Here is a 72089-nt window from a genome sequence, read left to right as displayed (position 1 = left end):
ATCTTCTCTATTGCCTCATTGGTCCGCTGCACTGACTCTGGACCTAGGTATTTTCTCTCCCCTGTCTCATCCCAGTGGATAGGGGATCTACATTTCCTACCGTATAACAGTTCATAGGGAGCCATCCCTATCGTACTCTGATGACTGTTGTTGTAAGAAAATTCTATCAACGGTAGATATTTATTCCATGAGCCTTCAAAGTCCATAACACAGGCTCTCAACATGTCCTCCAATATCTGAATTGTCCTTTCGGACTGACCATCTGTCTGAGGATGGAATGCTGTACTAAATTTCAGTTTTGTACCCATTGCCCGTTGCAAACTTTGCCAAAATTTGGAGGTGAACTTCGGATCCCTGTCCGAAACTATAGACTTCGGTACTCCGTGAAGTCTTACAATCTCCCTAACATACAATTCTGCCAACTGATCCACTGTGAATGTTGTTCTAACCGGCAGAAAATGAGCAGATTTCGTAAATCGATCCACCACTACCCAGATGGAATCAAATAAACCCGTGGTCCTAGGTAACCCGACCACAAAATCCATCGTAATATCCTCCCACTTCCATTCTGGTAGGTTGCAGGCCGCAACAACCCCCGCTCGGTCTCCTCTGATGTTCAGCCTTAATCTGCTGACAAGTGAGGCATCTCGATACGAATTCTACCAAATTCTTCTTCATACCGTTCCACCAGAAGTACGGTTTCAAATCTTGGTACATCTTAGTGGTGCCGGGATGCAGAGAATACGGGGTAGAATGAGCCTCCTCAAAGATCTCATTCCTAAGTTCCACACTATTCGGAACACAAACCCTGGCTTTATACAAAAGCATCCCACTGTCTGACACTGAAAAGTCCTTGGCTTGACCAGCCAACACCTCATCTCGGGCCTTTACTAACTCTGGATCCGTCATCTGAGCGACTTTTATTCTTTCCAACAGATCAGATTGCAGCGTTAAGTTGTGAAGCTGACCTACCACAAACTCAATGCTGGATCTAACCATATCCTCTGCTAGCTGAGGTGAGATCTGAACCATACTAGCTACTTGCCCGGGACCCTTTCTGCTCAGGGCATCGGCCACTACATTGGCTTTTCCGGGGTGATAGAGGATCTCACAATCGTAATCTTTCACTAATTCCAACCAACGTCTCTGTCTCATGTTCAAATCCTTCTGAGTAAACAAATACTTGAGACTTTTATGGTCGGTATAGATCTCACACTTCTCCCTGTAAAGGTAATGTCGCCAAATCTTAGATGCGAAAACCACTGCGGCCAATTCTAGATCATGAGTCGGGTATCGCTGTTCATAATCCTTTAACTGACGATAGGCATAAGCGATGACCCGATCGGCTTGCATCAATACACACCCCAAACCCTATTTGGATGCGTCGCAATATACTACGAACTTCTCCTTGTCCGAAGGTAAAGCTAGTACTGGAGCGGTAATCAACCTCTGCTTTAGCTCCTGAAAACTAGCTTCGCACTTGTCTGACCAAATAAATCGCTGATTCTTCTTTGTAAGCTCGGTTAGGGGCATTGAAATTTTAGAGAACCCTTCGACGAACCTACGGTAGTACCCAGATAAACCCAAGAAACTTCTGGTCTCTGTCACTGTCTTCGGTCTCGGCCAATCCCTGACGGATTCGATCTTCCCGGGATCCACCTTGATCACATCTTTGCTCACAATGTGCCTTAGGAAGGACACCTGAGATAGCCAGAACTCACATTTCTTGAACTTGGCATAAAGCTTATGTTCTCGAAGCCGTTGCAGTACCATCTGAAGATGTAACTCATGCTCCTCTTCTGATTGAGAGTACACGAGGATGTCGTCGATAAACACAATCACACAGATATCGAGGAAATCCTTGAATACTCTATTCATCAGGTCCATGAATGCTGCAGGAGCATTGGTTAGTCCGAATGACATAACCAGAAACTCATAATGTCCATACCTAGTGCGGAAAGCCGTCTTCGGAATGTCCTCCTCTCGGATTCTCAACTGATGATAACCCGAACGGAGATCAATCTTAGAAAAGACCGTCTTCCCCTGAAGCTGATCGAACAAATCATCGATCCTAGGTAATGGATATTTATTCTTCACCGTCAGCTTGTTCAATTCTCTGTAGTCGATGCACATCCTCATAGATCCATCCTTCTTCTTGACGAATAAAACCGGGGCTCCCCAGGGTGACACACTGGGCCGAATGAACCCTATGTCAAGCAACCCTTGGAGCTGAATCTTTAATTCCTTAAGTTCAGCTGGAGCCATTCTATACGGGGCTTTGGAAACCGGTTCCACCCCTGGTGCCAAGTCTATCACGAAATCAATCTCCCGCTGAGGTGGTAACCCTGGAAGTTCTTCGGGAAAAACATCCAAAAATTCCCGAACCACTCTGATGTCCTCTGGCCGAATGGTATCTGGCCGAGTGGTGTCCACCACCACGGCCAGAAACCCTAAGCAACCGCCGTGCAACAATTCTCTAGCTGACATAGCCGAGATCACCGGGATCCGAGATCCCTGAACTGAACCAACAAACACAAATGGTTCTTCACTTTCCGGTTGGAAGACCACCATCTTCCTTTTACAATCAATGCTCGCCGAATATTTAGATAGGAAATCCATTCCTAAAATAATATCGAATTCGACTAAACTCATCTCTATCAGATCAGCACTTAACTCTCTACCATCTATCCTGATCGGCATAGACCTAATCCACCTATTGGAGATAACCAATTCTCCGCCAGGTAATAGGGTTCCAAACCCTGATTCATATCTATCATACGGTCTACCCAATTTACTAAAGACTCTGGCCGCCACATAAGAATGTGTAGCCCCAGAATCAAACAGCACTGAATATAGCGAGTTGTTAATAGAAAGCTGACATGTGACAACTGATGGGCTGGCATCTGCATCAGCCTGAGTGATGGCGAATACCCTGGCTGGAGTGGGTATCGCTGGAGCTCTCGGTGCCTCTGATCGGAGCTGGGGACAGTCCCTCTTGAAGTGTCCGGGCATGCCACAGTGAAAGCATCCCTGACCTTTACACTCGCCCTGATGGTGCCTCTTGCAGCTAGGGCACTCGGGATAGGAGAATCGGGTCTCAGTACCACCAGGATGACTCCCTCTGTTCTGGTTCCCCCGGAACCTCTTGTTCTGACTCGAGCCACCGGAAGCAGTGGGTGCTCTCTTCCTCTGATCAATGGCCGAACCACTACTCCCCCTGCTATAGCCTGATGCAAGAGGGGTAGGAGCTCCGCCACTCACCGGAGTACTGGCTGACTCTGACATGCACCCAACTGCGCCCTCAGCACGCAGTGCCTTCTCCACCATCTGAGCATAGGTGGTGTTGTCGTCTGTGGTGATCATCAAATCATGCCTGATCCTGGCATTCAACCCGTCCAGATACTTCTCCTTCTTGCTAAAGTCGGTCGGCACAATTCTCGAGGCTAACCTCGCCAACCGATCAAACTGAGTAGTATACTCAGTGACGCTCATGTTCTCACGCTGAGTCAGGTGAGCGAACTCTTTCCTCTTGGCGCTTCTGACCGCCTCGTTGTAGTACTTTGCATTAAAGAGTTCCTGGAACCTTTCCCAGGTCGTGGTGGTGACGTCATGGATCTGAGACACCATGTCCCACCAGACCAGAGCGTCCTCCTAGAACTGGAATGTGGCGCACACCACTCTGTCGTTACCGGTGACACCCATGAAATTCAGAATCTTGGTGATCACCGTCAGCCAGTGCTCGGCTTTCATTACGTCCGGACCTCCCAGGAAAACTGGGGGTGCTTGCTTCCGGAACCGCTCATACAGAGGTTCCAATCTATGGGCCGCCACCACTATCTCGGCACAGGCGGCGAGGGGCGGGTGCCACCGGAACTATGGGCACCGGAACTACAGGAGCACCTGCATGCTCAACCTCTGAATCTCGAGGTCCTGTTCTTCGATCCGGGCTTGCATTTCCGCAAACCGCAACTCCCAGTTCTGGGCTCCCTGATCGGCTGTAGGAGCCTGGGCAGCCTGTGGTGGGTTCTCATCACCCCGACCACGAGCCCTGCCTCGGGGACCTCTACCTCGGCCCCTAACAGGTGGGGGAAACTGAGCTCCCTGTCCTTGGTTGGACCCTACGGAATTGCCCTGACTCCTGGTAGTCCGCCTGGCGTCCATCTGATTAGAACCGCCTGCGAAACCAAGAGTTGGCATATCAGGTCGTATTCAAGGAGAGCTTACTAATGCCGCTTAATTTGGAAATTAAAAACGAAACATGCGCCTATTCTACTATCAGGCTACTAACATGCTTCCTAACAGGCTTTTCTTTTTCATAACTGAATAAAATAAACTACTAAAGCAATAAAGGCTTACTGAACCGTGAAACGAGCTAACTGTTGATGATCATTGTACATGTCGTGACGATCTTCGGAAGACAACCTGGCGGCTCTGATACCAAATTGTAACACCCTAACTAACATAGGCGTATTACGTGATTTTTAAACATGCTGTGCAGCTCGTTGCTAATCAACGAGGTTTATGGAAAAACGTGATTAATTAAAATTTTGCTTTTTAATTAAATTTATAAAATAATATTACAAAAGACTCGGGATCCCGATTATAAAATTATTTACAAAAAGATTTAACTATTTAACTGATACACAAAATAAAGGTCGTCTAACGACCAGTTACAAAAATCAGCCTCGCTGTCTCGATGATCGTACGCTCCAGGCCTAACCGCCCCGACATATACAATCTTCACAAGCTCGCTCACGACCCATCAGCTTTAGCCTTGCCTTTACCTACACATAAACGTAAACTGTGAGTCGACAGACTCAGTAAGAAAAGCATAATAATACTCATACATAATCCCGGTTACGATCAGACGCCCATACCCCTGATCATAACCCTAACTGCCGTGTCCAACACGATACTGAGTCCCGCTACTGCCGTGTCCAACACGGTACTGAGCCACTACTGCCATGTCCAACATGGTACTGAGTTTTGAACGTTCATAGGGACGGTACTATTGACACGTAACAACCTGATCGGTCAAACCGGTCATACTCCGGCTGCTGGTCATACTCCAGCCTGTACCGACGTGTTATTATATCCTCCTGATCGGTCGAACCGGTCATACTCCGGCTGCTGGTCATACTCCAGCCTGTACCGACGGGATACGTCAATAGTACGGAACCACCAACCAAGTGTCAGCCTGATCGGTTAAACCGGTCATACTCCGGCTGCTGGTCATACTCCAGCCTGTACCGACGTGACAGGGTTAGATGGTTCGAAGCCAACATACATAACTAATGTAATCTAATAGGCTTCCTACATGCACGCTAAACATGTAATCTACATATGCATACTGTTATAGTAATCTTACCTGGATTCCGAATTCAGGTGTGCTTGGCCAACTCCGACCGGAACTTTAGCCGAGCGGCGGATTACGAGCTCCTAAACCATAAAAATCACAACACTATAAGTTGACACGCTAAATCACTTCCCGGACTTAAACTAGGAACTAAAAGTTTCCCTATCGATAAAAAGCATGGCAATACCCCTTAAAACATAAAAACGAGGAAAAACACGGGTTCTGAAAATTCCCCAACCGGCAGACCGGTTGCCCAACCGGAATTCCGGTTCTGGGAATTACTGAACCCTCATCCGGAATTCCGGTTCCTCGCAGGAACTTTTCAAAAATTCCTAACTCACTCAAATCAAACCCAATTCAAACCAAACTTTCCAGACCTGCTCTAAATACCCCAAAGAACATTTTCAAAGCATAAAAACAACCCAGAAACCTCGTATACAAAATTTGCCATTAAAGCTCAAGCTTTGAGTTCTAAACTCAAACTTGAGCAAATCCCACAAACATGCATTCAAACCTGGTTAATTCTACTTAAATATGCATGATTAAGCTTCTGAAAACAAACAAAAACAACAGCAACAACACAGAATCAGATTACACAACATTTCATCAAAATCACATATTTTACATAGAAAACTCAAAGCTTTAAACAAGGTAGCAAGCATGCATTAAAAGCTGGTTAATTCTACTTAAATATGCATGATTAAGCTTCTGAAAACAAACAAAAACAACAGCAACAACACAAAAATTCCTAACTGACTCAAATCAAACCCAATTCAAACCAAACTTTCCAGACCTGCTCTAAATACCCCAAAGAACATTTTCAAAGCATAAAAACAACCCAGAAACCTCAGATACAAAATTTGCCATTAAAGCTCAAGCTTTGAGTTCTAAACTCAAACTTGAGCAAATCCCACAAACATGCATTCAAACCTGGTTAATTCTACTTAAATATGCATGATTAAGCTTCTGAAAACAAACAAAAACAACGAAAGAACAACACGAATCGTATTACACAACATTTCATCAAAATCACATATTTTACATAGAAAACTCAAAGCTTTAAACAAGGTAGCAAGCATGCATTAAAAAGTCAAGTTAATTCTACTTAAATATGCATGATTAAGCTTCTGAAAACAAACAAAAACAACAGCAACAACACAAAAATTCCTAACTGACTCAAATCAAACCCAATTCAAACCAAACTTTCCAGACCTGCTCTAAATACCCCAAAGAACATTTTCAAAGCATAAAAACAACCCAGAAACCTCAGATACAAAATTTGCCATTAAAGCTCAAGCTTTGAGTTCTAAACTCAAACTTGAGCAAATCCCACAAACATGCATTCAAACCTGGTTAATTCTACTTAAATATGCATGATTAAGCTTCTGAAAACAAACAAAAACAACAGCAACAACACAGAATCAGATTACACAACATTTCATCAAAATCACATATTTTACATAGAAAACTCAAAGCTTTAAACAAGGTAGCAAGCATGCATTAAAACCTAGATAATCCATTCATTTTAAACCTAATTAAGCTTCTGTAAACAACAATTAAACACAAAAGAATAAAATGTACTCATACAAACTAACATGCAACCTACCATTTTCACCTCAAAAACTTCAAGAACATAAAGAAAGGTTGAAGAAAAACTTACTAGCAACTAGGGATCACAAAATCTACACAAGATGAGCTTGAATTACCAAGGAAAATTCCTTTTTCCTTGCTGCACAACCCAGCCGAAAAGGAGAGGAAAAGAGAGAAAGAGAGCTTTCCAATTTCTATTTTCTAAACTTAGTATTTTTTGTAAAATGAAGAAAATGAATTAAAGCCACATATCATATTACATTTCAGCCAATAATTAAATAAAATAACATTTATTTTCAATTTAATCAAGTCACTAAAAGACAAAAGTCATTGGGGCAAAAAGACCATTTTGCCCCTCTACACTAAAATCACATAAATAATACTAAAGGGGTATTTTTGGGAAATTCTAAATTCCCGGCCATTCCCGACATTCCCAATGTCTAAAACCCGTCCCAAACTACTAACATACTAAATTGTGATTTCTACTGAGCCAAACGCCGAGTTCCAAAATACCTACGAGACCATAGAAAATACAAAATATGAAAACTACTGAATAACATAACCATGCATTTCTGAATTCCATAAATAACAATATAATAAATTATTTAAATAGCTATAAATAATTTTCATAAATAATCATGATTAACTGCTAATTTCCAAATTAACTAAGCGGGCTTTACAATGTTGATGTTTTCTTTCGACAACCTCATTTTGCTGAGGTCGAGCTACACAAGAATGATAATTGATTGTGCCTTGGCTAGCATAAAAGGTAGTGAGTGTTAATTCTTTTGCATTGTCAGTTCGGACAGCTTTGATGTTTGAGTTGAAATGAACATGAACATATGTGAAGAAATTTTGAATAATTGATTGGGCATCAGATTTAGCCTTGAGTAAATGTATCCATGTATATCTTGAATGATCATCTACAATTGTTAGAAAATATTTGTGTCCTTCTATGGATGGTAAGGGATATGGTCCCCATAGATCCAAATGGATAAGATCAAAGATTGAGTTAGAGATGTTATTATTGGACAAAAAAGGTAATTTTTTTTTGTTTTGAATGATGACAAGTAGGACAATTATGAACATTAGCAAGTGAAGTATTGAAATGCAACTGTTTATGTATTTTATTTGTAATGAGTACAGAGGGGTGACCTAGGCGAGTATGCCATTGGTCTTGAGATTGTACATTACAGGAAGAAAATGAAAAAACAGTTGGTGTTATTGGTTCTTGCTGAATGTAATATAGGTTGCCAAACTTCCTAGCTGTCCCAATCTTCAATATCAGTGAAGGGTCCTGCAAATAACATTGATTAGAAGTGAAAGTCATAGTATGAAAACTGTCTTTGAGAAGGGCACTTATAGAAAGTAAGTTGAATTTAAATGTTGGAACATAAAGCACAATATGTAAGGTGATATGCTTATTTAATGTGACTGTGCCAATTTTTTCAATGGTAACAGTGGTGCCATTAGGGAGAGTGACATGCTGTTTTGTTGAGATATTTGTAAAAGAGGAAAAACATTGATTGTAACAACAAACATGGTGCGTGGCACCGCTGTCAACGATCCAAGAATGAATTGAAAAGGGATTGAATTTACCAGAGATATTGTTCACTGCTGCAGCATCTGATGTAGAAGCATCAGTTGGTTGTAATTGTTGGCTAAGCATTGAGATGAGTTGTTGGCATTGGGCAGGAGTAAGAGTCTGATCACTGGTAGGGAGAGAAACCTGATGAGTTTGTGCAGTAGTCCGTGAGGTAGAGCCAGATTCCTGCTTTCTGGTTTGTTGATTTGCAGTGTCATTGTTTCTTGGTTTTCCATAGCCAGGGGGAAAACCATGAAGAAAGTAGCACTTATCTTTATAGTGACCAGGTTTTTGGCAATGTGTGCAATGAGATCGTGGCCTTTTGTTTTTAGAAGATTGATTTGCTGCTGGATCAGAAACAGTGGGGTTCGTGGTTGTTGATGCAGCAAGGGGTGGAATTGTTCTATTGCCTGAAATCCTTTGTCTTTCTTGATGAATAACCATAGAAAAGACCTTGTTTAATGGAGGACAAGGATCAAGTAACAAGATTTGATCTCGAATGGCATGATATGAATCATTGAGGCCTTTAAGAAATTGAAGGACTTGGTCATGATTTAAGTGATCTTGATTTTGTGTAGCAACTGTACAGGTGCAAGGGATTCGGGGTCTGAGTTGATTAATCTCATCCCATATGGTCGTGAGCTTAGTGAAATAAGCACTCACAGATTCAGCTCCTTGGTTAAGATATGTGAGAGTTTCATTTAACTCAAAGATTCGTGGTCCATTTCCTTGATTGAAACGATTATTGAGCACTGTCCACATTTCTGAAGCTGTATCAAAATACATGATACTACTTTTGATTTCTGGTGAAACAGAGTGCAGTATCCAAGACATAACCATTTGGTTACATCGATTCCAAGAACTGAACAAAGAATCAGTTGGGGAAGGTTGGGTTAAAGTGCCATCAAGAAAAGGAGTTTTATTTCTTGCACCAATGGAGAGTTTAAAGTCGCGTTTCCATGGTTGGAAATTGCGATCTGTTAAGACAGGAGTGGATAATGCTAAACCAGGGTGATCTGCATTACTAAGGTAATATGGGGATCGAATGTCCTCATATGCAGGACGATCGTGCAAAGAATGAGAAGAAGTAGAGATTGAATTAATTGGAAGAACAGGATTAGGATTAACCTAAGTTTCAGGGGCCAATTCAGTGTGTTGTGGAGCGGAAGGTGCATCGACCACTGGAGTGTCGTTGTCAGTGGTGGTAGCAGAGAAGGTGGCCCGAGTTCTTGCCGTTGGAGAAGCTGCAATTTGAGTTCTTGAAGCTTTAATGACAGTGGAAAATGAAGCTGCAATTTGATTTCTTGGAGCTTCAGAGGTGAACTTCTGATACCATATTAGGATTTAGACAGAGGAAAAACTATTTGATTTTATTCAATTGAGAATTGATTAAATGGGATACAATGGCCTGCTATATATAGCAGTAAACAAAGGGTTGTTTGGTAAAACAACTTGAATAACAGAAAATAACTAACATCCTTAACAGTCCTAACTAACTTAACTAATCTTGAATTTAATACTTAATTGTAGAACTATTAGATTATGCCTGTGGCTACTATAATATACAAACTTAATTCTACTAAATATAACATTTAAAAAAATCTTAAAAATATGAGAGAAATTATCATACATATAAAAATAAATACCATCAAACACTTAAAAAAATCACATAAATTTTATTTCTATGTAATCAAAATTTATCAAAATCGTTTCATGATAAATAACTCAGTTAAAAATAATTCTGTTAAGGTAATCAATTAAGAAATCAGTTACTTCCATGTAATCATAACATTAATAAGTTAGTTACGAATACTAAAACTCATATAAGATTTGTTTATTATGAAATCGATTTTTTAGTAAACTGGTTTCTAAATCTCCAATTGCGGTGGAATCCGTTCGATCCTTTAGAGTTTTGGTGGTGGAGATCTCATATCCATGGTCTGTTTGAACTGCCAGTCACCGGATGTGTCGCTAGTGAACAGAGGTTAGTTGGTGCACTGTTGGGGGTGAGACAAGTAGGATACTTGAATGAAGGAGAAGAAATAGTTTTAAAATTTTTTACTTTTTTAAAAATAATCGATCTAAACATATTAAAAAACCATAAAATAATTTAAAAACTAAAATATACCATAAAAAATGATCAAATCTAAAAGTATCATATTTTTGCAACAAAATATTAAAAAACCATATTGAATATAATTTCCTCATAGAACTTTCAATCTTTAGCTACGTGAAATTCAACTCAATACAAAGAGAACTCGTAGATAGACTAGGAAAAAAACTCATTTGATAAGTGAAATACTTATTGAGGTATCTACACTTTCTCAATAATTTTCTCAAAATTACTTCTATACTGTTTAAAAAATTTCAGATGGAAGAACTCAAGGCTATTCTCAATGAGCACTTGTCTCACATTTCACCTCCACTGTTGCCTAGCACTGGTAGTGAGAACAATGTATCTCCAATTACGACTCAAGCAATTGTCAGATGCTAAAATGGATTGTCGTGATGTTAATACAAATTCTCAAGACACTGAGAGTTAAGGTACTAAGATGTGATGGCAATGAGGTGGATGATTGAATTTATAAGATCAATTTTTTTGATCTTCATCGAGTCGATACGACAATGTGCCTCTTGTTGGTGCCTTTTCTTTTGGATGGAACACAATCAACATGGTTTCAGTGGATGGAGAAGTGAGGCAAAATTGCGGATTGGGAATCTTTAATTTGTGCTCTACATATGCGATTTGGAGCTTCAGTTTATGATGATCCCTTGGGATATATAGCTAAGCTCACTTAGATAGGTCGCATACCTCAATTCAGAGCCAAATTTGAGGAACTTATGATAGAAACTAATAGAGCCTCAGAGCAAGTGTATCTAAATTTCTTTGTGTGGGGTCTGATGCTTGAGATCTGTCATGAATTACTCATTTCTAGGCCCTATGATTTAGCTAATGCCGTGGTCAAAGCTCAATTGTTTGAGGATTAGAACGATGATATGGTGAGTCGTTTGCGTGTGAGCAACACTTGCACTAGTTGGGTGCCTAAACAAGGCCAGAGTTTGGGATCACCTATCAATGGATCTGGTTTTGTCGCTAATACAGGGTCCCATATCAATGGCCCAACGTTGTTTAGGGCTAAGCAATGTACTGCACCACTACCTATTAAACGGTTGACTCCATCAAAGATGCGAGATAAAGAGAACGTGTCATTTGCTTCACTTGTGATGAGAAATACAGTTTTGGGCATAAATGTGAGAATCAAGTCTTTGTTTTATGTGGTACTGATGAGGATAACGATGACTTACTTTCACTAGAGGGGTGGAGACACCAGATGCGGAAGATAACATTGTTGATGAGGTTAGCTTGGATGCCTTGTCGAATTCATCAAATCCTCAAATTTTTTAATCCATGAAAATTTAGTGGGGAAATTCTCAAATTTTTGATTGACACCGAAAGTAACAAATTTTTTATTCAGGAGTCCTTGGCTACTCAGTTACACTTGCCTTGGGAGAAAACTAAATGATTTAAGGTCTACATGGGTAACGATAATTTTTTAATATGCTCGAAACTTTGTCCAGATGTTAAGTTGGTTTTATAGGGTCATTATTTTGTTGTTGATTTATACATCATGTCGATCAATGGTCTCAATGTGGTTCTGGGCATGCAATGGTCGTAAACTTTTGGGCCTTTGTATACATGATCATAAAGCCTTAACAATGGAGTTTTCTTGGCAAGGTAGTGTGGTAAAGGTGGCTAGTTCTAGAGATGTGTCTCTTCACCTATTGTCATATACTCAGTTCACAGCTCTCTTGCATGATGAAGAGGTCAGTGGGCTATTGTTGGGTTTTGTGCCTTAAATAAAACTTATTTCAATATAATCAGATTTACTAATTAATAAAATATCAAAAATCATTTTATGGTTCATGGTTCACATGATTTATTTCATGATTATATGTTTAATGTATAAAGTCTATTAAGTCCAAAACATATATTTATTCATGATTATAGCGTTCTCAACACACTGGAATATAATCATGATTATATGTTCAAAAGTTTAAGTCCCATGATTTGTCAGCACACAAGATTTAGACTGACGTGATAAATCAGCGATAAGGTATACTTACACCTTGAATAAGTGTTATGTCCTTTCCAGAACAGTGGCAAAGTATGCTAGTATTGAATGTATGAAGTGTACATTGGATTGGACTGATATTGAACTTGGATAAGATATCATAAACTTACCATTTATATCTTTCTAAGTCAATATCACTGGTTGATCTTAGGTCTATGGATCTTAATCCTAAGACGGTTAGGTTCGATCTTAATTGTATTATTTATGTTCTTAGAGTTGTTCGTTGAAGCTCGTACGACTGAACACATACATCTTGGGAACATGATAGTTCAATTGAGTGGGATCGCTAATCATAGATATCAGATCTATAATTTCTATAAGTATATAAAAGTGAAACGATAATTTCCTTCGAGCTTGGCTTAATAGAGATAAATGATTGAGACCTCATTTCAGTAATTATATTAGTTTACTGAAATATCATTTATAGGTAGCTAAGTGATCTAAAGATAAAATACATTGAATGGTAGAATGGTAAATTTATCCTTATTCGATGTAGATCATCTATAGAGGATCTTTGACTATTTAGTTTGTAACAATGGATAATTCATAACGTATCTATATCTTAGTACATATAGAGTGTGCTATATAATTAAGAGTGCAATTCTGAATCTATAGTGGCGCAAGGAGAAATTAATAAGTTAGAGAATTTATTTGATAAATTTTAGTTCTACTTATTGGAAGCTTGCTTATATAGGGCCAAGTTAATTAGTTTTAATTAATCAATTATAATTCTAAAATTAGACTACTTTTTATTTATGAATTTTCACTAAGCAAGGGCTTAACTGTGAAGAAAAGAGGTTTTTCAATTTATTTATTAATTAAGAGACTTTTTTAAGTCTAATTAATAAATAAAATAAATAAAAATTTAATTTGATAATTAATTATAATTATTAAATAAATAGTTTTGACATTTATAGGATTAAAATTAGAAAATATGGCATTATCGAAAGAAGAATAAATAGTTGAAATAAAGTGGCGAAATTGTAACTAGTGAGGCCGACCACTTATTGTATTTTTTCCCATTATTTTATTCTTTTTAATCCATATATGGATCTTAGGTCTATGGATCTTAATCCTAATATGGTTAGGTTCAACTTAGTTGTATTATTTATGTTCTTCAAGTTGTTCGTGGATGCTAATTTATGGTTTTGGCAGATATTTACATCTTGGGACCATGGTAGTTCAATTGAGTGGGAGCGCTGATCATAGATATGGAATCTATAGCTTCTATAAGTATTTAGAAGTGAAACGATGATTTTCTTCGAGCTTGGCTGAATAGAGATAAATGATTGAGGCCTCATTTCAGTAATTATATTAGTTTACTGAAGTATCATTTATAGGTAGCTAAGTCTTTTAAGGATAAAATACATTGAAGGGTAGAACGGTAATTTGTCCCTATTCAGTGTAGATCATCTATAGAGGATCCTTGACTATTAGGATTGTAACAATGGATAATCATAACGTATCTATATCGTGGTACATATAAAGCGTTCTATATAATTGAGAGTGCTATTCAATTCCAAATCTATAGTGGCGCAAGACGGAATTAATAAGTTAGAGAAATTACTTGGTAAATTCTAAATCTACTTATTGAAAGCTCGGTTATATAGGCCCATGGTCCCCTCACTAGTTGAGATAATACTGCTTGCAGACTCAGTCAATTGGTTTTAATTAATCAATTATAATTCTAAAATTAGATTATGTTTTATTTATGAATTTTCACTAAGCAATGGCTTAATTGTGAAGAAAAGAGATTTTGGGGTCAATTTATCAATTAAGAGACTTTGTATGGTCTAATTAATAAATAATATAATGATAAATTTATTTAATAATTAATTATAATTATTAAATAAATAGTTTTGGCATTTATAGAATTTAATTGGAAAATATAGTATTATTGAAAGAAGAATATGTAGTTGAAAAAAAGTGGCAAAATTGTAACTAGATATTGATCCCTTTAAGTGTACGGCCATTAAGTGATTTTTTGCCCAATATTTTATTCTTTTTTAATCCATATAATTCAACCCAAGCCCTATTAAAACACTATAAAAGGAACATGATGCTCTCATCTCATCCTCTTGTCAACTTGACTATTCAACCTACCAAATCTAGTTTTCATTCTTTGACAACTAGTAGATGAGAGAGTTCCTTCCATAGTGATTTTAGCCTCCTTCATTGTTCTTCACCATATTCGAACACTTAGTGAAAGAGTGTCATGCCCACACATAGCAAGTCAAGTACTCAATCATAGTCAGTAAGACGGTGGTAACCAAACCCAAAGGAGAGAAAGAGATCCACGTTCAGATCTTTTGATGCCATAGATATAAAGAATGTGGTTGTGGTCTTTTGATGACTTGGGTCTAGTTACAACAAAGAGTTCTTAAAATAGCCCAAGTGGATACTGGTCACAGAATACAAAACTCATATTCCATACATAAACATACAGTTTGGTTCCATTGACAGAAAATGGAAATTGAACTTGTCAAAGTCATACTGTATTGTCCAATGTATTCTAGGAAATTGAAATTTAAAATTTCTATTTGGAGTCTAAAATTTAAAGTCAAAGACTTAAATTTATACCAAATAATTCTTGAGTTATTATTCTAGCTTGGACCACCACTACTAATCTAACTCTAAGTTTAAGTTGCCTCTAGTAAACATATACAAGTAGGAGATTTTAAGATCGAGGATTTATATCATTTCGGGATAGAATGTTGGATATATAGTCATTTGCGCCATTCAATTTCATAAGAGAAATTAGAATGACATCATAAGCAGATGATTTATAAACCATTCATCCAATGATATACTATTTAAGCTAATTCAAAATGAAAAAGCTAAGAGAAAAAACTAAAGGATAATTTTGAATAAATAAGAATCCAACGATGTCCCGTTTAGGCAAGTCAAAGTTATTCTTATTTTATAAATCTCTTCATTGTTTCATCTTGTAAACACTAATCTAAGTTGTTATCTTTGGATGTACAACTCAAATGGACCCCTATACTCACCACCATTATCTACTCGAACACACTTCAACTTTCTTCCAGTTTCTCTTTCAATTTTGGCATGAAGTTCTTTGAAAACATCTAGCACATGGTCTTTATATTTTAAAGCAAAAAACCCAAACTTTTTTAGAATGGTCATCGATAAAAATAACAAAATAAAGTGCACCTCTAAGAGTTCTAGTTTGCATAGTACAGACATCAGTGTGAATCAAATCAATAACATTAGATCTTCTAGACGGTGGACGTGTATGAAAAAAAAAAGAAAAAAAAACTCTATGGTGGCGTTTGGTTGGAGGTAATGAAATGGAATGGAAAGGAAAGGAAACAATCTCTATTCTATTCCTTTGTTTGGTTGCATATTAAAGTGTTGGAATGTCATTCTAATGGAATGGCCTTTCCACCATTTTGGTGGAATGACAATTCTATTTTGAAATGGAAGGAAAAACCATTCCAATGCATGATGAGAAAAAAATCAATAATTTTTTTATCATTTTTTTTTTATGTATTTTAAATTTTATTCCATTCTATTTCTATTCTCACTCCCATTCACATTCTCATTCTTATATTTTCATTCCTCCCAACCAAACGCTATCTTAAGTGTTTTTCCAGCTAAGCAATGATCTTAAGTTTTAAGAAGCGTACCTTAAAAATTTGTAAGAATTATTTTCTAACAAGAGTTTGAAGTCCTTTCTCCCTAATATGATCGAGCCTCTAGTGCCAATGATCAATGCTTGTATCTTTCTGAACAACATTAATCTCTCTTTTCTATAGCTTAGCTTCCGTGATATAGAGAGTATTCATTTTCTTTTCTCTCACCACTACAAGAGAACCATTGGTGAGCTTCCATTTAATTTCACCAAACTAATTTATGAACCCCTCATCATCAAGTCTTCCAATAGATATCAAGTTGATCAGGTGAATTTTTGGAACATGCCTACATCTTTGAAAATCAATTTTCTACCAACACTAGTTTCTAAGAAAATATCTCTAATACCCACAATATTCGATGCACCACTGTTTCTCATTCTGACATTCCTAAAGTCACTAGTAGTATAGGAAGTGAAGAAATCACTACGATCAATAACATGGAGTGAAGCACCAGAATCAATCACCCAACTGCAATCTTGGGTTGCAAGACTAACACATCCATCATTACATACAATGACAACATCACTTTCAGTGGAAACTGTATTAGTCTCTTTTTCATTTTTCTTCCATTGATTCTACTCTCTTTTCAATATTCTTCAATCATTTATTAGATGGTCTGGCTTATTACAATTATAACACTTGATATCTTTTCGAGACTTGGATCTTTTTTTAGAACCATGTTGATTTCTAGTTTGACTTCATCCCCACCTTTCATGCTTTTAAGTAACAAGAGCCCTTGAAGAAGAAGAAGAAGAAGAAGATTCACCTTTTCCTTTTGGCCTCTTCATTAAGCAAATTATCTTTAGCCAAATCCAAGGTCAAAGTCCCTTTAGGTGTGGAATTAGAAACCACTATCACAAAAGTTTTCCAACTGTCAGGTAAAGAACTAAGGGTGATGATGTTTTCATCTCATCATCCATATACATCTTCACGGTAACTAACTGGTTTGTAAAACTTTGAAATTGACTTGTACTTCAAATTTAAAAATTTTCTAAGTAGAGAAAGTTTATTACCAGTTTTTCTTTTTGCAAAGAGATTTTTGCTTTTTCCGAACAACATCAGCTCTGGTTTATTAGATTTATGCTCATGAAGATTTATATTCATCGTCTAATATAGGCAATGGCTTTTATATGTTGAACGTCCCATTCCTCATCATCTAATTTAGATGGCTTCTCACTACCTCTAATATGTTTGTATAAATATTTACAATAGAGCAAATCTTCCATCAATTGCTTCGAAACAGAATAATTTGATAAGTTCAATTTCATCATTCCATTTGATTCATCCATTTTTTAACACACGAATTCAATACCAATCAACTTTGACTCTGATATCACTTGTTGGGAAAAGTTATTATAATTAATTACAATATTTTTCTTTTTTTTTCTTATGTAAAAAATAGGATACTTATCAAATAACACAATTAATAATACTAAATATCAACCAAAGCATGTAAGCACTAGAGTGAAAGGTTCATACTACACCTACTCAGTCATAGTTTTAGAGTGAAAGGTTATCAATGACCTTGAGAATTTAATGAGTTGTTGGTGTAAGGACATAGTAGTAATTTCATCAAAATAATCAACATGGATCTTGTTGAATTATACTTTATAACTTTTTAGTAGTATTTTGTTGGTATTTTTAAAGTATTGCTCTCACCTATATTGCTATTAAAATAGTAAGAGATGAAGTAATAAGAATTAGAGATGTAACTAATTCAATTCTAATGAACTCTGCTGTTCAATTTTCAAGCATTACAATTGTTCTTGATCTTTTCTTTCTACTAATATCTATAATTGAAGTTTAGAGTTCTTTGCTTGTTATGTCTTAACAAGTAATACAACATCTTCTATTGTTGGGAGCTTTTACAAAGATATAAATAGCTTTATTGTATTCAAGACTGACAAAAAATTACATAGACACAGATATACCTGGCACTGCAACTACTTAGAGGGATGAGAAAATAGGGACGCCAGGCAGAGTAGCACCAGCATCTACAATAAATACATTTCCAGAAACATATGCTGAAGAATCATGAATCAAATATCGAACTAGCGATGTCAACGCTGGATCGGAGGTGCCGTATGTTCTTAAAGGGACAGTTTTTTCAGCAACATTGGACAGCCAACCTTTCTTCATCAGTCCCTGTGTTATCTCTGACTTGAAAAGCCCTGGTGAGATTGCATTTACTCTGATCTTGTGTACGCCCAATTCAACCGCCATAACCTGTCAGTCATTTCTCATGCATTACTCTATTAGTGAGGTTCAACACAAGTCATTCTTTTCTTTCGGTACTAAGGTAATCATTACAGTGTATGTAATATCAGCCCACTTATATTTTTATAAGATTTTATTTAGTGGGACTTCAACCCAACCCACTTAAGCTACCCTGCTTCTCAAGTGGCAGCTCACTTTCATCATTCCCTCAAAATAATAATAATAATAATAATTCATACTTGCTATGATTTCACAAGAAACAGTCAACGCTTAATAAGCAGCAGAGACAAAGAAATGTTTTTATATATACCCAAAATATCATCTGCTGCCAAGAATGCACAGCAAGTCAACAAAAGTCATTTGTTATTCATTTAGTAGTCACTTTTTATTTATTTATATAGAACGGAAAGTTACAGGACATTACCTTAGTCAACGTGTTCACACCAGCCTTGGAAGAAGCATAGGCAGCAGCACCAGGCAACTGCCCACGACTAAGACCAGCAATAGAAGAAATGTTAATGACTGATCCTCCATGACCTTTATCACGCATTTGTATACAGACATACTTTGACACCAACCAAGTCCCAGTCAAGTTTGTTTTCATAACGTTGTTCCATTCCTCCTCGGACAAATCCAATGGAGATCTCACATTACCTAAGCAGTACATACATAAATTAGCAACTTTAACTTTCAATTACAGCCAAAGTATTAATACCAAAATTGCTTTTACATTTCAAAGACTATGTTAATGTAGAAATTATATCAGCATTCTATTGTTCAATACTAGTACTACTCCAAGAAACTATAGAACTCTAACATAGTGTAAACAATGACAAACTTGATACATCTCAAAGCTCTCCTCCCTATAAATAACTGGGAAAGTACTCAATTACAGAAATTCAACATATATGCCGAAACTGTTTCAAGGGAAGGAATTCCCAAAACCAAAATTCTCAATTTAACTTTAATAGTTCAACAAATTAAAATGTTCTGCAACTACTGTAATTTTCTCTTTTGTTCTTGTACTTGAACCGTTTTTCACTGCAAAAATAGTAACCCCATTTGAATTCAAACATAGGTTTAAAGATTATCAGTCTTTGATGAAAGCCGTGTGTGTAGTTTGTAAGATTGAATAAGCATAATAAAGAGAAAAAAAACCAAGTAATCGAAATTGAGAGACATAAATCACTTGACTAAATACGAGCTCAGTTGATGAACTTTCAAGGATACAAAATAGAGGAACAAGCAATGGGTTGTATAATAAGACAATAAGAGTAAAGATTAAGAATAACCTCTAATGCCGGCATTGTTAACCAAAGCATCAATCCGCCCAAACGCCTCCCAAGCCCTCTGCACAGATTTCTTTATTGTGGGTCCATCAGCGCACACATCAAGCTCGACTGCCATAGCTCTGACGCTACCCGAAGAAGAAGACGGAGTCGATAGAGAGAGGCTATTGATTTCTTCACACAGGGACTTAAGGCGATCAACGCGACGAGCGGCAGCTACGACGCGGCAACCGGCTTTAGCGAGATCGACACAAAAGTCGCGGCCGAGACCAGAGGAGGCGCCGGTGACCATCACGACCTTCCCCTGAAGGTCCAGCCAAGGCTCCATGTCGTCCAACAATACTTTGCTCGCCATAGCAATACTTTTTACTGAGACGCGAAACTGTGAGGACGACAAAATAAAGGACCATATATTTATAGAGAGCAATTCTGATAAAATTAACGGAAAATTCTAATGGGAGTATGGGACCACAGTATAACTACCTATATCAATAAGGAAATTTGAGTTTCTATACTTTAAAATGAACCCATATCTAAGAAATTTCCTAAATTTATCACATAACAAATTGTGCTACTTTTTCAATTATAACCCTGCCATTTCAATTCACACACATTTTTCCTATCATATCATAATAAATTGTGCATTTAGTTGAGGAAAAAAAATGCATTTTTCATACTCATTTCATTTCAATTATCACTTTTTTTTTACTCTCACCTTCTCTCGACACAGAACTCCGAAGCTAAATTTGAGTTTCTATTCTTTAAAATGCGCCTCATATACTAGTTATGGGAATGCGGAAGCAAAAATAACAAAAGGAATTGTCTGTGTATTTGATATTAAGGAAGAATATGATAGAGTATAGAGGCTTATATAACTCAGCTTGTACAAGAGGTAATTTGTTACTAACAGTAACTAGTTACTAACTAACTAACCAATACAACTCAGCTAACTAACTCTTACCAATCTAAGTTTAATACTCACCCTCAAGATGGAGTATTTTATAGTGTGAATTTTTTGCTTAAAAATACGAATACAATCTCGTAAATAGTTAATACGTGGACTCGGTTCCCGATAAAAAAAAATGATGACGTGTCAATGTATGGTTTTAGTAGAACTATCCTCGCATGACATACACTTGCGAGAAAGTGCGACCAAGACAATGTCTAACATGATTTACATGCTAGAAGCTCCACCACCGTGACCCAAATTGTTCTAAATTTAGGAGATTGATAAAGTGGAAAAGCTCGATATTGATCTCAGAATTATCGACTACACTAACACATCGCATGCAGCTGAAGAAATAATTGAAGTACCCATTGATTCTTTTGATATTTCAAAAGTTTTAAAAATTGGCTCTCAACTACCATATAGTAGTGAGAAAGGCTGGTCACCTTCCTCAAACAGAATTTGGATGTTTTCGCATGAGAACATTCAAACACAGTTGGAATACAGCCCAAGGTCATGTGTCATCGATTGAACATCAAACCTGTGTTAGATAAATTAACAATTAACCCAAGATCTATTTGTATATAACATAGAACACAATAGTAGTATATGATAATTGAGTATGTGTACCTGATTGATCCATAGCAATTATCTTTGATTGATCCACAGCAGTTACTCCAATTTGATAGTGCAATACTATCAACTAAGTCTTCCTCCCTAGATCTCTAAATCAGAAGCAGTTTATTTTCTCTGATTATCAAAAGGTATACAATTGTGATGAGACAATATGTATTTATAGAGTTAGGGAGGGGACTTAGCTACAAAACCCTAGTTGGGCTGGGCCTGCTCATCAAAGGCTTCAGTCAACTAGAAAAGCCCACACTTCTGCTTCACCTAGACTTTACTCACAGATGCTAAGCCCATTAACAATTGATCACCAACAACATGAGCTAACACAGCAAAGAACTATCCAATCAACCCAAGTTTTAATAAAACCAATAAAACTTAATGTAAGCCCAAATAAAAGTCTAACATTCTCCCACTTGGGCTACATTGATTTTAATACATATATATTATATATCAAAATAATTTTGTTTGAAAACGACTCATGGGTTGAACAACAAGAAAACATTTGTGGCCACTTTAAAAACTGATAGTTCTCTGATAGCATCTCAACATACCGGTCCAATTTAACCTTTGATAATGAACTATGACAGTCATATTGTTTTTAGCTCAACAAAAGACATTCATAATCACAAATACCAAAGTATTAAATCGACATGGTCAATAAGTCTAGTAGTGTGGTAAGGAATTATGTTCAACATGTGATCAATTGAAAATAACATAATATCCTTATCAGTCCTCAATTTCACTGATACCGTGATGCTTAATAAATAAGCCAGTGAAATTAAACATACACCACTTAAAATAAGTAAGTGTCACTAAACTTGCTTAAAGAATTAAGCCAACAACATATCATTGTCAATAAGCAAATAAATTTAAAAGACAATGATCACAACAATATGAACCACATGCTTTCAATTCAATCATTCTCGAGAATATAACAAAACATAATTGAAAACATATCCATTCAATAATAAAAAATATTGAAACATAAAATGTAGTTCATAACTTTATTCAGAAAATTATAAATAATAATTTCTAAAAACAAACAAAACAAAACTCCCACTAACCCAAAAGATCAAAAGATTCTAAAATGCCCATATTAACAACATGTTTATTAAACAAAGACGCGCACTTAACCCTTTGGTTAGAGGATCGCCTAACATCGACTCGGTCTTGCAATTTTCAATGACAATGTCTCCTTTCTTGACCAAGTCTCTCGACGGTGAGATACTTTATTTCCATATGTTTAGAAGCACTACTAATCTTGTTATTCTTTGAAAAGAAAACAGCAGCATTATTATCACAATAGATTAGCATAGGTGTGGAAATAGAATCAACCACTCGTATCTCCGAAATAAAATTCTTCAGCCACAAAGCTTGCAAAGATGCCCCATAACATGCAACAAACTCAAAGATACATAGTAGATGATGTGATCAAAGTCCGTTTAACACTCTTCCAAGAAATAGCAAGACTCGCCAAGGTGAAAATATAGCCAAAGTTGACTTTAAATCATCTACACAACCACCAAAATCTGAATCTGAATAACCAACAACTCGAAGATTGTCAACATGCTTATACACAAGCATAAAACTCTTCGTTCTTTGCAAATATCTCAAAACTTTCTTGGCTGCAACCCAATGATCAAGGCCAGGATCGATAAATATCTCCCAAGAACATTTACTACGAAAGCTATGTCAGGTCGAGTGCAAACCTGAGCATACATCAAACTCCCTACTACACTTGCATAAGGGATGTTCTTCATTGCTCCTCTTTCCAAGTCGTTCTTAGGACATTGCTGCTTAGTGAACTTGTCCCCTTTCAGAATAGGAACAGAACCAGCTTTACACAAATCCATGTTGAACCTTTTGAGCACACGATTAATGTAAGCTTCTTGAGATAAGCCAAGAACTTTTCGATTCCTGTCACGATGGATCTCAATCCCCAAAACATAGGATGCCTCTCCAAGATCTTTCATATCAAAATTGGAAGACGAGAAAATTTTTGGTCTCATTTAGTAGTGACAAATCACCGCCGGCAAGTAAAATGTCATCTACATAAAGAACAAGAAAAATATAACGACTCCCACTCGATCTTCATATAAATACACCGATCAAACTTGTTCTCTACGAAACCCGAAACGATGTCACAACCTGGTCAAACTTCAAGTACCACTGGCGAGATGCCTGTTTGAGACCATAAATGGATCGTTTCAACTTGCAAACTAAGTGTTCTTTTCCATTCTCCTTGTAGCCTTCAGGTTGAGACATATAGACTTCCTCATTCAATTCTCCATTCAGAAAAGCAGTTTTAACATCCATTTGATGCAACTCTAAATCAAAATGCGCAACTAAGGCCATAATAATTCTGAATGAATCTTTAGTGGAAACAGGTGAGAAAGTTTCAGTGTAATCAATACCTTCTCTTTGAGTAAAGCCTTTAGCCACTAAACGCGCTTTAAACCTTTCAATCTGTCCCTTTTTATCCCTTTTAGCCTTTAAAATCCACTTACAACCTATTGGTTTAAAACCATCAGGTAATAACACTAGCTCCCATACACCATTTTTCTTCATGGAGTCGATCTCATCATCCGTAGCTGCTAACCATTTTGAAGATTGTGGACTATTAAGTGCTTTACTAAAAGTGACAGGATCCACAAAATGATCAATATCATATTCTCCTTCTCCAAGATAAATAAAATTATCATGACACTTTGTTGACTTCTTTTGTCTCTGAGATCTTCTTAGAGGAGGTACTTCTGGAATAACTTCTCTTTGTTGATCATTGTTTTGAATAACATCTTCCACAACTGGAATTTCTTCAATAACAGGATTCTCATTAACAATAGGAGCTTCATCATTAATAGGCCCTTCATCAATAATAGGACCTTCATCATCTTCGATATCGGGAGCAATGTATTCATCAACAATGGGAGCATTACCAACTGGAGTAGGATGGAGACTACTGTTATCATCTCTTGAAAATGACATAGGAATACAAATTCCTTTAGATGACTCCCCCATTTCAAGAGATGTTGAAGGAATTTTCTCAGCAACATCAAATTCCAAAAATTTAGCAGTCTGAGATTCAACAATTCGCGTACCACGAGTAGGACAGTAAAAGCGATAACCTTTTGAGCGCATTGGATAACCAATGAAATAACAGCGATTTGTTCTCGGATCTAACTTTTTCAAATTAGGAACATAAATCTTTACTTCAGCTGGACAACCCCATACACGAAGATGATTAAGACTAGGCTTCCGCCCAGTCCATAACTCAAAAGGGGTCTTGGGAACAGATTTACTGGGAACACGATTTAAAATATAAGTTGCAGTCATAAGTGCTTCACCCCATAAAAACTCTGGAAGATTTGTTCTACTCATCGTACTTCTAACCATATCCATGAGAGTGCGATTTCTCCTTTCGGAACGCCATTTTGCTCGGAGTGAACCAGGCATAGTGTATTGAGCAACTATACCATTTTCTTGTAAGTACTCTGCAAAAAGCCCCATGTGTTGTCCAGATTCTGTATAACGACCATAATATTCTCCTCCACGATCAGAATGAACAACTTTGATGACTCTTCCTAATTGTTTCTCAACCTCATTTCGAAAAATTTTGAGTTTATCAAGGGCGTCAGATTTTTCTTTAATTAAATAGGTGAATCCATAACGAGAAAAATCATCAATAAAAGTGATAAAATACTTATTTCTGCACAACGTGGTGGAATAAGGACCACTGATGTCCGTGTGGATAATTTACAATAAAGATTGACTGCGATTTGCAGTCTTCTTTCTTGTTTTAGTCAATTTTCCACGAGTACAATCAACACAAGTATCCCAATCAGAAGCATCAAGAGGAGGAAGTATTTCAGATTTAATTAAACGATCAACCCTTTCTCTGGAAATATGACCCAATCTTTTGTGCCATAACAATAAGGATGTTTCCTTAATATGAGGTCTTTTACCCACAGTATTCACAACATTAAAAGAGGAATCTAAAGGAGCCAATGACAACTTGTAAAGACCATCAGAATAAAAGCAATTTCCAATAATTCGAGAGTCAAGCATAATGTCAACATTATCATTTGCAAAATGAAAAGAATATCCTTGTTTAACCAAAAGCGGAAGCGAAACTAAATTCCTTTTAAAAGTAGGAACATAAAAAGTATTGTTCAGAATAATCTTATCACGAGACTGTAATTCAAGAATAAATGTTCCAACATAGATAACGTCAACTCCAACATCATTGCCCACTTTAAGCTTGGACTCCCTCTCACTTGGCTTCCTGAGATCCCTTAGCCCCTGTAAGGAAGCAGAAACATGAACAATAGCACCATCATTTTTATTCTTGAATTTTCCTTTTCCTTTGTTGGGCTTGAGGTGAGAAACATAGTTAGCAGATTCATTCTTCTCCCTTTTAAGCTTGCTTTCTTCAGCTACACACTGAGAAATTAGGTCGGCCGATAGTCCATGTTTGATTGTAAGTGTTGTATAAAATTTGTCTTGATAAAAAAATTTGAAAGAGGCGGGAAGAGCATGAAGAGCTCGATGAATAATGAAAGAGTCAGGAAGAGGAATATTATGATCTTTCAACTTGGACTGAACATTCACCAATTTCAGAATAAAATCTCGCACTCCTTTTAATTCATCATACTTAATGGTGGTCATTTCATCCATAAGATGTCCAGCTTCAGCGTTTTCACCAGTGTCGTATAATTTTTCTACAGCATTGAAAAACTCTTTGGCATTTGTAGTGTCTGGCAAACCACTCAATAGATGTTCAGGAATGGATCTTTTCATAGTAAGAAGACTAAGTCGACTTGACTTTTCCCATTGTGCATGATGAGTTCTCTCAGCAGCTGTACTGGAGTCAGTAAGATCAGCAGGTTTTTCTTCTCGTAGGCACAAGTCCATATCCATTATGCCTAAAGTAAATTCCACATCTCGTTTCCATGTCTTGTAGTTGGAAGCATTCAAAATATGGATGGAAGCATTATTGTTGTTCACAGAAAAGGAGACTGAAAAATTCAAAAATTAAAACTTGAATAAGCAATATGAGCAATGTATTAGAAAATATTGTAGAATCAACTGGTCATTATAAACTCCCCTTTGGGGTGAGAATATAACACACACATGATTTACCTTCATGAAGTTAACAACAAAGAAAAAATACATATCATTTAAGAATTTTATTACCTTTGGGCAAATAAATTTCTTAAAAATATGTATTAATTCAAGCAAAAAATAATAATAAATTTATATATTTAAATTATTACCTTTGGGCAAATAATTAAAATATATACATTTAATATTAACTCACTTCATGGAATGTGAACTAATATATGTAAATACTACCTTTGGGCAAGTAATTACACATATAGTCAACCAAAAATATAATATTTTCTTCAACATGTGAAATTTGGTGATAAAACAATCATTGAAAATTAATAATTTTCAACCAAATTTCCAAAAGAGATTTATAATTGCTTATATTATATTGATAATAAAAAAAATAAAGTGTCCACCATAACACATTATTTTTATATCAAATGATCAAGTTTTATAACTTTAGAACAACAATTAATGGAAATATGTGAAATAAAGAATATTGGTGGAGATTACATAGTCAAGATAAATTAAATAAGAGAGTGACTATGTTTTATGGAACGAGAAGAAACTCAAAAAATTTTCTATGATTGACAAATTTCGAAAAATTATCAAAAAATTATTTTTAATAATTTTTTAACTACATAATTATCATTAAAATAATAATAATTATTAAACGGAGTCAAAAAATTAATTAAAAATCATAGAAAAATCGGAAATTAAATTCTAAGCACGCTGGAAAAAAAAAACGTCGAAAAACGACAACTCACGAGGCCGCACGCGCCCCCACGCGCCACCTGCGCGAGTGGGCTTCGCGGCTGGGCTGCTCCTTCTTCCTCCAGCGGGTCCTGCAATTCGGGTCACGTGACCCGGTTCAGCCAGTCGGGTCTGCAAGCGGTTTTCCGGCCAAAAATCGACGAAAAGATGGGGATTTTGGATGGGTTTCGATCGGGAATCAATTTCTAGTTGTTTTACACTATTAATTTCGTGTATTAAAAAATAAATGGGTAGATCTATGGCTAAAATCAATCCCAAAATTGAAGAACCCAACAAAAAAAAAAAAAATTGTAATGCCAATCTTAGTTTAAATCCGAAATTAATTATGTAGAAACATTCTTAAACAATTGATAATGAGTTATCTATTATCAATTTTAGATCAAAAACTATAAAATTAAAAAACACAAATTATAATTTCATATTATAATCATATAAACCCTAAAACTTTAAATTTAAAATTCTCTTAATATACACAATGATTTTATGCATATAATATATCAATTGAAAGAGAATTTAACGATCAATAAAACCCCTAAAGTTTTAAGATTTATAAACAAAAAATTGCACATAAAATAATAACGAAATTGATATGAAATTATGGATAATTAACATATACAAATTAATTATACTAATTATAGGTTCTAAATCATATACAATAGGCAATCTGATACCACATGTTAGATAAATTAACAATTAACCCAAGATCTATTTGTATATAACATAGAACACAATAGTAGTATATGATAATTGAGTATGTGTACCTGATTGATCCATAGCAATTATCTTTGATTGATCCACAGCAGTTACTCCAATTTGATAGTGCAATACTATCAACTAAGTCTTCCTCCCTAGATCTCTAAATCAGAAGCAGTTTATTTTCTCTGATTATCAAAAGGTATACAATTGTGATGAGACAATATGTATTTATAGAGTTAGGGAGGGGACTTAGCTACAAAACCCTAGTTGGGCTGGGCCTGCTCATCAAAGGCTTCAGTCAACTAGAAAAGCCCACACTTCTGCTTCACCTAGACTTTACTCACAGATGCTAAGCCCATTAACAATTGATCACCAACAACATGAGCTAACACAGCAAAGAACTATCCAATCAACCCAAGTTTTAATAAAACCAATAAAACTTAATGTAAGCCCAAATAAAAGTCTAACAACCTGGATATGCGAGGAGTATGAAAAAAGCGCTGTAAAAAGTGTTGTTTGGTTTTGTGCCCTAAATAAAACCTATTTCAATATAATCAGATTTATTAATTAATAAAAGATCAGAAATTGCTTTTATGTTGCATGGTTCACATGATTTATTTCATGATTATACTTAATATATAAATTCTATTAAGTCCAGAACATATGTAAATATAGATATTTGTTCATGATTATAGTATCATCAGCATAATGGAATATAATCATGATTGTATGTTCAAAAGTTTAATTCCCATGATTTGTTAGTTCACTTGATTTAGACTGACATGATAATCGACGATAAGGTATACTTACACATTGGATAAGTGTTATGTCCTTATCAGGCTATTGGTAAAGTTTACCAGTATTGGATGTATGGAGTATACATTGGAAGGGACTGATATTGATCTTGGATAAAATATCATAAACTTACCGTTATATCTTTCTAAGTCAATATCAATGGTTGATCTTAGGTCTATGAGTCTTAATCCTCATATGGTTAGGTACTTAGGTTCAACTTAATTGTATTATTTATGTTCTTCAAGTTGTTCGTGTATGATAACCTATAGTTCTGGCGAATATTTATATCTTGGGAACATGGTAATTTAATTGAGTGGGAGCACTAATCATAGATATGGAATCTATAGCTTCTATAAGTATTTAGAAGTGAAACGATGATTTTCTTCGAGCTTGGCTGAATAGAAATAAATGATTGAGACCTCATTTCAGTAATTATATTAGTTTACTGAAGTATCATTTATAAGTGGCTAAGTGTTTTAAGGATAAAATACATTGAAGGTGGAACGGTGAATTTGTCCCTATTCAGTGTAGATCATTTATAGAGGATCTTTGACTATTAGGATTGTAACAATGGATAATCATAACGTATCTATATCGTGGTACATATAGAGCGTTCTATATAATTGAGAGTGTTATTCAATTCCAAATCTATAGTGGCGCAAGACGGAATTAATAAGTTAGAGAATTTACTTAGTGAATTTTAGATCTACTTATTGAAAGTTCAGTTATATAGGCCCATGGTCCCCTCACTAGTTGAGATAATACTGCTTGCAGACTCAATCAATTGATTATAATTAATCAATTATAATTCTAAAATTAGACTATGTCTTATTTATAAATTTTCACTAAGCAATGGCTTAATTGTGAAGAAAAGAGGTTTTGCGGTTAATTTATTAATTAAGAGACTTTGTATGTTTAATTAATAAATAATATAAATGACAATTTTATTTGATAATTAATTATAATTATTAAATAAATAGTTTTGACATTTATAGGATTGAATTGGAAAATATGGTATTATTGAAAAAAAAATAAGTGGTTGGAAAAAGTGGCAAAATTGTAACTAGAAAGTGGTCCTTTAAGTGGACGACACTTAAGTGATTTTTTGCCCAATATTTTATTCTTTTTTAATCCATATAATTCAGCCCTAAGCCCTAGTTAAAAACTATAAAATGAAGATGATGCTCTCACTCATCCACTTGATGCCTTCAACCAAATCAAACCTAGTTTTCTCTGTCAGACAATTAGTAGATGAGAGAGTTCCTTCCATAGTGATTTCAGCCTCCTTCATTGTTCTTCACCATATTCGAACCTTGAGTGATAGAGTGTCATGCCCACACATAGCAAGTCAAGTACTCAATCATAGTGAGTAAGATGGTGGTAACCAAACCTGAAGGAGAGAAAGAGATCCAGGTTCAGATCTTGATAATGCTCTGCGATAGAAAGGAATTAAGGGCTAGAGATCTTGAACGGAATGAGTCATTATATTCTACTGCAATCAAGGTAAGATTTTCTTAAACCCTTATGTGTGTTATTTCATTGTTTTAGATATATTCATATTTAGGATGTTAATTCAACATACTTGTTAGTAAATTTAAATCTTGGTAAAATATTCTCAACAACTCACCTCAGAGCTATGGTAATGATTTACTTTCATGTAATATGTATTTAAAACGATGAATATTATTTTTGTGTTGATTTGGATGTGTTAATGTTGGTTTATGTGTTATTTGATGAATGTATGTGAATTATGAAATTTTTCCATGAAAATAATTTTATTTTCATTCTGAAAATATTTTATTTGGATTCTTTGTGAAAAATTAAGCAACTTTGGTTTTTTACAGAACTCGATTCCAATAAAAATTCACAAAGTTATGAAGGTTTGATTTTTTTTTCCAGGTTCATAGGTGTCGAGCATGGTGCTCGCACGCACCAGGTACTTCGAACAAGGAAGCCTCTCCGTATGCGTGTCCTAGACAATTTTTTGTTTGAAGCCGTTGATGCTCCCTCGCTCAGACACGCATGCGCACGTCCAAGGCTGCAGCTCGCCCACGAAAACCCTGCAAATGCCAAGATTTCTCGACGCAGGGCCCTGTAGCAAGCTTCATCCACGCGTGCCCATGGCTGCTTGTAGCTTGTCTGGGCTGCACGTCCAGCCTCCTAGGCAACCACTCCCCTAATGTAATTTTTGTGGGATTTTCCCATAAATTTTGAATTTTTCTAATTTTCAAACTCTAATTTCAAAATAATATATTTTTAATATATTTAATATATTTACCGAGATTTTTAGAGAACCAGTTATAATAAAATAAAACTAAAAAGGTAAATATTTTAGAAAAAGAAACAAGAACAACACACAAATTTTTTACGTGGTTAGGGCGTTAACAAGCCTTAGTCCACCAGTCAATATTATTATATTTTTGGCTAAAAAACCCTCTAAGAATACAATGAGTATAAGTTCTCAGTTTTTGCATGAGCAAATATTGTAAGAGAATTCAACCCCTAGTCCAAAGGATTCATGGGGTATTTATAGTATTATGAGAATTATACTTGGTTTATTTTTTCCCTCTAATGGGGAGTTTACATAAAAAATACATAAGATGGGGCTGTTTTTTTGAAGCCCAGCCCACGAAAGGGTCGATCTGCTGACTAGGCAGATGGGATACGATTAAGTTGTCAATATGTGTCCTATAATTATGGGTAATTAATTATGAATTAATTACTTGATCTTTATTTTAAGCAATTTCCCATTTTAGCTTGATACTGTTGGGTTTTATGCCCTAAATAAAACTCATTTCAATATAATCAGATTTACTTATTAATATAGATCAGAAATAACATTTAATGTTGCATGGTTCACATGATTTATTTCATGATTATATGTACATAATGTATAAATTCATCTGAAACCCTTTTCACATACTTGATCCTGTTTATTGTGCTGTCAACACATTGGAAAGTAAACATGACTATGTGAATAAAGTTTCCTAGATTTATCAGACACAGGGTTTTACTGATATGATAATCTACAACAAGAGTTTACTTGTATTTGGAGAAATACTATGTTCTTTCCAGAACATTGGTTAAAGTAAAGCTCAGGTTGGATGCATGGAGTATGCATCGGAAGGGACCGATATTGAACTTTGACTTAGATTTAATTAAACTTACTGTAGAATCTATTCAAGTCAATATCGCCAAGTTGATCCTAGATCAAATGATCTTAATCCTGTTATGATTAGGCTCAATCTTGAAAGGCTATTCGTGTTCTTTGATTTGTTAGTTAAGCCTACTTTTAGGTCAGGGTGATACGTACATTACGGTAGTGCAATTGAGTGGGAGCGCTAGCATAAACATGGAATCTATAGCTTCTATCTGGCGAATAGTAAGCAAAGGATGATTTCCTTCGAGCTTGACCAAACGAAAATAAATGGTGGAGACCTCATTTCACATAAGCTGAAATATCATTTATACGTGGTCAAGTGTTTTAAGGATAAAATACATAGTAGGGTGTTACGGTAATTTAATCCCTTTACTGTGTAGATCATTCATATAGAGGATAATTGATCACATTAGGATTATAACAATGGATAACTAATGATGTGTCTATATGGTGGAACATATAGAGCATTCTATATACTGAGAGTGCAATTCTAAGTTCTATGCGTGGATTCAACGAAGAATTAATAAGTTAGTGAATTTTAGTGCTAAATTCTTGATCTACTTATTGGAAGCTCGGTTATATAGACCCATGGTCCCCCCACTAGTTGAGATAATATTGCTTGTAAGACTCATGTAATTGGTTTTGATTAATCAATTATAATTCTCAAATTAGACTATGTCTATTTGTGAATTTTTCACTAAGTAAGGGCGAAATTGTAAAGAAAGAGTTTATAGGGGCATATTTGTTAATTATGATACTTTGTATGGTTCAATTAATAAATATGATAAATGACAATATTATTTAATAATTATTTATAGTTATTAAATAGTTAGAATTGGCATTTAAATGGTTGAATTAAGAAATTGACATTTTTGAGAAAATCAGATACAAAAGGTGTTAAAATTGCAAAATTGCAAAAAGCAAGGCCCAATCCACTAAGTGTATGGTCGGCCACCTATTGTAGGTTTTTAAGTTGATTTTTTCATTATTTTAATGCCATATAATTCAAATCTAACCCTAGTGGAATGATATAAATAGATAGTGAAGGTTTCAGGAAAATTACACTTTTCTTCAGACTTCTGAATCAGAAAAACTGAGCCTTCTCTCTCCCTATCTGGCTGACCACTCCCTCTCTTCTTCTTCAATATTTCGAAAACCTTAGTGTATGAGTAGTGCCCACACACATCAAGTGATACCTCAATCATAGTGAGGAAGATCGTGAAGAAAGATCATCAGCAAAGGAGTTTCAGCATCAAAGATTCAGAGAAAGAGATCCAGGTTCAGATATTGATAATGCTCTGCTACAGAAAGGAATCAAGGGCTAGATATCTGAACGGAAGGAGTCATTTAATTGCGCTGCACCCAATGTAAGGTTTCTTAAACTTTATATGTGTTTATTTCATCGTTTTAGAAAGTTCTTATTTAGGATGTTAATAAACATACTTGTGAGTAGATCTAAGATCTTGGTAAAATAATTTCCAACAGATACAACCTTCTATCGAGTATGTGTTTTAGCTTGTTTGTAAGTTTTCAAAACCTATTATTACTTGATTGCAAATAGCCATGGTTACTTTTTGCCAGATCTAATGATCTGATGGCTCCCTTGGTCAAGTTAATAATTTGTAACAGGTATATTTACAATCTTCTTTCATCTGTGTATGACCTAGCAACATGATAGGACCCATCCAAAGTGTGCCTGTGTGAGCCTATGTGTTTAATTTGATTATAGATACATATAGGTTGTTGTTGCTAAAATAAATTATCATAGTTCTTGATAGAATTTATTTATGCCCATTTAGTTATTGGGCTTATTCAATTAATAACAGTTGTTCTTATTAAGGTTAAATTCCTCTCTTTTTGGCCTTGTGTGAGAGTTGGGAGCCATAGAAGTGGGTACGACATACTGAACCCAGCACCCCCTCACATGAACCACCCCAATTGTGAAGGCCCATTTGCCTCATTTGAACAACTGTACTAGGTTAATTACACTAGTTTAACCTAATAAAATTGATTAGCAACATAATTAATTTCATTTATTTTGAAATTAATTTAAGAAAATTATAGTTTAAAGAATTTTTTATTCTAAGCTAAACTATATGTATTTTCTTGTATTTAATTAAATATAGAATTATAACCATCTAGATTCTTTCTGGAACTTAATTTAAATTTTTCATTAAATATTCTTATTTAAGTTGATATTTAGTTATCTACAACTAACCAACTTAAATCTGAATATCTTTTGAATTTCAAATTTCAAAATTAAGTTGAGGAATTTTAGGCATTGGTTATTAAGATTCTTTAGATATTTTTTAAGTTAATATCTTTTCGAATATTAACTTAAAATGGAATATTTTTGAATTAAGTGGTTACAACTTAATTTTTGATATTTAATTAAATTTAAATTTGAAAATATTTAAGTTCTAGATTTTTTCTAATACAACTTAAATTAGATTTTTTTCAAATTTTGTGGAAAAGATACTTAGTCAAATAAGATATTTTCTAGATAGTTATTTCTAGACTACTTATTATTTCTTATATTAAATAGGAAAATATTATACATTGTGAAATTAATTATTTATATAATTAATTTTGGTACAATTTATTTTAAGTATATTTTTCCTAGTATTAAACTAGAGATTAATAATTAAGCCTTCTCTACACTTAATTATTTATTTCTTGAATTTAATACATTTAATTAATTTGAAAAATTAAATATCTAAGTTGATTTTCATCATGATACTTAAATATTTCTTTTTCATGAAATTTAATTAAATAGAAAATTATTTTTAGTTGAAATTTATTTTTTCAACTAAATTTAAATAATTTTCAAAATATATTTTTTCTTTGTTTTATTAATCAATTTTCGAAATTGCATTTCTTAAATGCTAGAATTTCGAATTTTATCTTGAAAAATAGATTAAGTTGTAAATTAATTATTTATTTTAATTAATTCTTGGATCAACTTAAATCAATGATTTTTTCATTTATTGATTAATTTAAAATAAATTGAATTAAAGTATATTATTAGAAATTGAATTAATTAGTCAAAGGAAAATCTAGATAGATGATATTTTTGCTTGAAGTATTTTTCTAGTGTATTTAATTAAATAGAAAATTAATATTTAAGTTGATTTTCATCATCATACTTAAATATTTGAAATTTTTCTTATATATTTAATTAAATAGGAAAATTATATTTTTTGTTGTAAATTAATTTTATTAATTAATTTTGGGCCAACATTAAATTAGAATAATTTTTCCAGGATTAATTTTTTATATTAACATACATTTTCGAAAATTGTATTCTTAAATACTTTAATTTTTCGAAATGCAATATATATTTATAGAAAATTAAATTTGAGTTGTAAATTAATTTATATTAATTTTGTAACAACTTAAATTGAATATTTTTCTAAATATTTATTGGAAATTATTACTAAGATGGAAATAATTCATGTTATTTTTATATCCATCTAAGTAAAATTTATAAATATTAAATTAAAATTTATATTTAGAATTTTTCATTCTAAATTGGAAATTTTAAATAAATATATATTTAAAATAAATAAATTAAATAAAGAGAATCAAAGAAAATACAACTCACTTTAAATAATGAGCTTGATTATTATTAAGATATTCGATCTCCATTGTTGGTCTTACAAAAGTTAAATGTTTTCAATATAACCTCGAGATGCTAGACTTCGTCCCCCTATGGATGGTTATTCGTTGAACGCATTTAACACCGTAAGATTTCATTCGATAAGTGTTTTGTAAGTTTTCGTCTCTATTAGACTCTCCCCTACGGTGACTACTTAGAGATAAACTTATGAAACATGAAACAATGGTAGAGGCTCATAAAATGAGAATAACCTTGACTCTCGCCTACCGGGACAACGTTGGATTCTTATTTTGATCGAATAAAAGGTTGCTAGAATGGTTTCTATTTTAGATGAGCTGACAACTCTATTCAATAAATGATGCTTTGACTCTCGCCACAGGGACCTTTGTATCAGTTTGTTGAAAACCTTGGAAAATATTTACGATTGTATGTTTTAGTATTTTCACTAGTCATTCCTACTTGCTATATGTTTATAATTTCTGAATTGTGTATGAATTTATATTGAACCATGTTATTTTCTGTTATTAAGTTGTAGTTTAATTTCGAATCTTCATTGTTGGTCTAACATGTTTGTTTTTCTAATGAGATAAATTCCTAATGGATTTTCACCATTAGACATACATAATAGTGTAAGATCTCGAAAGATAAGTATTGTATATGCGACATCTAACTGTTCATCAATTGATGACACCTTAGACTAGTATTTTTACAATATGAAACAAGAAGATTACATAAATAAGATTACTTTGTCTTTCGCTAATCGAAGCATTGTTGGATTCTTATTTATAAACGAAATTATCCTAATTCCTCTTAGCTTATTCATTTCGAATTAGCTTTAAAAACATATCATTGGATGAATGGTCTATAAATCATTTCATTATATTTTCTCTTAAGAAATTAAATGACGCATATGATTATAATCCCGAAATTCTATTCCCAATTGATATAAATCCTCAATCTTAGAAATCTCCTACTTGTATGGGCAAATCTGACTTAGAGTTTGTATTAGTAGTGGTGGTCCAAGAAAGAATTACTCATTATATTTGGTTGAATTTAAGTCTTTGACTTTAATTTTAGAATCCAAACAGAAATTTTCTTATATTTCTAATTCCAGAATACAATACAGTTACACTTTCTCAAGTGTTTAATATCCATCTTCTATTAATGGATTAAAACTGTATGGAATATGAGTTAGGTATTCTGTGACCAGGATCCACTTGCAGTATTCTAAGAACTCTTTGATGTAACTATACCTAAGTCATCAAAAGACACTACCACATTTTTTTTTAATCTATGGCATTTGTATCTTGTTCATAGTGGATTTAACAAGATCAATCTCTGCAAAGAGTTAATATGCCTATATCCACTAAAAGTAGTTCATCTCATTCGCAGATGGATGTACATTCAGGGGTGGATATGAGTTTTTCGTTGTATTCTTAAAACGATAACTCTAGATTATACCTTTTAGCAAGAAATTTGAAATGTTTGAAAAATTTCATTAATTTCTAGCAATGGTTAAAACCATTAAGGTAAGTGGTTAAAGATCTTGCGAACTGATAGGGGTGGAGAAATAGTTAGTAGATATGCAGTTCAAAGATCATTAAATTGATTTTTTGAATTATATCCAAACTTACCTCCCCAGAAATTTCAAGTTGCATATTGATGATTAGTTACTAGTCGTTGCCTAAATCCTTCTATGGTAATACAATTTCATAATGATGTAATGGTTGGGTACTTAATGTAAATCATTACTAGATTCATGGATGACCTAACCAAAATCTTAAGAAAAGCTAGAACTGTTAACCATGGTTTCTTAGCTATTCTAAGTGATTAGGGGTGGACCATCCCATTGTCAATAGATAAGAAAGTGTTTGTTCAAACAAATACTACTTTTCTAAGAAAATGACTAAGTCTGAAAAACAAGTAGCAAATAAAGTAGATATTTATTTCTTGATTCCAAAAGTGTTCTATCATCTTATATAACATATGATGATCCCACTGCCTCTGTTGTCTTGTCACAACCGAAGAGATCAATACCATTTTCTTAGACATAATTCACGGTACCTTGTCATAGTGGGAGAGTTTCTAGGAACTCACCTTCTTATGACTTGGGAGACACTAGTGATTAAAATCCATTGTGAGTTTAAACAAGTAATGGATTGTCAAGATAAGAAACTAAGAAGAAAGCCAATAAAACTATGGTTTAATCCATTCGCATGGAGTAACCTAAAGTTTTCTATTACAAGGACATAAAAGGAAATTTTCGTTTATAAGTCCATTCAATGGACATAACAAAACTTCCTGTTCCTAGTATTATAGGTTTGAGTTTATCTAAACCTATGGCTTGTGGTATACCTGGTAATTACTTACTCTAATGTAAGCAACTTACTTTAGTGAGATGCTAAGAATTTTCTTTCTAATGGCAATCTATAGAAGCTTCACAACTTCTTAGACATAGATTTTATTTATCTAAGGAAAAGTCTCAACTATTCCAGAAAAGATAAAGCCATGAAAGAATTTCTTATATCAACAGTGAGAGGTCTTAAATATGCTTTTGTATGCCTTAGACCAGACACCTGCTGTTGAGTGGGAGTAATGAGTAGGTATTATATTAATCCAGGAGAAGAACATTGGAAGACAATCAAGTAAATCCTAAGATTAAGAAGAGGAACTATATGTTAGTCTATAAGGGTGTGTTTAAAACTCTTAGACTACACCATATCAGATTTCAAAATTTGCCTATGTGCTAGTAAATATTTCTGATAAGATGGTGGTTACTCTGGGGGTGGAATAGTGATTTTGGAGAAGTGTAAAAACCTATCTGAAGTCTCTAGGTCTACCAGAGAGGGACTAAATGTTAAGGTTGCAGGAAAGGTACTTATTCAGTCTAAGGAAAGTTCTATACATTTTTGGCATCATTCCAAATTGCCTTAAACTACTAGTGTTAATTTCCTGATTAACCAAAAGTAGTTGCCAAAGATATAGAATCCAGTATCCCAAGAGAGTAGACATATAGAGAGGAATTTCACATTATCAATGATTTTGTGATTAAAGGAAGAGTAATAGTGGAGAAAAGATTGTGGTTAATTCAACCTTTCAGATCCTATTACGAGGAGTTTACTACTACTACACTTGATTTGTATATCAAGGTGTTGAGATTATTTGAAACACACTTTTTGTTTTATATTAGTGCAAGTGGGAGTTTGTTGGGTTTTATGCCCTAAATAAAACTCATTTCAATATAATCAGATTTACTTATTAATATAGATCAGAAATAACATTTAATGTTGCATGGTTCACATGATTTATTTCATGATTATATGTACATAATGTATAAATTCATCTGAAACCCTTTTCACATACTTGATCCTGTTTATTGTGCCGTCAACACATTGGAAAGTAAACATGACTATGTGAATAAAGTTTCCTAGATTTATCAGACACATGGTTTTACTGATATGATAATCTACAACAAGAGTTTACTTGTATTTGGAGAAATACTATGTTCTTTCCAGAACATTGGTTAAAGTAAAGCTCAGGTTGGATGCATGGAGTATGCATCGGAAGGGACCGATATTGAACTTTGACTTAGATTTAATTAAACTTACCGTAGAATCTATTCAAGTGAATATCGCCAAGTTGATCCTAGATCAAATGATCTTAATCCTATTATGATTAGGCTCAATCTTGAAAGGCTATTCATGTTCTTTGATTTGTTAGTTAAGCCTACTTTTAGGTCAGGGTGATACGTACATTTTGGGAACACGGTAGTGCAATTGAGTGGGAGCGCTAGCATAAACATGGAATCTATAGCTTCTATCTGACGAATAGTAAGCAAAGGATGATTTCCTTCGAGCTTGACCAAACGAAAATAAATGGTGGAGATCTCATTTCACATAAGCTGAAATATCATTTATACGTGGTCAAGTGTTTTAAGGATAAAATACATAGTAGGGTGTTACGGTAATTTAATCCCTTTACTGTGTAGATCATTCATATAGAGGATAATTGATCACATTAGGATTATAACAATGGATAACTAATGATGTGTCTATATGGTGGAACATATAGAGCATTCTATATACTGAGAGTGCAATTCTAAGTTCTATGCGTGGATTCAACGAAGAATTAATAAGTTAGTGAATTTTAGTGCTAAATTCTTGATCTACTTATTGGAAGCTCGGTTATATAGACCCATGGTCCCCCACTAGTTGAGATAATATTGCTTGTAAGACTCATGTAATTGGTTTTGATTAATCAATTATAATTCTCAAATTAGACTATGTCTATTTGTGAATTTTTCACTAAGTAAGGGCGAAATTGTAAAGAAAGAGTTTATAGGGGCATATTTGTTAATTATGATACTTTGTATGGTTCAATTAATAAATATGATAAATGACAATATTATTTAATAATTATTTATAGTTATTAAATAGTTAGAATTGACATTTAAATGGTTGAATTAAGAAATTGGCATTTTTGAGAAAATCAGATACAAAAGGTGTTAAAATTGTAAAATTACAAAAAACAAGGCCCAATCCACTAAGTGTATGGCCGACCACCTATTGTAGGTTTTTCAGTTGATTTTTTCATTATTTTAATGCCATATAATTCAAATCTAACCCTAGTGGAATGCTATAAATAGATAGTGAAGGTTTCAGGAAAATTACACTTTTCTTCAGACTTCTGAATCAGAAAAACTGAGCCTTCTCTCTCCCTATCTGGCTGACCACTCCCTCTCTTCTTCTTCAATATTTCGAAAACCTTAGTGTATGAGTAGTGCCCACACACATCAAGATATACCTCAATCATAGTGAGGAAGATCGTGAAGAAGGATCATCAGCAAAGGAGTTTCAGCATCAAAGATTCAGAGAAAGAGATCCAGGTTCAGATATTGATAATGCTCTGCTACAGAAAGAAATCAAGGGCTAGATATCTGAACGGAAGGAGTCATTTAATTGCGCTGCACCCAATGTAAGGTTTCTTAAACTTTATATGTGTTTATTTCATCGTTTTAGAAAGTTCTTATTTAGGATGTTAATAAACATACTTGTGAGTAGATCTAAGATCCTGGTAAAATAATTTCCAACAGATACAACATTCTATCGAGATTTGAGGAATATTAATTCTTTAATTTGTGCACTTGAATAAAAAGGAAAACTAGACTAGTCTTCTAGGAACATGTTGTCGGCCTTTCAGGATCACGGTACTGAAATTGCTTTCGGAGGTAGGGATTACTTGTCGGAAGCTTATCTGATCATGATGCTTAAGTACCTTCCTAGAAGGTCGTGTCTGACTTGGGCTTGACCCAAGTTATCTTTTCTGAGCCTACCGATGGGCTTTAAATGTTGATCTGGCGTCCATGTGTTCCTTGCTGAAAACAAAGATAACACATGAAAAAAAAAAGTTACATTTTTTATGGTCATTTACACTATAGTTATTTAAGACAACTTGTAAAATTTTGAGAAATTAAGAAATATTTAACACGCCGAAAACTGGATTCAAACAACTTGTTGCACGCATGAATCTTTTATTTTAGGCTAATTAAGATTTTCCCCCAAACTTTTAGGCCGTTAAAAATTCTCCCAAAATTATTGAGATTGTTAGATTCGAGGACTTTTGTCCAATTTTATTAATCGAAGTCTGATGTGGATGAAAGTTTAGGGGCACGACTTGGTATATGTCAAAGTTTGAGGGACACGATTTGGTAAAGATCAAAGTATGGGGCACAATCTTATACATGTACAATCTTGACATTAGTAAAATTGAATAGAATTGGGCTAAGTCCTTGAATCTAATAATCTCAATAGTTTAGTGGGACAAAACTCCTACTTAGCTTTTATATTATACACGTGTGAGATAGACTATTTCAACACTACTTTTCATATTGTAAATTATTCCAAATTTCTCAAAATTTTACAAGATGTCTTAAATAATTTTAACATACACGACTATAAAAAAAATACACTAAATTTTTTTACTGGATGCCAAAACAGCTAGGGATGCATCAGTTGCATAATAATTGTGATGATTTTAGTAAATTAATATAATATTTTATTAAAAACATAAATTATAATAAGGAATATATTTTTATTGTAAGTTATGGTGTTGTAGTAGGAAATTGAAAGAATTTCTTACATTAAATTTTCGCGGGCAGTTTTGTCTCATGTGGCTCAGGATAAGAATTCTGCAGCACATGGTTTGGCAAAGCATGCCCTTCGGTTAGACGATGAGCTACCTTGGTTCGAGGAGGTGTCTCCGCCGATTATAGATTGCTGCTTTATTTAATCATGTGTGATTTTGATCACCGCGTCAAAAAAAAAATTATTGTCAAGATTAGAGATACTCTTAAACGCTTCCAAAAATCTCTCTACTCTATCTTTTAAAATACATCACACAAATACAATTTTTTTTTTTAAAAAAATTTTACAACATACTTTTATATTACACCATACATCAATTTCTTCATAATACATCACTAAAACTCTATTTTTTTTTTAAAATTTTAATGTATTTTATTTATTTTAAATATATAATATTAATATATACACATATTCTTATAAAAAATAATTATTAAAACTTAAAATAATTAATAAAATATCTTTAAAATAATGAGTAATATTCTATAAATATAAAGCATGATAATAAATTTTAAAATAAAAGACTTTAGTATCTAGTGTAACTATTTTTAACATGGTTCTTTAATTTTTTCAAAAATTTTCTTTAATAGAGAAAGTTAATGTGAGTGCTAGCCCATGATGATTAAGAGTAAATAATACAACCAAAAATTAAAAGTTGAGGAATCAATTTGTGAAAGAAAAAGAAAAGGTTGACAACCAACCAAAGTATGTATAATTTGAACATCTACCAAAGAAATATATTTTCTTTTTAAGGAACTCCATTTCGTTCCATTCTTTTATTATTTTTATTTATGTTTGGGTTAAGACATTCTTTTTCCTCTTGGATGCTGTTCGGCCTTTTCCCACAGTATTTTACAAAATTAGAATTACTTATTGCCTCTCTCTCTCTCTCTTTTAATTTTGATATTTAATTGATATAATTAATATTTTCACCTCGTTTTCTTTTAGCTTTCCAACCAAAAAGACTCTAAAAGCTTGAAGCTTTTATTACCTTGTCTACCATTGAAACGCCATAAATATAACACTTCACTCCTTCCTTCTTCCCCTACTTGCCACTCTCTCTTACTCTCTCTCTTTCTCTCTCTAACGGGACAAGAGAAATACCAGAAAGAACGCAACTCAAACTCCATTTATTTAATACTCCTTTCCTCCATTCTCCATCACTTTCCCTAAAAAATGGGCTCTGACAACCTCTTGTTCAAATCTCACTAACTCACTCTTCGCTCATATATTCCTCCCAAACCCCTCATCTGGGTTTTCAAACTCATTCCTTAAACCCTTTCAAAAATGATCACTCTTTTAGACCTTTACCATGTCTTGACAGCAGTGGTGCCTCTATATGTGGCCATGATCTTGGCTTACGGCTCTGTAAAATGGTGGAAAATCTTCAGCCCTGACCAGTGCTCTGGAATCAATCGTTTTGTGGCACTTTTCGCTGTACCACTCCTCTCTTTCCACTTCATCTCCACCAATAATCCGTACGCCATGAACTTCAGATTCATAGCTGCAGATACGCTCCAAAAAGTGATCGTCTTGGGGGTCCTTTTAGTTTGGTCCAGAGCCAGTGCTAGAGGGTCCTTGGAATGGTCCATAACACTCTTCTCACTCTCCACTCTCCCAAACACACTCGTTATGGGCATTCCTTTACTTCAAGGAATGTACGGTCACGATTCTGGAAGCTTAATGGTCCAAATCGTTGTCCTCCAATGCATCATCTGGTACACCTTAATGCTCTTCTTGTTCGAATATAGAGGAGCTCGGATCTTGATCGGCGAGCAGTTTCCAGACACGGCAGGCTCCATTATATCCTTCAGAGTTGACTCTGATATCATCTCTCTAGATGGAAAAGAGCCACTACAGACCGATGCTGAAGTCGGAGAAGATGGAAAGCTGCACGTGACGGTTCGGAAGTCAACGAGCTCAAGGTCGGAGATATTCTCCAGGCGTTCTCATGGTCCCAACTCTGGTGTGTCGTTGACTCCCAGACCTTCTAACTTGACCAACGCAGAGATATATTCACTTCAGTCTTCCAGAAACCCAACCCCACGAGGCTCGAGCTTTAACCACACTGACTTTTACTCCATGGTCAACGGTGGTGGTGGGAAGAACATGTTGAGCAATGTGAGCCCCCGGCATTCCAATTTTGGCAACATTGGTTATGATGAAGAAGTTGGTGGGAGAGGAAATGGTGTGGTTTTTCAGCAAGGGAACAATGGAGGTTATCCTGCTCCGCCGAGTGCCGGTATATTTTCTCCGGTTGCTGGACCTGGTGGGAAGAAGAAACCAAATGGGTCTGCTCCTCCTGCTACTGCTGCTGATGGTGGTGGTAAAGATCTCCACATGTTCGTATGGAGCTCCAGCGCTTCGCCTGTATCTGATGTTTTCAGAGGTGGAGACTTCGGCCATGGGAATGAGCTTGGTGGGGTACCTCATAACCCAAAAGGTTTGAAAACACTAATCTTTGACCTTATTAGTTGTTTACTAACTTAGTTTTAGTTGTCCGATCCAATGTGCCAATGTGGGGTTTTATTTTTTCTTTTCATTTATTTGTGCTTTTAAATCTTTAGGTTTGTTTTATGCGTTTTTACTCATATATATATGGTCCCATCACCTTTACCTAACCTTTACCAAAACATATATGTTTGTTTTTCTCGCGCTCCAAAATAAAAATCCCCAATATTCTTTGTTTTGTTTCTTACTTATTTGTCATCTTCAGTGACAAGTAATGTCTTTTTCTACAATATGTTTAATTACTTTCTTCTTTATGGCTGTGTTTAGACTATGACGAGTATGGTCGCGATGAGTTCACCTTTGCAAATAGACAGGTCTCAAATGGCATCGACCGAGAAGGTCCGGTGCTTTCGAAGCTTGGTTCTAGCTCAACGGCTGAGCTTCACCCCAAGGCTGCATCTCAGGCTGATTTAAAGCCAACAGCAATGCCACCAGCCAGTGTTATGACAAGGCTTATTCTTATAATGGTTTGGAGAAAACTAATCCGTAATCCAAACACTTACTCTAGCCTCATTGGCCTAACCTGGTCGTTGGTCTCATTCAAGTATGAAAACTCTATTAAGCCAAACCAATTAATTTTTCTTATACCATTTACCACACACTATAACTATTATGTATGTATTTATATTGTAGGTGGCATGTTGCAATGCCTGCTATCATAGCCAGTTCCATCAAAATTTTATCTGATGCAGGCCTTGGAATGGCCATGTTCAGTCTTGGTAAGTTGAAGAGAACATTTAAAATCTTGGCAAGACTGAAGACTTGATTAAGTTACTATATTAGTACAAATATTCATTTGAGTTATTATTATTATAAATACAGGTTTGTTTATGGCTTTACAACCGAGGATTATTGCTTGTGGGAACTCAGTTGCTACTTTTGCCATGGCTGTAAGATTTCTTATGGGTCCTGCAGTCATGGCTGCAGCCTCTATTGCTGTAGGACTGAAAGGGGTTCTGTTACATATTGCTATTGTACAGGTAAACTTTTTTTTTTTTTTTTTTTTTTTTTAAAAAAGATGTGGAATTGAATATATCGTAAGGTTTTGAGGAGATGTAAATCTTTATTAATTGTTTAAAATCTTCAGGCTGCTCTTCCACAAGGAATTGTCCCATTTGTGTTTGCCAAGGAATACAATGTCCACCCTGACATACTGAGTACTGGGTTAGAACACTATATTCTCATGCTACTTTACTTTGCTTCTGTTGTCTCAGATCTATCATGAATAAAATCAAGTGGTCCAGACAAATATATTCTTTCTCTCTCTCTCTCTCTCCATTAGTATAAAAAAGGCTTATTCTTTTACCTTTTTTTAGTATATCTCCCATTCTATATAACTAACTATTTTCTTTAAACTTCAATTAAAAAATAAAAAGCCTATTTCTTATGAACTAGTGTTGATGTTTGGTTGTAAAGATTGGCTTTTCCAAAGCCTTAGTTCTTATAGTACTTATTTCACTTTGGATGCTTGTTATGCAGGGTTATATTTGGTATGCTAATTGCTCTTCCTATCACTCTAGTTTACTACGTCTTGCTGGGACTTTGAAGCATAAGAGGAAAATATGTTGAGAGAAACTCAGTTGTTACTTAGCTAGTGTTTCTCTTATTACTTTTTTTTTTTTTGCCATCTAACTGAAGAGCAAACATTATATAGATTTTGAGAAACTTAGAGAAGAAGAAGAAGAAAAAGAAGAAGAAAGAAAGATTTTGTTCCGCAAAACCGAAGGACAAGGGTAATTAGAATGAAGAAAAGGACAAGAGAATGTGGAAAATGAATATATTAACATATGAAAAAGAAGCAGAATAGGATATTTTTATTTTGGTTGTCCTTTTGTAGATTTGATGAACCTTGTGCCTTCTACTTGTGTTGTTTTGATGATGACAAGGAAAGTGAAGCTTGTTTTTATTAAATTATTTATTTATTTATTTATTTATTTTAAAGTGTAGTGAGTAGTAGGGTGTGTAATGTAGTAAACCTTAGACAGTCTGTACCCTCTACTTTTTCTTCTATACTCGCCTTTTTTGTAATGTCAAAAACGATAATTAAACCCAGCTGGAATCTCTATGCAAAAAGCTAAACAAAGATCTTAACATAACACCCTAAAGTACCTTTTTATTCATTGCCTAGAGGAAAACGTGGGGAACCAAACACTGTGGAAAGTTTTATTGAGTTTCTCAACACACTTTTTTAGCCTTGTTGAGCTTGCTTCAGCCTTTTAGCCCAAGAAGGGTCTCAAAACAATACATAGGAGCTCTCTTCACGTATCATCTGTCACTCATTTCAATTCCTTTTTTGTTTTTTTTTTTAAAAAAAGCTAATTAAGATTTTTTTTTTCTAAACTTTGACATGTCTAAATCATGTTTATTAGATTTAAGAAATTTTGTTTAATTTTAGTAAAAAAAATTTTAACATAGATAAAGTTCAGTGAGCATGGTTTAGTACATAAACAATCGAAGTATTAAAATTGAATGAAATTAAACAAAATTCCTTAAATCTAACAATCTCAGTAGTTCGGAGAAAATTTTTAAGAGTCAAAAAAATTTAAAAAACATAATTTGGTACATGTCAAAGTTTTAAGAAAAAAAATCCTAATTATCTTTTTAAAAAAAATATCCTTTTATTATTATTATCGTTATTATCATTGAAAAAAAAAATCATGGCATGGGTTTGTTGGTAGTTTGGAACTTGACAACATTAATGGCAGAAAATTTGAAGTCCTTTTCTCATTTATGAGCTGGTTAAGAAGATTTGCCGCAAGCCTATGTTATAGCTTGAGGGAGCCTAGCACTAATTGATGTCGGATTTTCTGTTTTTTTTTATTTTATTTATTTTTTTTGAGGCTTTTGGTTCTTGCAGTGGTCATAAAACTCTGCCCCTCTTGGTCTTTAATTTTTGGAACATGGGGCCCCATAGTCTTTTATGACTTTATTGTATGAAAAAGTTTTGACTATAGTTGGCTAAATTTCGAACTATGTTCCTGCTCAAAATGAGAACCCAAATTGATTTTTGTAGTTAACAAAATGTGTTTATTAGTGTTTTCTACAAATAGCTTTTAGATTTTTCTCATGAAAAATAAAGCTTCATAAAAAATTTCTTTATATATTTATAAATATTCATCAAAAAAGGTTGAAACTTCTACAAATTAACTTTTTGGTAACTTTGGGTGTATTTTATAGTAATTATTTAACTAATATTTTTTCTTTCAAAAAAAAAAAATTAATATTTTACTTTTAAGTTAGAAAAGTAAAATATTTTCAAAAAAGATGTTTGGTAAACTTGTTTTCATCTTTTGAAATTAGTTAATTTTAAAATATTTTAAACAAATATTTTAATTAGACTATTTTGTACTTTTACTAGGTATTTCATCTTCTATTTTTTTTTTTGCTGGAATGTCTTCCATTTTTTAAAAACTCAGAATTGAAGAGATTCCAACAAAAGAAAAAAATATTTTAATAATTGTTTTGTAAAATTGATATGTAAATATACGCAATCGAAACAAGTAATATAATGATAAATAAACTATGGTTCTTTTCATGATTGATTATCAATTACCAATTAATTAATTCTTTGTTTCTATTTGATCAATAAAAATTATTGGATAAAAAGTGAATAAAACAAACAATAATTAAAATTAAAAAAATAAAAATAATAATAAAATAAGAATTATTATGATCTCCAACTATCTTTTATTTTAATTAATAATGTAATTATCCAATTTTTCTTCTTCCTATTCAATAGATAAGTTAAGTGAAGAAGTTATAATCTGGTTAAGATTTATAAACTGAATCTATGTGAAAACTTCCTATATTTCTATGGTAAGTTTAATCATAAAGATAGCATTAAGCATAGCAACTAATAAAATCATACAAACAATCTAGGTACTTTTGTCCTAAATCAATTTGCATCCATAACAATCAGAGCATATTCAAATCTCACTTTTTAAATTTTTAATTTAAATTCATAAATAATAATTAAGGGTTACCAGTCAATAATTACAAAATTAAAATAAATTATATAGAATTTAATAAAGAGAAGAATAATAAATTGAATAATCACATTAATCCATAAAATAAACTCAAATAATTTACATAATAATCCTTAAAAAAATTTAGCTACTAAAGATATTTTATAACAAAAGAAATTTAACTAAAGACATAAAAGATAGAGATAGAGGAGAAATAACACTCTTTGGAGTCTTCCACCGGTGCCTTCCACTCTTTTCTCTCCTTCTACACTCAGAATTCCTTTCAATTTTTGAAGTGTATGAAAGCATTGGCATCAACCCTCTTTTTATAGTGAAAATATGATCAAGTTACCATTTTTCTGCCAAGGCCGCAACCTTACAAGTGATTTCTGTTGGAATTTATTTTACCAGGACCTAGATTTACTAACAAGTATGTTTTTAACATCCTAAATATGAACTTCTAAAATGATATAAAATTAAACACATAAAAGGTATGAGAAACCTTATATTGGTTGCAACGAAATTAAATGACTCAATCCACTTAGATCTCTAACCCTTGTATTCTTTCTGTAGCAGAGTATCACCAAGATCTGAGCCCAAGACTCCTTCAGTTGTTTGGATTCTTCACACTCTTACACACTATGATTGAGGACTAACTTGCTATGGGTGGGCATGCACTCAATCACTAAGGCTCGAATTTCGATGGTGAAGAAGACTACGAACTTTGAATTAGATGAGAGAAAAGAAGAAGAAGAAGTCTCAAAACACTAGTTGTCTGTCAGAATGAAAACTAGGTTTAAAGCTATAGAAGCATTAGTTGGATAGTGAGACCTTACTCTTCTTTTTATACTAATTCTCTTAGGGTTAGGATTGAATTATTTGGAATAAAAAAATAATAAAAATAGAGCAAAAATAGGGTTAAGTGGCCAGCCCCTATGTGGGTCCATCACTAGTTAGATTTTTTCCATTTTTTTTCAATCATTTATCTATTTTTCACAAATACTACTTTTTATACTTTCAATCCTATAAATGCCAAAACTATTTATTTAATAATTAAAATTAACTATCAAATAAAATTATCACTTATATTATTTATTAATTAGACTCCATAAAGTATCTTAATTAATAAATAAACCTTAAAATTCTATTTCTTCACAATCAAGCCATATCTTAGTAAAAATTTATAAACTAGACATAGTCTAACTTTAGAATTATAATTGATTAATTAAAAATCAATTAGCTGAGTCTTACAAGCAGTTTGTCTCAACTAGTATGGGGACCATGGGCCTATATAATCGAGTTTCCAATAAGCAGATCTAACATTTACCAAATAAATTTTCTAACTTATTAATTTCTCCTTGCACCACTATAGATTTGAAATTGCACTCTCAATTATATAGAACGCTCTATATGTTTCACGATATAGATACGCTATGAGATTATCCATTTGTTATTATCCCAATAATCAATGATCCTCTATAGATGATCTATATTGAGTAGGGACTAATTTACCGTTATACCCTTCAATGTATTTTATCCTTAAAACACCTAGCTACCTATAAATGATATTCCAGTGAACTAATATAATCACTAAAATGAGTACTCAATCATTTATCTCTGTTAAGCCAAGCTCGAAGGAAATCATCGTTTGACTTCTATATCCGGACAGAAGCTACAGATTATGTATCTATGATTAGCACTCCCATTCAATTAAACTACCATGTCCTTAACCTATATGTCACGACAAGAACCATTTGGTTGACTTTAACGAACAGATTTAAGAACACAAATAATGCAACTGAGCTAGAACCTAACCATCTTAGGATTGAGATCACTTGATCTAGGATCAACTAGGTGATATTGGATTGAATAGATATTACGGTAAGTTTATCATATCTAGTTCAAGTTCAATATCGGTCCCTTCCAATGCATACTTTATGCATCCAACCCAAGCTTACTTTAACCAATGCCCTAGAAAGTGTTGGAAATTATTTTACCAGGATCTTAGATCTACTCACAAGTATGTTGATTAACACCCTAAATATGAACTTTCTAAAACGATGAAACAAACACATAAAGTTTAGGAAACCTTACATTGGGTGCAGCGGAATATAATGACTCCTTCCGTTCAGATATCTAGCCCTTGATTCCTTTCTGTAGCAGAGCATTATCAATATCTGAACCTGGATCTCTTTCTCTGATTCTTTAGTGCTGAAACTCCTTCTTGCTGAAAGTCTTTCTTCACGATCTTCCTCACTATGATTGAGGTATTGCTTGCTGTGTGTGGGCACTACTCTAATCACTAGGGTAAGTTCGAAATATGAAGGAAGAAGAGAGAGAGAGGGTGGCGGCCAAGGAAGAGAGAGAAGGCTCAGGTTTTTCTGATTCAGAAAGTGTAATTTTCCTGAAACCTTCACTGTCTATTTATAACATTCCACTAGGGTTAGGTTTGAATTATTTGGCATTAAAATAATGAAAATATCAGCTTAAAAAGCCTACAAAAGTGGCCGGCCATGGCTTGGTGGATTTGGGCCTTGCTTTTTGCAATTTTGTAATTTTAACACTTTTGTATCTGATTTTCTCAAAAATGCCAATTTCCTAATTCAACCATTTAAATGCCAATTCTAACTATTTAATAACTATAAATAATTATTAAATAATATTGTCATTTATCATATTTATTAATTGAACCATACAAAGTATCATAATTAACAAATATGTCCCTAATAACTCTTTCTTTACAATTTCGCCCTTACTTAGTGAAAATTTCACAAATAGACATAGTCTAATTTGTGAATTATAATTGATTAATCAAAACCAATTACATGAGTCTTACAAACAATATTATCTCAACTAGTGCGGGAACCATGGGTCTATATAACTGAGCTTCCAATAAGTAGATCAAGAATTTAGCACTAAAATTTACTAACTTATTAATTCTTCGTTGAATCCACGCATAGAACTTAGAATTGCACTCTCAGTATATAGAATGCTCTATATGTTCCACCATATAGACACATCATTAGTTATCCATTGTTATAATCCTAATTTGATCAATGATCCTCTATATGAATGATCTACACTGTAAAGGGATTAGATTACCGTAACACCCTACTATGTATTTTATCCTTAAAACACTTGACCCCGTATAAATGATATTTCAGCTTATGTGAAATGAGTACTCCACCATTTATGTTCGTTTGGTCAAGCTCGAAGGAGATCATCCTTTGCTTACTATTTACAGATAGAAGCTATAGATTCCATGTTTATGCTAGTGCTCCCACTTAATTGCACTACCGTGTTCCCAAAATGTACGTATCACCCTGACCTAAAAGTAGGCTTAACTAACAAATCAAAGAACACGAATAGCCTTTCAAGATTGAGCCTAATCATAACAGGATTAAGAACATTTGATCTAGGATCAACTTGGCGATATTGACTTGAATAGATTTTATGGTAAGTTTAATTAAATCTAAGTCAAAGTTCAATATCGGTCCCTTCCGATGCATACTCCATGCATCCAACCTGAGCTTTACTTTAACCAATGTTCTGGAAAGAACATAGTATTTCTCCAAATACAAGTAAACTCTTGTTGTAGATTATCATATCAGTAAAACCCTGTGTCTGATAAATCTAGGAAACTTTATTCACATAGTCATGTTTACTTTCCAATGTGATGACAGCACAATAAACATGATCAAGTATGTGAAAAGGGTTTAAGATGAATTTATAAATCAAATAGACAAGCAATTGATAAAGTGAACCAAAATATACACAAATGAATGAAAAATACTTCTGTTTCTTTATTGATGTTGAATAAAATAGATTACATTGAAATGGAGTTTTACTTAGGGCATAAAACCTAACAAACTCCCACTTGCACTAATATAAAACTAATTAGTACATATCAATTAATCCTAAATTCTAACGGTGCTTTTCAAAGGCTGTCACGGCCAAGACTTTGGTAAATGGATCAGCTAGGTTGTCCTCTGTGTCAACTTTCTCAACTAGTACATCCCCTCTTGCCACGTATTCTCTGATAATGTGATACTTCCTTTCAATGTGTTTGCTTCTCTTGTGGCTTCGAGGTTCTTTACTGTTTGCTATTGCTCCATTGTTATCACAGAGTAGTACCAGAGGCTTTTCCATTCCAGGAACAACACCTATACTGGTGAAGAACTTTCTTAGCCAGACAAGTTCTTTAGCAGCTTCGGCTGCTGCTATGTATTCAGCTTCCATAGTTGAGTCCGATATCGCGGTTTGTTTAACACTTCTCCAAACTACTGCTCCACCCCCAAGAGTAAACACCATCCCAGATGTAGATTTCCTGTCTTCAAGACTTGCCTGGAAATCTGAATCAGTGTTGCCTATGGGATTTAAAGCACCACCCTTGTAGACTAACACAAGATTCCTTGTACTCTTCAAGTATTTCAGAATATACTTAACTGCATTCCAATGTTGTTGTCCTGGATTAGACTGATACCTGCTCACGATTCCAACTGCATAGCAGATGTCAGGTCTAGTGCATAGCATTGCATACATTAGACTTCCAACTGCAGAGGCATAGGGAATTTTCGCCATGTCCTCTATCTCTTGAGGATCAGTCGGAGACTGTTCCTTAGATAGATGAATACCATATCTAGAAGGCATGTTTGCCCCATTGGTGTTGTTCATGGAGAATCTCTCTAAGACTTTGTCTATGTAGGTTGTTTGAGAGAGAGCAAGAGATCTGTTCTTCCGGTTTCTGATAATCTGAATACCAAGAACATAGGTTGCTTCACCCAAATCTTTCATATCGAATTGAGTGTTAAGCCACTCCTTGATGTGAGTCATTTTCTTGACATTGTTTCCAATGATCAAAATGTCATCAACATAAAGGACCAGGAATACTACTATTTGGTCTTCCTTGAGTTGGTAAACACAAGGTTCATCTTCATTCTGAAGAAAGCCGTAGGTCTTGATGATTTCATCAAACCTTTTGTTCCATGAGCGGAAAGCTTGCTTAAGTCCATAGATAGACCTATTTAATTTGCAAACCTTCTTTTCCTGCCCAGGAAGAACATAACCTTCTGGTTGCTCCATATAGATGGTTTCTTCAAGTACCCAATTAAGGAAGACAGTCTTGACATCCATTTGCCAGATTTCATAATCGAAAGCAGCAGCTATGGAGAGAAGAATTCGGATGGATTTGAGCATGGCAACAGGACTAAAAGTTTCCTCATAGTCCACGCCTTCTCTTTGGGTATAACCCTTGGCTACAAGTCTAGCTTTAAAAGTTTCGACTTCGCCTCCAGCTCCTCTTTTCTTCTTGTAAACCCACTTGCATCCTATCGGATGATAGTCGACAGGTGCGTCTACATATTCCCAGACTTTGTTCTTTTTCATGGAATCCATTTCTGAATCCATGCCGGCTGACCATCGTTTCCGTTGCGGACTAGCCATTGCCTGTTTATAGGTTAATGGATCGTCTTCAATACCGTCACCTACGACCATATTGATTTCACCATCCAAGCCATAACGAGCAGGTTTTGTTGAAACCCTCCCACTACGACGAGGTACGGTGATCTTCTGAACAGAAGCTTCAGTAGTAGATTTCTCAGTTGGTTCAACTGAGGGAGTGGGATTGTCCTCTTCACGTGTGGAAGAGAACGGAACATTGGAAGGACTTATATCTGAAAGCATTTCCTCCAACACTACTTTACTTTGTGATTTGAAATTCTTAATATAGTCATCTTCAAGGAAAGTGGCGTTTGTTGAAACAAACACTTTATCATCCTTGCGACTATAAAATAGTCCACCCCTAGTCTCTTTAGAATTACCGACAAACATGCAAACTTCAGTTCGTGACTCAAGTTTGCCGTCTTTCTTTCTTAAGACATGAGCAGGGCACCCCCAGATTCTGTAATGGCGTAAACTAGGTGTACGACCAATCCATAGTTCTAAAGGTGTCTTAGGGATTGATTTAGATGGAACAACATTTAAAATGTCGGTTGCCATCTGAATTGCATATCCCCAGAAGGACGTAGGTAGAGTTGAAAAACTAAGCATGGACCTAACCATTTCCAAAAGCGTGCGATTCCGTCTTTCTGCAACTCCATTTTGCTGTGGAGTGCTAGGGGCGGTTAACTGAGATTCAATTCCAAGTTCAATTAAATGATCTTTGAACTGCATATCCATATATTCTCCACCCCTATCAGTTCACAAGATCTTTAATGTTTTACCTAATTGGTTTTGAGCCAATGCGTGAAATTCCTGAAACTTTGCGAATGTTTCAGATTTCTTATGCATAAGGTAAAGATGTCCATATCTCGAGTAATCATTAATGAAAGTGACAAAGTACTCATAACCACCTCGGGCTTTGACATTCAAAGGTCCGCAGACATCGGAATGTACTAACCCTAGGGGTTGTTTGGCACGCTTTCCCTTTGCAGAGAAAGAACGTTTAGTCATTTTTCCTTCCAGGCAGGACTCGCATACTGGCAATTCACCTAAGACGACATTTTTCAATGGACCGTCTTTGGTTAGCCTATTGAGTCTATCAAAGCCTATATGACCTAAACGTAAATGCCATAGATATGTTTCATTATCATCAACGATCTTTTGCTTTTTGTGGTTTCTAGGTTTAGCTACTTTAAAAAGTTCGTTATGTAAGGCAAATGGTGTTTCTGGTCTAAGAACATAAAGCCCCTGTTCCATGGATGCAACACAAATCTGAATGTCATTTCGAGAAATGGTAGGACCAGAACTCAAAAAATCTAATTTGTATTGTTGCAATTGTAAGCATGAAACAGAAACCAAGTTTCTACTGAAATTTGGAATATATAAGACATTGTCTAATTCCAAAATTCTATTTTGAAACTTGAGTTTGGCTTTTCCTCTAGCTCTAACCGAAACCATTTCGCCATTACCAACTTTAAGTTTCAACTCTCCGGATTTCAAATAATTCCAATTCTCAAGCAATTGCAATAAACAACTTACATGGTTTGTAGACCCAGAATCAAGAATCCAAATGGATTTATCATTCTCTAACACACATGATTCGAAGACTAAAGCATTACTGCTTATTCGTTTGTTAATTGTTGTTCTTGCTAGTTGATTTTGTTGTGAAGTATAGCTTGAGGAAGTGGAATCACTTTCTCTTATCTTCTCAACTAAGCTTGAAGTAGTAGGATTTATGGAGTTATGAACTATTTGCTCTTCAGAGTGAACAATTCCCAGCTTACCTGCTTTTTGGAATTTAAAGTCCATCATGAGCATATGTGAAGTATTACTCTGACAAGGAGTTTATAACTTCAAGTTCTATTGCTAAGATATTAACTAGGAGTGGAATGAGAAGGGGATTATAGACACTACAACACATCAATAAAACAGAAGTAAGGTTTTGGTTCAAAATTCATACACAAGTTCAGAAAATAACAAGTAATGACATATGTTATAGAAATACTAAATCTAACATAGTTTATTTTCCAAGGTTTCCAACATAATGAAATACAGTGTCCCGGTAGGCGAGAGTCAAAGATAACATTAGTTGAATAGAGTTGTCAGCTCATTTAAAATAAAACCATTTTAGCAACCTTTTATTCGATCAAAATGAGAATCCAACGTTGTCCCGGTAGGCGAGAGTCAAGGTTATTCTCATTTTATGAGCTTCCACCATTGTTTCATGTTTTATGAGTTTATCTTTAAGTAGTCACCGTAGGGGAGAGTCTAAATAGAGACGAAAACTCACAAAACACTTATTAAAAGAAATCTTACGGTGTTAAAAGTGTTCAACGAATAACCATCCATAGGGGGACGAAGTCTAGCGTCTCGAGGTTACATTGAAAAAGTTTAACTATTGTAAGACCAACAATGGAGATTGAATATCTTTTGATTAAAAGCTCATTATTTTAAAGAATATATATATATATATGTATTTTGTATAATCATAATATTCGATATTATAATAATGAAAAATTACAAATTAAAGTTGGTTTAAATAAAAAATAAACTTTAATTAATTTTCAATTATTATTTAATTTGAAAAATAAATTCAAATAAATATCGAACAGGTTCCATAATATAATAATGAAAAATTACAAATCAAAGTTGGTTTAAATAAAAATCAACTTTAATTAATTTTTAATTATTAATTAAATTCGAATAATAAATGGAACAAATTTGAAAATATCTTGTTCAAGTTGTTTTTAGAAGAATCTAAAAAATCAACTTAAATATCTTTCAAATCAGATTTAATTAAATTAAAATTAAGTTGTAACCACTTAATTTGAAGATATTCCATTTTAAGTTAATATTCGAAAAGATATTAACCTAAAAAATATCTAAAATATTCCATTTTAAGTTAATATTCGAAAAGATATTAACTTAAAAAATATCTAAAGAATCTTAATAACCAATGCCTAAAATTCCTCAACTTAATTTTGAAATTTTAAATCCAAAAGATATTCAGATTTAAGTTGGTTAGTTGCAGATAATTAAATATCAACTTAAATAGGAATATTTAATGAAAAATTTAAATTAAGTTTTAGAAAGAATCTAGATTGTTATAATTCTATATTTAATTAAATACAAGAAAATACATATAGTTTAGCTTAGAATATAAAATTCTTTAAACTATGATTTTCTAAATTAATTTCAAAATAAATGAAATTAATTATGTTGCTAATCAATTTTTATTAGGTTAAACTAGTGTAATTAACCTAGTACAGTTTATTCAAATCAGGGAAATGGGCCTTCACAATTGGGGTGGTTCATGTGACAGGATGCTGGGTTCAGTATGTCGTACCCACTACTATGGCTCCCAACTTCACACAAGGCCCAAAAGAGAGGAATTTAACCTTAATAAGAACAACTATTATTAATTGAATAAGCCCAAAACTAAATGGGCCTAAATAAAATCTATCAAGAACTATGATAATTTATTTAGCAACATTAACCTATATGCATCTATAATGAAATTAAACACATAGGCTCACACAGGCACACTTTGGATGGGTCCTATCATGTTGCTAGGTCATACACAGATGAAGGAAGATTGGAAATATACCTGTTACAAATTATTAACTTGACCAAGGGAGCCATCAGATCATTAGATTTGGCAAAAAGTAACCATGGCTATTTGCAATCAAGTAATAATAGGTTTTGAAAACTTACACACAAGCTAAAACACATACTCCTGCAACAAGGTTAGTTGGATAGTTGGATGTAGGATTTATTTAATTTTAAATTAAATAATTAATTTCGAAAATAATTAATTAAATAAAAAAAATAATTTTCGAAAATGTAAAAAAAATTTGAAAATTCAAAATTAAAAAAAAAATTTAAAATTAAACCTACAATTTTGAAAAATTAGGTTTTGACCAACCTAAATATCATTTCAAAATTTGCTAACTACTTTTAAAAATTAAATGTTATTTTATAAAATAAAAATTAAATAAAAAACTAAAAAAGATAAATGAATATCTTTTTCAGATTTTAAATGTAATTTAAATAAATAAAATAACAAAATTTAAAAGTTAGCAAAATATCTTACACCTTTTTAAAATTACATGATTATAGTTATCTTATTTTAAATTTAAATAAGGTCAAATTATTTAAAAAAAATTTAATTTAAAATATTTTAAATCTGACCTTAAATTTAAAAATAAGATAAGATATAATCAAATTTTAAAAAAATAAGATAGATTATTAAGCAAAAAAGATAGATACTAACTATTTTCAAATTCAAATTACACTAATATCTTGAATTAAATTTAAAAAATATTAAATTAATTCAAAATGATAATTAGAATTGAATTAGGAATAGTAATAGTATAAATACAGAACTACACAAAAAATCGGAAGTTAATTCCATGAAAAAGCATGAAAAACGAAGAAAAACGAAAAAATTGTGAGTTGTACGGACAGTTTTCGCGATCGCAGGAAAATTTCAGCACAACTCCGATTTTTTTGAATCTTCAAAAAATCATAACTAATTCAAATTAAATCGAAATTGAGTTCTGTAAAAAAGTAACTTGCTTAATTTTTTTCATACTATCCAATAAAAATAATTTCAGAAATAGATATTCAATTATTTTTAACGATAATTCACAAACACCAATCAATCATCAAATAACACTCAATACAACATGATACCATCCCTACTCACAAGTATGTTGATTAACACCCTAAATATGAACTTTCTAAACCGATGAAATAAACACATATAAAGTTTAGGAAACCTTACATTGGGTGCAGCGGAATATAATGACTCCTTCCGTTCAGATATCTAGCCCTTGATTCCTTTCTGTAGCAGAGCATTATCAATATCTGAACCTGGATCTCTTTCTCTGATTCTTTAGTGCTGAAACTCCTTCTTGCTGAAAGTCTTTCTTCACGACCTTCCTCACTATGATTGAAGTATTGCTTGCTGTGTGTGGGCACTACTCTAATCACTAGGGTAAGTTCGAAATATGAAGGAAGAAGAGAGAGAGGGTGGCGGCCAAGGAAGAGAGAGAAGGCTCATGTTTTTCTGATTCAGAAAGTGTAATTTTCCTGAAGCCCTTAAAAAGCCTACAAAAGTGGCCGGCCATGGCTTGGTGGATTTGGGCCTTGCTTTTTGCAATTTTAACACTTTTGTATATGATTTTCTCAAAAATGCCAATTTCCTAATTCAACCATTTAAATGCCAATTCTAAGTATTTAATAATTATAAATAATTATTAAATAATATTGTCATTTATCATATTTATTAATTGAACCATTCAAAGTATCATAATTAACAAATATGTCCCTAATAACTCTTTCTTTACAATTTCGCCCTTACTTAGTGAAAATTTCACAAATAGACATAGTCTAATTTGTGAATTATAATTGATTAATCAAAACCAATTACATAAGTCTTACAAACAATATTATCTCAACTAGTGCGGGGACCATGGGTCTATATAACCGAGCTTCCAATAAGTAGATTAAGAATTTAGCACTAAAATTTACTAACTTATTATTTCTTCGTTGAATCCACGCATAGAACTTAGAATTGCACTCTCAGTATATAGAATGCTCTATATGTTCCACCATATAGACACATCATTAGTTATCCATTGTTATAATCCTAATTTGATCAATGATCCTCTATATGAATGATCTACACTGTAAAGAGATTAGATTACCGTAACACCCTACTATGTATTTTATCCTTAAAACACTTGACCCCGTATAAATGATATTTCAGCTGATGTGAAATGAGTACTCCACCATTTATGTTCGTTTGGTCAAGCTCGAAGGAGATCATCCTTTGCTTACTATTTACAGATAGAAGCTATAGATTCCATGTTTATGCTAGCGCTCTCACTCAATTGCACTACCGTGTTCCCAAAATGTACGTATCACCCTGACCTAAAAGTAGGCTTAACTAACAAATCAAAGAACATGAATAGCCTTTCAAGATTGAGCCTAATCATAACAGGATTAAGAACATTTGATCTAGGATCAACTTGGCGATATTGACTTGAATAGATTTTACGGTAAGTTTTATTAAATTTAAGTCAAAGTTCAATATCGGTCCCTTCCGATGCATACTCCATGCATCAAACCTGAGCTTTACTTTAACCAATGTTCTGGAAAGAACATAGTATTTCTCCAAATACAAGTAAACTCTTGTTGTAGATTATCATATCAGTAAAACCCTGTGTCTGATAAATCTAGGAAACTTTTTTCACATAGTCATGTTTACTTTCCAATGTGATGACAGCACAATAAACATGATCAAGTATGTGAAAAGGGTTTAAGATGAATTTATAAATCAAATAGACAAGCAATTGATAAAGTGAACCAAAACATACACAAATGAATGAAAAATACTTCTGTTTCTTTATTGATGTTGAATAAAATAGATTACATTGAAATAGAGTTTTATTTAGGGCATAAAACCTAACAGAAAGGACATGGCACTTATCCAAGGTGCCAGTAAACTACATTGTAGATTATCCCATCAGTTAAACCCTGTGTACTGATAAATCATAGGAATACATTTAATCACACAATCTTGATTATTTTTCCACTGTGTTGACGATACAATAAACAAGAATATCAATGGGATAAGGATTTGGATGAATTTATAAATCAAATAAACATATAAATGATCACATGAACCAAATAACACACTAAATAAGTAATGAAAATAAATCTGTTTTTTTATTGATAATTGAATAGAAAAGATTACATTAAAATAGAGTTTTATTTAGGGCACAAAGCCTAATAAACTCCCACTTGCACGAACATAAAACTATCAGTACATTTCAATTAATCCTAAATTTAGTATGTGCTTTTCAAATGTAGTTACAGTCAAAACTTTAGTGAATGGATCAACTAAGTTGTCTTTAGTACCCACTTTCTCCACTAGTACATCCCCTCTTGCCACATATTCTCTGATGATGTGATATTTCCTCTCTATGCGTTTGTTTCTCTTGTGGCTTCGAGGCTCTTTACTGTTGGCTATAGCTCCAGTGTTATCACAAAGTAAAACCAGTAGTTTTTCTATTCTAGGAACAACACCAAGTCCCAAGAAGAACTTTCTAAGCCAGACAAGTTCCTTAGCAGCCTCGGCGGCAACTATGTACTCGGCCTCCATGGTAGAGTCTGACATTGCAGTTTATTTAGAACTTCTCCAAACAACTGCTCCACCCCCATGAGTAAACACCATCCCAAATGTAGACTTTCTGTCATCAAGACAAGCCTGAAAATCTGAGTCGGTATAGCCTACGAGATTTAAAGCACCACCCTTTTAGACTAACACATAATGCCTTGTACTCTTCAAGTACTTCAGAATATGCTTAACTGCAATCCAATGTTCCCCTCCTATAGATTTTTCTGATACCTGCTCACAATTCCTACTGCATAGCAAATGTCAGGTCTAGTGCATAACATTGCATACATTAGACTTCCAACTGCTGAAGCATAAGGAACCCTTCTCATGTCCTCTATCTCTTGAGGATTAGTAGGAGACTGTTCCTTAGATAGACGAATACCAGGTCTAGAAGGCATCACTGCCCCTTTGGTATTTGTCATTGAGAATCTCTCTAACACCTTATCAATGTAAGCTTTTTGAGAGAGAGCAAGGGATCTGTTCTTCCGATTTCTGATGATTTGAATACTAAGAACATAAACAACTGTTTGGGTGTATTTTATAGTACTTATTTAACTACTATTTTTTTCTTTCAATACACATATAAAAGAAAACATGTAAAAGAGAGAAATAGAATATTTTTAACCATCATTTTTAATAAATAAATAAATAAAAATTGCTAGACGTGACAGCCCCACTTCTAATCGATATTTATTAATTTTTTTTATCACGAAAGAAGCTTTCATTAATCACTTGAACAAATACAACAAACACCAAGCCAGCAAGGCAAACTGCCCCTGCCTCAAGTTCTCAACAGGCTAAATTTTTTGAGTAAATACACTTGATCATTAGTACTTGTTTTCCTCTTAGCATAGCTATGTAATCTAAACAACAACAGATTCTTTATTTCAGCAACTAAACTTGCTGCTTAATGGGAATAGTACTCATAGATACACCTATTTCTGTTCCTCCAAATCCCATAGATTGCAGCAACCAAAACGAAGTTAGCAACTGCTGCAACAAGGCCTTTCCCTTTGTTGTTCAACCACTCTGTCCAACCATTGTAACTGCTAGGCCAAGGGACAGCTCAAAGCCAACAAACCAGTTGGTTAAAAACCTGAGAAGACATATTGCAATCAAAAAATAAATGGCAGTGGCTTTCATGTTCAAGCTCACACACTGGGCAATTCAAGTTTTCAACAAAGATATTAAATTTGGGAAGATGGTCTCGGGTTAGCAAGTGATTATTCAATGCTTGCCAAAGAATAAATCTATGCTTTGGGACACTTAAACGACACCACACATTCTTTTGGTACTCAACTTTTTATTGCTGCACTGAGCTATAATAGAGTTTTGCAGCTCTAAATTTCCCAAACACACCAGCAACAACAATATCCCCTTACAAAAGGTTTGTTGAAGTCTACAAAGCTTCCTCCAATACCAGCTTGTGTCTTTGTCTTAGAGCATAACTCAAAAATCAGTGTCCTTTAAGTAAATAGAATTGACCCATTTTACCCATAACAAGTCATGCTTCTCCATTAACGCCCATATATATTTAGCCAAAACTGATTTCTTCCATTGAGCTCCATCTCTAAATCCAATCCCTCCAAACACTTTGGGGAGACAGACTTTTTCTCAAGAGACCAAGTGCACAAATATACTCATCCAATAGTTCCTTAAACCTAAAAGAACTGAATGGATAAGTTGCACCCTCCCAGCAAAAGATAGGTGCCTCGTTGCCCAGGTATGAAGTTTGAGTTTTATCTTTTTCAAGATAATATCACAGTCTTCAAGTTTCCATTTGGTTGGCCTTAGGAGAACTCCCAAGTACTTTAAAGGAAATTTCCCCTCTTCAAACTTAACTTCTTGCAATATGGCCAGCTTCTCTACTTCAGGGACACATGCCAAAAAGATTTGGAACATGGATTTATTAGCCTGTAACCCAGAAGCATTGCTGAAATCATCCAAGGCCTTCTTTAGATGCCTAACAGCTTGTAGTGTTCCTTTTCCAAAAATAATAGATCATAGGCTTTGCTTAGGTCAATCTTTATCGTGCACCTAGCTGAGACATTCTTTCTACCATAAGCCTTGATTAGATCTTGAAAAATGAGAATGTTATGAGCTATAGATCTATTTTTAGCAAAAGCTCTCTGATTTTGGTTGATCAGGAAAGGCAACACCTCAGAAAGTCTCAGACAAAACAATTTAGAGATACAGTTATAGATTGTAGAGCAACAAGCAATAGGTCTATACTCCACAGCCTTAGTGGGGTTTTCTACTTTAGGCACAAGGGATATTGAAGTTTCATTTAATTCAGCAGGTAAAATTCCAGTCTCAAAGAAATGAAGAATAGCTCTACTTACCTCCTGGCCTATTTCAGGCCATAAGATTTTGTAAAAGCCTGCTCCAAATCCATCTGGTCTCGGGCTCTTAGCGTTTTGAATGCTGAAAACAACTGACTTGATCTCCTTTTGTGTGAATGGTCTCAAAAGTTGCAGTTGTTGAGCTAAAGAAAGCTTAGTTCCAGTCTCAACATAATGCGTGTTGATCCTGGTTGTAGTTGAACTTTGACTCCCCGTAAAACTGTGGAAGTGATTGACAAAGTGCCCAACCACTTCACCATAGTCATCCACCGTTTCTCCCAAGTCATTTACAAAGCTGACAATTCTGTTGTCTTCTCTTCTCTTTTTTATGCAAGCATAGAAATAAGCATTATTCTCATCTCCCTTGCTCAATCAATCAACTTTGCTTTGTTGGACTAGGAAACTATGTAGCATACTTGCTTTAGCATTGTAGTCTTGAGCAGTTTCTACTTCAACAAGTTGGAAATCTTCATTCTTCGGGTGTTGTTGGGCAGCAGTTCTTGCTTCAAGGTACTTGTCTTTGGCTCTATAAAAATTAACCTCCACATCTCTTATAGAGTTCTTATTGAACTTTGTAAGAGCATCCTGAGGTGACAAATTTGAATATATATTTATTAAATTTTATTAAAGCACAAAAATAATGCAAAGAGCATCCTAAGGTGACAAATGGCATAAATGAGAAATACTTATAATTTTATACTATATTGTATACAGTATAAATGTAAAGGTAAGTGAATAACAATATAAACAAATAATTTAAAAACAGTATATCATGTAAATTATCCTAAAGAAATTATAGCAAATGACCCCAAATCATAGGACTATGTTAGTAAATATGTTCATTTAAAAACTTGTAGAGAAATGACCTTTTTAGATTATTTATTATTTATATTGTCTTTTGGCACATAAAAAAATCAATAATTTTTTTTTTCATATTAGTTTTTTTTTTTTTTTTAAAAAAATAAAAATTGAAGCAAATTACTTAAAGATTATGGTATATCTATATTAGTTTTGTTAAAATCTTTTTTATTTGAAATTTCTGTCGTTTTTTTTAATTTTTTATGAGTTGTTGTGGGTCGTTGATATATAAATTTTATTGTACAGTATATTTCGGTTTTGTTATATGCTATATTATTGTTCTTAGATGATGTTTACTTTTTATTTTGCTATGTATAATAGTAGTATATAATTTTGTTACTATAATACAAATATTTTAAGGGTGACTACGCAATAGTTACATTTTTATTATAACCATGATGTTTACATTTTTGTTGACTTGTAATAGTGGGTTAACATTCTTTTTTTAGAATTAAATTAACTACAATTAACTAATTTTTTAAAATAATTAATCTTTAATTTGAATATTTTTAAAAGAACTTTTTTAGATATTAATATTAATAATTTTATTTTTATATTGAAGTCTCCATTATAATTTTTTTAACAGTTAAGTTATTTAATTATAATATTTACAACAAAACTATATTATTTTATAAAAATTAAGTGCATGTTTGGCATCATAACTAAAAAACTGTTTTTTATTTTTAAAAAATAATTTTTTTTTTGAAAACAATTTGGCTTGTTTGGCCTTGTTTTTTAAAGACAGTTTTCAAAAAACAAAGTTACAAAAAACAAGAATTTTGAAAACAATAAAATATTATTTTTTGTTTTAAAAACCAATTCACTTTTGGTCAATATTGTTTTTAAAAATCATTAACCAAACGTAACTTGTGTTTTAAAAACTTCAAAAACTATTTTTTCGTTCTCATTTCTAAAAACAATTTTTTGAAAACAAAAAAGAGAAAACAATACCAAACACGCTCTAAACCTCCACCCGTTCTTGCTAAGTTTATCAAGAACACATGTTCAAGATCTATAACCAATAACATTCAATAACTTTCAAATTATCGATAATACATATTTAAGATAAATCACTAATAATAATTATTAACTTTCAAACTTTTTAATAACATGTATTCAAGATCAATAACTGATAACATTAATAACTTTCAAACCTTTCAATAATCTATATTCAAGATCAATAACTAATAACAATTAATAATTTTCAAACTTTTGCAATTTTTTTTTATTTATTTATGATTTTTACTCCAATTAATTGATACACATTCAGTATATTTAGAACTGCAAAGAAAGAAGAATAAAACAACTTTGTCTCTATGAGAAAATAGAATTACATGACAAAGGGTGGAATGAAGTACAGATGTGTCGAGTGCGGCAAAAAAAATATCTTTAATTTTATAATTATTATATTTATATTTTTTTGAAAAAAAAAAACTAAATCACTTGGACTAATCATGGACTAACACACTTATTTGACACTTAAAGTATTGATAATAAGATGGAGTATAGAATTACATTTAATTAGAGGTCATTCTTACTATTTTTTATTAATTAAGGTTACGAGTGTAATAATTTTAAATAATAAGGAGTTATTATAAATATTTCAATAATTTAAGTGAAAAAAAATTAATTTCTAAAAGATTCTTATTTAGTAACAAATTATTAAAAATTAATTAATAAATATTTGTAATTTAATTTTAAATATAATTAATTTTAATTAAGATTTTTATAAATAAATAAAGTATCGGGTTATTATGAGGTTACAAGTTATTAATTTATTTATTTATTTTAATTTCTAAATTAATAACAAACATTCAATAGTGATTTAATGACTAAAAATAAATGTAATTATGATGGTTACATATTTGATGTGACTATTAAAACTTCCTTCATATTTTAATGTATGTATATAATTTTATTAGCATGCTACACATATTTAATTATTATTTTTATATATTTTGATTGTATGATGTATTATTTATTTTAAATAATATTTAATTAGTTTTTATTCTATTATATACGATGGTGGTATATAATTTTATTATCATGGTATATATATTTTAACTGTGCTATATAATTTGATTGATATAATATACATATATATATATTAGTAATATATATTTTTATTATTACTGTTTTTTTAATAAAAATCATAAGATTTATTAATTAATAAATTCGTTCAAAACAATAGAACGCACTTTACAGGAACAGTCCTCCAGTTGAAGCACACGACCTGTAGAGAAATAAGAGTCTCTTGCCAAGCAATGAGCCAACTTATTTACAGATCGTTTTACAAAACACAACTCAACAAAAGATAAAGCCAAGAGCAAATTTCGAACATCTTGAACAATAAGACCAAACTGTGAAGGCATAAAAATACCGCTATGAATCGCTTGAACACACACCAAGCTATATGTTTCTAATATGACTCTATCCCACGAATGAGTTGCAATCCAACTCAAAGCTTATTTAATGCCTATTATCTCAGCAATTTCGGGTTGAACACAACCAATCTTCCCCTTCTTGAATGCTTCTACTATAACACCATGATGATTCCGAGCTACACAATCCATGCCAAAGTGCCCCTCTTGTTCAAATAAAGCCCCATCAACATTAATTTTGATCTTATTTAACTCAGGTGCAATCCAACGCTCAAGATTTCATCCCCATCATGCAGCGGAGATAACGAAAGACCCTTCCTTCCTTGAGAAAATTTATACTGATCAAGCATGTTCCTAGCTGATGCAACAATATTTGATGCAGACCAACTCTTCTTTCGCCAAACAAATTCATTCCGCGCGTGCCAAATAGCCCAACTCACCACAACCACTTCCTCCATTTTACCTTCGTGCCCTCTGCCGAAGATCCCCAACAGCTAGCTGCTTGTAACGCCCTTACTTACGTAAAATAAGATGCCATAAATAAACTGGCGTTAAGATACTAATGTTGCCTTTATAAAAAAATAACAATTTTCAAAACATGGGTACCCAGTTGAAAATAAAGTATTACCACTTAGGGAAAAGTAATAGAAAATTTAAACGACAACATCCTCGATAAGTTTAATAAATTAAAAAAACTTTCGGCGGAAGATGGCCAAGACCACACGCAGTTACATGATCACACGAGATACACCCCATGCTGCCCAGACTCAACTTGTCACCGAAAGCTTACAGGCTTACTTATCTGCACATAGGGGGTAAATAAGGGGTGAGCTGCAAAGCCCAGTAAGGAAAAACAAATTACTATGTACCAGCATTCACACATCATAGCACAAACATATACATCAAACATACAACAAACTAGTCATAAGTATAAATAGAGGCAGCCACACAAATACTGAAATACCACACACTCACACTCCAGCTTCCATACAAATATGGAGTGTCTTACGTTCTTAACCAGAACGCAGTACCAATAACCAGTGCACCCTTACGTACACTGCCTCACTTACCACATCATCATACATGTGTGGTTTCCAACCACTTCCAAGTACCTGGAACATGATTAAACAGCCATATACAATCCATCGACAAAACACTAATATTTCACCGAAAGTATCACATTCCACAGTTTCAATACAATTTATTCAAGCAGTCATACTAGGTACTCAAACCATATAAAAAACAAGTATAAAGTATAATTATTTTTCCTTACCTCAACTCCGCTGTTATTAACTCCTACGATACCTTCTAGGCTCTATAACATTTAACGAAACCCTTAGTCCACCGATAAACTCAATATATTTATTACTCTTACTGTACAGAAACTTTAGCCTAGAATTTAACTTATAAAACGTTTGAATTAGAAGTGATACTGTTCACAAAGTTTTTAGCTAATTGAAAGACCTTTCTAACGGTATAAAGATTATCAAAATCGGAGCTATAACCTAGGAGTTATGCATGTTTTCTCAAAACAGTTTCTTTAAAATCCTGGATCACGCCGATTTCTGAATACAGCCTAAAAATAAAAGTTTTAAAAATAGTTACACCCCGATCTAGACAATACTTTCTTCATAAAAAATGTATTTATTTTTCTAAGCTTTAAAATGAGATAAAGATCTTTTAAAATGGATCAAAAGTGAGAGAGATATTGAATTTTTACTGAAGACACTTTTTCTGAAATAAAACTTAAAACGAAATATCATAACCGAGTAAAGATACTAACTTTTGACTGGTAAGAACTCCGAATTAGGGAAAGGTTTCTTCAAAGAAAATATGGATTATTGAATTATCTTTCTAACAGTACAAGAATCTCTTGAAAATAATAGATATCGATAGAGATATCACACTTTTACTAAGACAATATCGAAAAGAAATTTAAAAAAACTGTAATTCGAAAGTCAGTGTAAAACATGAATTTTTTGACATCGAAATAATCAGAATTAGGAAAGAGTTTCTTCATAAAAAATGTAGAACATTAAATTATCTTTAAAACGGTACCTAGATTACTGAAAACGAACATACGAGGAGAGAGATATGGTAGTTTTATGAAAACCTATTTCTCTGGAAACGAAAATAAAACATACTTACGAAAAACCTACATCCAACCCGAACATTAAGAGACAGTAAAAGTTTTTACCTTAGAAATCGAATACTGTGATAGAGGCTTCAATTTATGCTATGCTGTAATTTGGTGTGATAGAGGCTATGAGAGATTTAGGAATTATCTAAGTGGAGAGAAAGAAGTAGAGACTGAAATTTGTGTTCATCGTTTCATTGAATGGTAAAACCATATCGTATATATTCAACTGATTAGATAAAATCTAGGAATTTAAAATTTAAACTCAGCTATACCTTTTATTTTTTTAAGGAATAAAATATTGATTAATTACTAATATAAAATTCCTCATAATTTAAATTTAAATTCAACTAAGTCAAATATCCTAAACTAACTTCCCCATTCTTCTCTCACTCTCACGTGTCCCTCTCTCTATTCATCTATTACTATAGCCTTTACAAATATATATATATTTTATTATCAAGCTTATACAAATATATATATTCCTATTATAAATACCACTAGTCTTATTTATTTAATAAACATATACGTATAAAATAGTATACTAATTTTTATCTATATTCCTATTACATGTATAACAAATCTTATCACTTAATCATACAACTATTTACTAATAACTTATTCTCTAATATAATTAATATTAATTAATACTTAATCTAATTAACTAAATAATTGTACTTAGCAAATACCAATAATATTCATATTTTATTTAATGTAACAATAACATATCAAAACACACAATAATATACCAAAAATAATATACTTGTACTGGATATTACACTGCTGAATGTTGCAGCCACAGCCCCGACGTCGACCATGCTGCGATTCCAAGCAGCTTTAGCAAACTCACACTCCACCAACGCATGTTGAACGGTTTTTGCATGAGCGTTACACAGCAGACAGTCAGCATTGACGGGTACATGACGTTTTTGGAGGTGAAAACAAGTTGGGAGCACACTCGAAGCAGCCCTCCATAAGAAGTTATTGATCTTAAGAGGTATTCGTAACGACCAAAGGGCCTTCCAAAAATCAGTATTGGCATCACGACACCCAGCACCTTTAGATTCTTGCAAAAATTTATAAGTACTTTTAACTGAATAATTCCCACAAGTCTCAAGTCTCCAGTTCCAACCATCATTTACAGCTGAATCACTAAGCTGAATGGACAAAATAAGGTCCTGATCACGTGAAATAAACAAGTCTCTCACAACATCCTAATCCCAAGCACGAGTGTCAACTTGAAAGAGGCAACTGACCGATTTGTTCACAAAAGCAGGGTGCCTTGTAACGACATAGTTGTTAGAACTATGAAGAAGCCAAGGATCTGCAAGAATGGAGACATTCTCCCCATTAGCGATTGTTCTTTAAGCACAAAAATGTACTAGATCTTTAGCTTTAAGAATACTTCACCAGATGAAATTAAGATTATCTCCCAATTCAGCAGAAAACAAGTTACCATGAGCATAATATTTTGCCTTATAGAGCCTACTAACCAAAGAGTCATCATTAACCAATAATCGCCAATATTGTTTCCCTAGAAGAGCCAAATTAAAGTCTCTCAAGCTTTAGAAACCCAGTCCTCCTGCATGTTTATGACGACACAACCGCTCCCAACTCATCCAATTAATACCTTTACCACTGCTCGAATTTGAATGCCACCAAAACTTAGCCATAAGTCGCTCTAACTCCTTACAAGTGTTTAAAGGCAAGAGAAATACATTCATAGCATAATTCGGCAATGCTTGAGCAGTAGATTTCAGCAATACCTCCTTTCCCGCACGAGACAAAATATGCCCTTCCCAACCTTGAATTATCTTCCAAAGCTTATCCTTAAGAATGTCAAGGATAGCATTCTAATTCCTCCCAATCGAACAAGGAGGGCCCAGGTAATAGCCATTTTCATCTGCCTCATAAATTTCCAACATAGCACAGATAGAATCTCGCACCTCACTACCAGTATTATTGCTATAAAACACAGAAGACTTAATGAAATTAATTCTTTGACCCGAAGCCACCTCATAAGTACTCAACAACTCCTTCACATTGTACGCTTCCTCCTAAGTGGCCTTACAATAAATATAGCTATCATCAACAAAAGAGCATATGAGAGATTACCGGTGCACCTCGAGCAATTTTACACCCCGTGAGTAAACCACTTTGTTCATAACTACGCAACAAACTAGAAAAACCTTCAGCACAAAGAATAAACAGATATGGTGATAAAGGATCACCTTGACGTAATCCTCTTTGAGCAACAATGGGCCCTAACTCCTTCCCTCCGTGTGAAATGGAATAGGAAACAGTAGAAACACATTGCATAACTAAGTTAATCCAACGACCATCAAAGCCCAACCTTACCATCATAGCATGGAGGTAACCCCACTCAAGCTTATCATATGCTTTGCTAACATCACGTTTAAGTGCCATACAACCATCCCTCCCTTTTTTATTTTTTCTTTAAATGATGCATAATCTCATAGGCAATCATGATGTTATCTGAGATTAAACGGCCTTGTAAAAATACACTTTGAGTATCGGATATGATGGACGGCATAACACTCTTGAGTCTATTAGCAACCACTTTAGACACAATCTTGCACAACACATTGCATAAATAAATTGGTCTTAAATCCCCCATATCCATAGGCTGCTTCTTAGGAATTAAGACTAAAATGGTTTTGTTAAGATCTATAGGAAGAAACCCATTATGAAAAAATTGCTTGACCATATTGATGATATCATTTTTAACAATCGGCCAACAGTTATGAAAAAGCTAGGGGTCATACCGTTGGGCCCTGGGGATTTATCCGGATGCATTTGGAACAAAGCTTTGCGAACCTCCTCACCTAAAACCAGTAGCACCAACTTGGCATTCTGCTGTGAAGATACACGAGTTTGCACACAGTTTGTGACTTCTCTCCAATCAGTTTGAGAAGATAAAAAAAGTTCGTTAAAATAAGAAACCATAAGTTGGTCCAAACCACTATCCCAGTCAACCCACGCACCAGAACGATCTTTAAGTTTTGCCACAAAATTATTTCTTCGTCTTGTAGTTGCAGAAGCATGAAAATATTTGCTATTATTGTCTCCTTCTTGCAACCATAATTGCTTCGATCTTTTACGCTAGAAAACTTCCCTTTGCACATAATCTTCGGCCAAATTTCTCTTTGCTTGTTTATAATTGGCAACGGAGACTTCATCACGACCCAATTTCCACCTTTGGATCTCATTTTTACACTTGTTTAATCTTTCTTTAAAGTTCCCAGTAACCTCCTTACCCCAATCGACCAGCTTTTTCCCACAAAACTGAATTTTATTCATAACGTCATCAGCCCCACGAATCTCCCAACTATCTTTAACAATCTGATAACAAAGAGGTTCCCTCAACCATGCATTTCAAACTGAAACCACTTCACAAAATTATGGCCAGCAGCAGGAACCATGACCATAAGAATCGGAGCATGGTCTGAAGTTGAAATTTCAAGATTATGGAGCTTAGTAGAAGTGAACATGTTCAACCAAGCAAGATTAGCTAGCCCCCTATCCAAGCGCACTTCGATCCAATGATTAGTACCCCGCCC

At 33.7% G+C, this 72089-nt stretch overlaps 2 protein-coding genes across 2 annotated transcripts; one reads left to right on the top strand and one right to left on the bottom strand.

Annotated features, from left to right (window-relative positions):
• Positions 1–18008: 18008 nt before the first annotated feature.
• LOC115701268 (uncharacterized) lies at positions 18009–20420 on the bottom strand. The gene is made up of 3 exons (XM_030629018.2): positions 19827–20420; positions 18959–19188; positions 18009–18543 (listed from the first exon to the last, which is right to left on the bottom strand). The coding sequence occupies exons 1-3, from the start codon at positions 20176–20178 to the stop codon at positions 18265–18267; spliced, it is 861 nt and encodes a 286-aa protein (XP_030484878.2). The 5' UTR covers positions 20179–20420; the 3' UTR covers positions 18009–18264.
• Positions 20421–42648: 22228 nt separating this feature from the next.
• Positions 42649–46111, top strand: LOC115699589 (probable auxin efflux carrier component 1c). The gene is made up of 6 exons (XM_030627077.2): positions 42649–44132; positions 44468–44744; positions 44834–44919; positions 45023–45180; positions 45288–45364; positions 45680–46111. The coding sequence occupies exons 1-6, from the start codon at positions 42977–42979 to the stop codon at positions 45744–45746; spliced, it is 1821 nt and encodes a 606-aa protein (XP_030482937.1). The 5' UTR covers positions 42649–42976; the 3' UTR covers positions 45747–46111.
• The last annotated feature ends 25978 nt before the right edge of the window (positions 46112–72089 follow it).

The sequence above is a fragment of the Cannabis sativa genome, chromosome 8 (genome assembly GCF_029168945.1).
Source record: "Cannabis sativa cultivar Pink pepper isolate KNU-18-1 chromosome 8, ASM2916894v1, whole genome shotgun sequence".
NCBI classification, from domain to species: domain Eukaryota; kingdom Viridiplantae; phylum Streptophyta; class Magnoliopsida; order Rosales; family Cannabaceae; genus Cannabis; species Cannabis sativa.
Note: the sequence above shows the minus strand (reverse complement) of the source record. Positions and strands in the feature narration are given on the sequence as shown.

Bases quoted from the DNA above. Each gene is read 5' to 3' on its own strand.
- LOC115701268 (XM_030629018.2), bottom strand. From the start codon at position 20,178: ATGGCGAGCAAAGTATTGTTGGACGACATGGAGCCTTGGCTGGACCTT. The intron at 19,189-19,826 runs GTTATTCTTAAT...TGTACTGCTTAG, and splicing joins TAACAATGCCGGCATTAGAG to GTAATGTGAGATCTCCATTG. The intron at 18,544-18,958 runs GTAATGTCCTGT...AATGACTGACAG, and splicing joins GTGTGAACACGTTGACTAAG to GTTATGGCGGTTGAATTGGG.
- LOC115699589 (XM_030627077.2), top strand. From the start codon at position 42,977: ATGATCACTCTTTTAGACCTTTACCATGTCTTGACAGCAGTGGTGCCT. The intron at 44,133-44,467 runs GTTTGAAAACAC...GGCTGTGTTTAG, and splicing joins GGTACCTCATAACCCAAAAG to ACTATGACGAGTATGGTCGC. The intron at 44,920-45,022 runs GTAAGTTGAAGA...TTATAAATACAG, and splicing joins AATGGCCATGTTCAGTCTTG to GTTTGTTTATGGCTTTACAA.